At 50.0% G+C, this 70,063-nt stretch overlaps 2 protein-coding genes across 4 annotated transcripts; both read left to right on the top strand.

The window, feature by feature from the left end:
• Positions 1–24,939: 24,939 nt before the first annotated feature.
• CTSE (cathepsin E) lies at positions 24,940–35,056 on the top strand. 2 transcript variants are annotated; one of them, XM_026480493.4, is made up of 9 exons: positions 24,940–25,063; positions 25,704–25,860; positions 26,431–26,548; positions 27,526–27,644; positions 28,296–28,495; positions 30,652–30,774; positions 32,013–32,154; positions 32,237–32,335; positions 34,265–34,508. In XM_026480493.4, the coding sequence occupies exons 1-9, from the start codon at positions 24,996–24,998 to the stop codon at positions 34,427–34,429; spliced, it is 1,191 nt and encodes a 396-aa protein (XP_026336278.2). In that variant the 5' UTR covers positions 24,940–24,995; the 3' UTR covers positions 34,430–34,508. The 2 variants fall into 2 exon arrangements, with proteins under 2 accessions (XP_026336278.2, XP_057171247.1); XM_057315264.1 differs by lacking the exon at positions 32,013–32,154 and having other exon boundaries at positions 34,265–35,056.
• A 9,022-nt stretch (positions 35,057–44,078) lies between these two features.
• RAB7B (RAB7B, member RAS oncogene family) lies at positions 44,079–67,947 on the top strand. Of its 2 annotated transcripts, XM_026480495.4 has the most exons (6): positions 44,080–44,339; positions 51,687–51,755; positions 52,152–52,278; positions 52,929–53,144; positions 60,424–60,549; positions 65,810–67,947. In XM_026480495.4, the coding sequence occupies exons 2-6, from the start codon at positions 51,703–51,705 to the stop codon at positions 65,888–65,890; spliced, it is 603 nt and encodes a 200-aa protein (XP_026336280.1). In that variant the 5' UTR covers positions 44,080–44,339; positions 51,687–51,702; the 3' UTR covers positions 65,891–67,947. The 2 variants fall into 2 exon arrangements, with proteins under 2 accessions (XP_044233683.1, XP_026336280.1); XM_044377748.3 differs by lacking the exon at positions 65,810–67,947 and having other exon boundaries at positions 44,079–44,339; positions 60,424–61,977.
• The last annotated feature ends 2,116 nt before the right edge of the window (positions 67,948–70,063 follow it).

Genomic DNA, 70,063 nt, shown 5'->3' with positions numbered 1-70,063 from the left:
GCCAATGAGCTCTACAGGGAATCAATGTAATATTAGTTACCATTTACTGGGGACTTAATATATGCCAGGCACATTCAGTATCCTATTTAAACTTCATAAAGAGACAATGAGATAGGAACAACTGTTAGTAAAGAAATCAGCTCAGATAGAGATCAGACTTGCTCAAGGTCCTAGAACTAGTAAGTGGCAGAGTTCAGACTTGAACCCACATCTCTCTGACTTTAGATTGTGTGTTAATGCATGCTACACCTTGCTGTCTCTGTGTGGTCACTTCACTCTTAAGTTCTCCCCCTTACAAAGGGTCGAGGGATACCAAATATGACAGGATGTCCAGAGAAAAGATCACCAGAATTATGCAGATGAGGGGTACCCAGAGAGGGGCATGTGGAGGGGGTGGGAAGGGGTCAGGACCCTGGAAAGTTGGGCTGATACTGGGCAGAAGTAGCAGGTGTGAGAGCTTGCCCAGACTGGGGTGGGGGGCGTGGGAGGAGGTGCTATTCTCCACCCTGTGAAAACATGTCTCCCGCATCAAGGGATGGAGACACCAAGCCCTTCCCCTCTCCGGACACAGTCTGTCCCTGGAGTCTCAGAGTGAGAAGGAAGCTTAAAACCTATCTAGTCAACCCCTCCCACTGTGCACGTGAGAAGCTTCAGGACAAGCCACTTGCCCCGCACGAGTGTTGGAGCCGTGGAGTTTCGGCCTCCAAACCAAAGCTTTCTTTGTCTGCACTCAGCTTCCTCCCACCTCCTTCCCCCCACGAAGCAGAGCTGCACGGTTCGGCCCCTATGGCAGGTAGCACCTCTCCAGACGCGCCTTGGGAGCTGGCTTGTCGGATACCCAAACGCAGAGATCGTTGTTCAGGTTGGGACAAGGGAACATATGGCATCACTAGGGCCACCTGATACCCACTGATGATAAGTAGCATCTAGGAGGGGACCCACCAAGAATCACAGCCTCTTGGGCCACTAAGGCCAAACAGAATTGTGTCAGGCACCTTCACGGTCCACTTCCCCTCTGCCTTTCTTTCTGTCCCCTTTCTGAGTAAGATAGCTGACCTCACCAAGTTTCTCTTTGACAAGCTCCTGCCCACCTTCCGAGTGAGGGGTAGGGAAGGGACTTGGAAACCAGATCTTCCCTGTGCCCATGGCATCAACACCCAAGATGAGGAACCAAGTCATAGGACTTGACGTGCGGGGGAACGGCGGGGGCAGGGGGGGTAAGAAGTCACACGTAAGCCTGGAGCAGCCAGAGGGGATCCTGCGGCGGCAGCGGGGGCTGGCTGGCTGGGATAGGGCACACTTGTTTATCACGAGGAGGACACACAGCATGAGGGTGTCCCTCCAGGGTTAGGAAGGCAAGGACATACCTGGGAAGGCAGAGGAGGGTCAGTGGGAGTGAGGAGAAAGAGCATGAAGGATGGTCATGAAAGAGCCTTAAGGGCCAGTGACTTGGGTCTCAGGGCACTTCCTAACTGTGTGATCTTAGGACAGTCACTTAACCTCTCTGAGCCTCACTTTCTTCACCTGTGAAATGGACACAGTAAGAATACCTCCTTCACAGGGTTGAGAGCTAAGTGGTCAGACTATGGTGGAACAGTAAATACTAGCCGCTTGGCCTCAGGCTGGCTTTCAGTGGGTCTCACCGGAGCAGAGCAGCGGGGTGGGGTCATCCAGGAAGGCATCGCTGTCAGCTCGGGAGTCCTGGAACCTCCAGTTGGTCCGGTTCATTTTGCCAGGGAGTCCTCGCAGACTCTTCCTATGCCAGGTCCTGCGGGTCGCAGGACAGGTGCCCTCCTCTAGCTGGAAACAGAGTCTCTCAGAGGCGCTTAGCAGCAGCTAGCAGACACGGAACCCCAGGGAACTGGCCCCTCTCTTCTCCACCCTTCTCAGTCCTCCACGGGAGCCTGCGGGGTGGGGCGGGTGTTAGCCTCTCACCACTGGAGGGGAGGGCCTCAAAAAGCATTGCGGGAGCATTTCACGTGGCCTGGGGTGGACGCCCCAGCCCCTCTCCATCACGTCACCCTCTGATCTACTAGGATGTGAATTTACCTCTATCGTTGATTTGTGTTTGGACGACTGTCCGTCTCTCATCACGAGAACACAAGCTCTGCAAGAACAGACACTTACTGTTTTCATCACCCCTCCATCCCCGGGGCCTCGCCCTGTGCCTGCGCACCCAACAGCTTCCATATGTAGCTGCTGAACGAACACACGACAGCCAAAGACTGCTTTCCAGCACCCCGGCCAGGGTCACGCAGCCTCTGTCAATCGGGGTCGTGACGAGCCCACCACAGGCTTTCAAATCCCTTCGTTGATGGCAGATCTTTATCCTTTGAAAAGGAAGTTGATTTGAAACAGCCCAAAGTCCCTCTGAACCAACCAAACCGTGTGATGAAGTGGCGATGGAGTGTGACAAAGAACGTGATAAGGCGGGTGATGCCGAGTTTGGAAATAGGGGAGCTGTGCCTACCACACACTGAGGGCGGTGTCCTGGAGGCACCTGCTGGAGGACGTCCTTCCTGGGCGTGGCGGGGGGGAGTCAGGGAGATGCAGCCCACCAGGCGCCAACACAGGCACTAACCCCCGTTCAGGGTGTGAGACAAGGATAGAGGTATGTTTAAGACCAAGTAAAAGAGAATCTGTCCCCTTCTGTCCTCCCACCCACCACCACATCCCCCCAAAAAGATCTGCAGAAGCAGATAGGAAATCCCCTAATGAGGCAACAGTTGGAACCAAGAGCCCAGGTGACGTGGATGAGTCACTCAGCCTGCCTGGACTCAGTTTTCCTATCTGTGAAATGGGGCAAGGGTGACAAGAATAAGGCACCACTACAAAAATAGCTAGTTCTTGTCTCAAATGCATGTCCTTGCCCCCTTCTAGTGTCCCCCCCTCACGTGGCTCCTTGCACCTTGTACCTTCCTTCTAATAGCCTTACTAGTCAAGGACTACTAAGGACTCTTCTTTGGAGAATAGCCTTTCTAAGTGTTAGGAATTGTTTTATTTTTAATTTTGGAGGGAGGAGGGAACATCATAATCTTTTTAGTTTGGAGGTTCTAAAAGTCTTTTGTCTATTTATTTATTTATTGGTTAAAAGGTTTTGTTTTTTTAAGGGCGCCTGGGTGGCTCAGTTGTTAAGCATCTGCCTTCGGCTCAGGGCGTGATCCCGGGGTCCTGGGATCGAGCCCCACATCAGGCTCATACACTGGGAGCCTGCTTCTTCGTCTCCCACTCCCCCTGCTTGTGTTCCCTCTCTTGCTGGCTGTCTCTCTCTCTCTGTCAAATAAATAAAATAAAATCTTAAAAAAAAAAGGTTTTGTTTTTTTAGGGAGCAGTCATATCATTCAGAATTTAAAAGGTGCAAAAGGATAGCCTGAAAAGCTGCTTTCCCATCCTTCACCCCAGTTAGCTTGTTCCCGTCCCCGGAGGCAACCAGCGTTTCCAGTCTAGAATACACCTTGTGTATACATAAGCAAACACATAGACACACAGACGTACAGACACGCACGTGCAAAATAGTTTTTTCCCTCCAGGTGATAGCATCCTGTATACATTGTTCTGCCTCATGCTGTTTCACTTAATATATCTTGGAGTTAACTTATTATCAACACATACAGAACTTTCTCTTTCTTTCAGCTGCTGAGTGTTCTGTTCCATGGATGCCCACCATTTATTTAACTGGTCTCCTAGTAGTAGACATCCAGATAATTTCCAATTTTTGCTCCTCAAACGACGGCACAGTTATCAAACATGCTCAAACATCATTTTGCACACATATAAATATATGTGTAGAGTGAGGGGACGGCTATTAAAGTAGATTTGCAATCTAAATTTTAAGGAGTCAGTGTTACTTTTAAAAAATCCAAAATGTAGTGTTTCCCAATTGATTACCCATATTATTAACCGGATCTCACTCTACATGACCTGTGGCTGTCCCCCCAAATCAAAATGCTCCTCCAAGAACAGAGATCTGGGCCCCCTGAGAGTATTCAACAGAACCGCCAGCACCTCTCGAGGAATGTCCCCCGAAGAATCCAAACGCCGTCAGCATCTGTAACATCACCAGAATAAGTGGGGCATTCCCCGGGCTACTGCCATGGTGGCGGGTACTCCTCAATGTCACTGCTATTTCCAAGTACTTTGAACAAGATTTACTGAGTCATAAGGATAGTTTGCTTAAAACCCAGGCTATAAGGATGAAAGAAGATGGCCTTGCCATCAAGAAACCAATGGTATGAAGCGGCAGGCTGTTCTCAAAGTGTGGTCCGGGGAAAACCTGGGGGTTCCAGAGATCTTTTCAGAGGGTTGGTGAGGTCAAAGCTATATCCAGTACTAAGATGCTAGTTGCCTTTTTCACTCTCAATCTTTCTCAAGTGTACAGAGTACTTTGTACTCAAGTGGACTTTGGAGATTTTCAAAGGCTACGTGCCGTGTGACAGGGCAACAGACTGAATGCAGAGACAGATCTGAGAATTAGGCCCCATTTCTCAAGCCAGATAGTAATAATGAGGTTGGCAAAACACGTAAATCAATGCCTCTCTTCTCACTACATTTTTCATGTTTTGGAAAATATGGTTATTTTTCATAAAACTATGTTATTTATGTTAGTACAAAATGCTTTTAGTATTATTTTTTAATTAAATACTTAAAAATGTTCTTGGATTTCATCTCTAAAATGGTAAATATAAGCAGATATAACCCGCATAAACAATAGGTCTTTGAATTCCTTGACAATGTTTAAGAATGTAAAGGGACCCTGAGACCAAAAAGTTGGAGAACTTCTGGTCTGGGGGCTCACAGGGTTTCTTCACCAGAGAGTGGGAGAGGGGCATTTCTGCAAGGGGTGAAGCCACAAGCCGCAGGAGAAACAGACATGGCTGTTCTCCAACGGCAGTGTATGTCAAGGACACAATCTCCTGAAAGAGAAAACTCTCCAGGGCCTCCTGGCTGGCAATGCGACAGTTGTGTAGATGGCTCTGCCAGAGGGGGTAGAGCCCAGGTGTGGGGGAAACAGGGCTCTGAAGTCAGGGAAGCCTGGAGAGGAAGAGGAAGCACATGCAGGCTAAGCGGCTGACTGCCTCCCACTGAAATTCCCAGGGTCACCTGCCCTGCCCCGAACCCCTCGTCGCTGGCTGCTGGTGCCTGAAATTCCAAGGCAGTGTTTCATTCCCGTAGTCAATAGGCAAATTCACTCCAAAACAACACCAAGTGTCATTCGAGATGACACAAAAATGTAAATAACTTTATGGTTATTTAGATGGATTAGAGGTTGCACTTTTATTAATAAAACAATGGCAGAAGTGGGGTGGTTGAGTGCGAGGGCATGGGCATGGAGTAATATAGGAGACCAAAAAATATTACATAAATAAACCATAAGAGCCACGCCTGGACTCAGGATGGCCAGGGGCCACCAACAGAAGGACTTGATCAAGCTAATTCCGGGAGAAGTTAAGGAGGAATTGGACATAGCCCTGGCTCAGAGTGCGATCCCAGCTCCCCCTCCCACCCCAGGGAAGATAGCCGGTGACTCCAACAGCTGTAACAGGTGTGGGGTCAGTGTTAACATGAGGTACAAACAAATGGCTCTTGGATCAGAGAGGCAGGACAGGTCATTTCCAGCTTGGGTGAAAAGGCAAGGCTGGCGTGGGGCCGGGGGAGGCGGCATTCGTGCTGGTGCTGGACAATGGGAAGATAACTGGGCAGTGCTGGGACCAGGACATGCCAGGGTGCGAGAAGCAAAGTCGGGCCGCTGGAACGCGCCGTCACATTTCCCTCAGTGAATATCTGAAATAATTGAAAAGAGAAAGTGCGCTGGACACCCGAGGATGAAGGGAAGCTGTCGCCTAGGATAGAGGAAGGAAGGAGGGACAGAACGTGGGAGGACGGGGTGCAGGAAAGACCATTCACAATCTAGACTTCAGGAGCCCTGCGCCGACGGAGATCACGTCTGACTTGATTTACCACCCGGAGATGAGACCAGCGCCTGGAACGGAGCAGGCCACAGGAAGTGCTTGATGAAGGGACGCAAGGTTGGACACACTCCTTCCCCCCAGGCTGGCCACAGATGTGCTGCTGTCATCAAACGGGGTCAGCAGAGCCGACAGGGGCTGGAGAGGAGGAAGATATTTAAGCAAGCTTCCTCCTGCCTTCCTCTGAAGTAAATATTCTCACCATTTCTGGGACCTTAACTGTTTTTTTCTGGTTGTTTTTGCAAAATTTCATTTCTCAGAATAGAAACCCTGTGTGCTCTTGAGGTCTGTGACAAGGCCATTTATTGGTTGGAGGGTGCTTTAAAGACCATCTTTAGGCTTTCAGTTTGCACCGTGGCTTCTTCGCAAGCCTCAAACAATTGCCTTAACATTCACTTCCTAAGAAAATCAGAATGTCAGCCTCTTGGCTGATATTACCTACTCTCATTTGTAGCTGGGGTGACTAAGGATTCCTAGGGAGTGGTGAGGAAATTGCCCAAGGTCACAGCAAACAGCGTGACTGGCATCCAAACACAGGTCTCACTGTCTCGTAGCCTCTCCTGCAGGTTGTTTGTATGCATGTGGGAGCGTTATATTACCTGGAATGGCCACATAAAAGTGAAGGGCAGTTGTTCAGGTTGTGTATTGCTCAAGGGCATGGCATCTAAGAGAACTATCTGCATCATAAACATCATTATTATTTTGAATTTTTTTCACATTTTTATTTAACTGCTGATTCCAAAGATAGGTGGTTTATTTTTTTTTCTAATTTATGTATACTTGCGAGAGAGAGCACAGGGGAAGAGGCAGAGGGAGAGGGAGAATTTCAACCAGACTCTGCACAGAGCACAGAGCCCAATGCAGCAATCCATCTCACGACCCTGAGATCACGACCTGAGCGGAAATGAAGAATCCACCGCTCAACTGACTGCACCACCCAGGAACCCCAAGTGGTTTATATTCTTATTAATTTTCTGGCAGATAACTACAACAACAAAGTCTTATCTAACCAAATCCATTTATTATAAGTTTCTGACACACGGAAATAAAAAGACCTTTTCTAACAGTGTTGACATTTACTTGCTTCACAAGGTGAAGCAGAACAGGCTGACGAGGACCTCTCTGATTTAAGGCATCGACACTGATTTAAGGCTTCCCAACGAGGAGCTGCTTTTCCAATGGCTCTTCTGATTTTTATCTAAATTTTTTTTAAAATCCTGTATTAGTTTTGGTGCATCGGGTAAATTTGAAATCTTATTAAAATTCGTGCGGCTGTCTGAATGGTAGCTCGGAGTTCCGAATGATAATCTATCAGATTTCCATTATGCCATAACTCACATTTATAGCAATTAATGCTCATTTACCATTATGTCTCCATAAAATAATTATTCTAATTATGATTTTAATATTTCATTGTTTACATTAGTATCTTGATTTTTAATATTAATTATTGTATATTGGAGGTGTCTATATAATGGACTGCTAATTAAAGCCCAGCTATTTTTTATGGGTTGTTAAAGGAAATTTCTTCAAGATAAAAATTAACTGTAGTTAGGAGCATCTGGGTGGCACAGCGGTTGGGCGTCTGCCTTCGGCTCAGGGCATGATCCGGTGTTACGGGATCGAGCCCCACATCAGGCTCCTCCGATATGAGCCTGCTTCTTCCTCTCCCACTGCCCCTGCTTGTGTTCCCTCTCTAGCTGGCTGTCTCTATCTCTGTCAAATAAATAAAATCTTAAAAAAAAAATTAACTGTAGTTAAATTTCATAGCTTGCTACATACTATTTCTTAAAGTCACAAATACCAAAATAAACTACTAGGTTCATATGCTGCTTCTCCTAAGATATTGGAGTGGAAAAAAAAAAGGTATTGAATGATAAACAGAAAATAAAAAGCTGCCTATAGAAGAAAGGAAATTACTTGAATTGTTGAATAAATATGGGGCGAAAGAGGTCAAAGGCAAAAAAAAATAACAATAAAAGAGCACCATGCCGTTGGTTACATGAATCTGTCCCAGAAATGTGAGCAGAATGTGAATTTACCTTTTAGTGCCATTGTCAACCATAACAGATGGATTGCAAGAAAAATTAGAAAAAAATGCAGAGAGCCCAAACACATGGCATGGAGTTTGAATATGAATCTAAAGAAATCGTAGCCTGTTGACATTGATAACAACTTCTCCAAAATAGAAAGTTCTAGAAAAAGGAAAGAGGAGACTCATCTAAGACCAACCACATCTTGTCAATCCTTGCACGCTGCCCTATTACCCAGTCTCCGGCCCTGAACCCAGGCTCGGAATGTGTCTGGACAAAGGCATGCAAACGGCCAGATGCAAACATCTATAAAAGAAGTTCTAGCTCAGTCATAACCGAAGCAGTTAAATTAAAACCACGTAAAATCTTTTTTTTTTTTTTAAAGAAGGAAAATGCTCAGTCCTGGCAAATGTTCTGGGGATGGGCACTCTGGCAGGAAGTCAATTGTTAGAATCTTTGTGAAGGGAAATTCACTGGAGTATATCAAAAGGCCCTCCGATGACCCTACTTCTTTGGCCCAGCAACTTCACTTAGAGGAATTTATCCCGAGGAAATAGCCAAGGATGTGGATAGTTAAAAAGAAAACCACAGACCCAAAATAGTGTCCCTGAGGCCAAGTCACCAAACCGGGACTTAAAGCCTATTCTAACTGCAGTTTCAACCTCCCCCAGAAATCTAGACTTAACTGGTCAGGACCAATCAGACAATCTGTCACATAGGCTCTCTCCATCCCCCAAAGGAAGATCAGCTAATCTACCTGTTAATACCCTTTTGTCCCCAAATGAAAGTGACCTCTCCTAAAATCATTTTTTTTCTGTTTATGACTTCCTTGTCCTGCCTTTAAAGGCCTCTCCCTTTCTGTAGCACTTTGGAGCTCACCTGTACTTGCTAGATGGGATGCTGCCCAGTTTATGAATCACTGAATGAAGCTAATTATATCTTCAAATGTACTCAGTTGAATTGGCAGGGGGAGGAAGGGGGAGAGAGCGGGAGGGAGGGGCAGAGGGAGAAGAAGAGAATCTTATGCAGACTCCACGACACTTCCCCAAGCAGGACACGATCTCACGACCCTGAGATCATGATCTGAGCCGAAATCAAGAGTTGGACGCTTAACTGACTGAGCCACCCAGGCACCGCTTGAATTTTTTTAACAGTATGCAAGCATTTGGGTGTCAGACTATGACTCGTAAGTCGTCTACAACAGCAGTGGTTGAAAAACATCTTTAATACGGAGAAGTGGTGGATTGTAGGATATCCATGAAGTGAAATAACACTTGACCATTAAAGTGATCTATGGAAACACATTTATTGATGGGGGAAGATGCTCATACCCTATCGTCAAGTCAGTAAAAGACAGATAACACAGCAGAACGTCAAATATGCTCCACTACTAGAAATACGCCAGATGCCTGTGTGTCTGTGTATGTGGGCGCTGTGTATCCTTTTCCCCCACTTGGCGATAGAGTATGGCCATCTCTCCACGTGCACATCAGGGTAAAGTAAATACCCAAATGTTAGTAAAAATTATCTTGGGGTGGTGGGATTCCTGGTGAGTTTCACATTCTTTCTTACTTCTCTGTTTTCTGATTCTTCTGCAGTGAGCATTTACCGTGTTAAAAGAGAGCGAGAAAGAGGAGAGGAGAAAAAAAGAGAGTGAGGGAGGGCAGGGTGGGGAGAGAGCTGGCCTCCCTCCTCAGGTGGAGACGAAGGGGCAGTGGTCCTCAAAGAAAGGAGGGCATAGGAATTAGGAGAGCCAGCCAGCATGAGGGGCCTGAGTCGAGAACCCTAAGAGGCCAGTTCTGATGCAACGGGAGCGTTGGAAAGGGAAGGTCGTTTTTAACAAGAGGTGTTCAGAGGCGAGTGCAATTGCCAAAAGCAGCCTGGGCATAACTGAAGCTGCCTGTGAACCCAGCGCCTGGAGGGGGAAAAAGAGTTCTCACTACGGTCAAGTTTCTCTCTACACCCCCTGGGTTTCCCCTTCTGTTTACAGAGCATCTCCCCTTCTTGCCTCTGAATGTACTTGCCGCTCTGACCTCTTTCTACTCCCTCCTGCTTCTCGTGTGGGTCAGTGAAACAGTTTCGCCGTGAACCCGGGCTGCTTGTTTTTGTTTGATTGGTTTTTTGCCACAAATCGATTTTGACCGTGATGAGCAAGGGTTGGACCATCTCCACGTTCCTGAGATCCTATTTTAAAACACATTTCGGTAAATGTCACCTTAATCTGGTGTTCCCAGCGCCTGAGCCTCGTTGGAGTCACTTTATATTTAGCTCGTTTTGAACTTCAAAGCCGCCTGCAGACCAGATGTTAAATAAATATTTGTCGTAAAGTAAGAAGGCGGCTGTGAAAGAGAGAGCAGGAAGGCATGGCTGAGGCTCGGGAAAAATCTACTGGCTGGACCAAGGACTGCCTGGTCTAGTCCCAGATCCTCCCGTCTCCCACCCTCGGTCTGACCTGCCCCTCCATCACCACCAGACACGACATGCCAGCCGGTTTTCCTTGGTCTTTCACTACGTGCCACTAGTAGGAAGGACTTGCGGGATCGCCCGGAGGGAGAAGCATCCTACCTCATCCCTCTGAAGCTTCCAGCTGCGCCCAGAGCACCATCAGCCTCAGGGAAAGCACCAACCACCACCACCCTCGCCTGCACTGTGCTCCTTCCACTCCCCCTTCTCCCTTCCCTCTCTCAGGGTACCCAGGATACCCAGGGCAGCACTGCCAAGGCTGCTCGGTCAGGATCTCAAGACTTGCTTCTAAACGGGAATGTCACTTTGCGCTGCTGAACGCACATGAGCGCACCACACTCTCTTCTGTGGTTCAGAGGATACAGGGCGCTTCCAGCAGCTTTAGGAGAGCCGGCGAGAGGCCCGAGAATGGCAAATCAGCAAAGGGCTGGCTCCTCACCGCATCCTGTTTATTCAGCATCTATGGAGTGCCTACTGTGTGCTCTCTGCCTTGGAAGGCTCTCGACCCAGTTAAAAGCACACATAAATTTCCCTCGGCAGTTTCTGAAAGTAACACACTGTTCCCTGGGATAATGACACGTCCTAATAGCCATGTTAATAGTAAGCCTTTTTGGGGTGCCTGGGTGGCTCAGTCTGCCTCCAGCTCAGGGAGTGATCCCAGGGAACTGGGACTGAGCCCAGCATCGGGCTGCCTGCTCCGCTGGGAGCCTGCTTCTTCCTCTCCCACTCCCCCTGCTTGTGTTCCCTCTCACGCTGGCTGTCTCTCTGTCAAATAAATAAATAAATAAAATATTGTTTTAAAAAATAGTAAGCCTTGTCATTTTTCTTTTGGTTTTTTTTTTTCCCAGATGTAGTCCCTGTTTCTGAAGGTTTTGATCTTTTAGGGAGATATAGATAACAAGCTTTAGCAAAGCAGAACGTCATTGTCTTTTTCTTCCCATCAAAGCTGCTGCCTGCAAGGTTAGCTTGGCCTACAGTTTCTTTTCCTACGGATTTTCACAGAAAAAGAAATTAATTTGAAAGTAACATGTATCTTGATGATCTCCATTGTTGACGTGTTGAAAGATCTTCAAAAAAGCTTGTTTTCCAGAAGTAACTTAACAGGGCTTTTGTTCATATGAAATGTTTCCCTCCTTCTATTTGCAGCTACCCAGTTTTGAGCAAGGGTCCTTGGTTAGTAGTCACGGAATGTGTTGAACGACAGGAACTTGCTGTTAATTAGCACATTCAAGAAAAAAACAGTTTTTCAAAACCCCAAATAGCCAACGCAATCTTGAGAAAGAAGAATGAAGCTGAAGGTATCACGATTCCAAGCTCCAAGATACACTACCAAGCTGTAGCAATCAAAACAGTATGGGACTGGCACAAAAGTAGACAATGGAACAGAATGCAGAGCCCAGGAATAAACCACTGTTCACATGGTCATTAATCTATGACAAAGGAGGCAAGAATATACAATGGGAAAGTCTCTTCCTCAACAGGTGATACTGGAAAAACTGGACAGCAACATGCAAAAGAATGAAACTGGACCACTTTCTTGCACCACACACAAAAATAAGCTCAAAATGGATTAAAGACCTAAATGTGAGACCTGAAACCACAAAACTCCTAGAAGAAAACATAGGCAATAATTTCTTTGACATCAGCTATAGGGACATTTTTCCAGATATGTCTCTTCGGGCAAGAAAAAAAAAAGCAAAAATAAACTATTGGGACTACACCAAAATTAAAAGCTTTTGCAAAGCAAAAACAACCTACTGAATGGGAGACGATATTTGCAAATGATATATCTGATAAGGTGGCTAACATCTAAAATATATAAAGAACTTATACAATTCAACAGCAAAAGAAAGAAAGAAAGAAAGAAAGAAAGAAAGAAAGAAAGAGAAAGAAAGAAAGAAAGAAAGAAAGAAAGAAAGAAAGAAAGAAAGAAAGAAAGAAAGAAAAGAGAAAGAAAGAATCTGATTAAAAATGGGCAGAGGACTTGAATAGACATTTTTTAAAGGAAACATGCAGGTGGCCAACAGACACGTGAAAAGATGCTTAAGATCACTCATCATCAGGGGCGCCTGGGTGGCTCAGTCATTAAGCATCTGCATTCAGCTGAGGGCGTGATCCCAGGGTCCTGGGATCGAGCCCTGCATTGGGCTCCCTGCTCCGCTGGGAGCCTGCTTCTTTCTCTCCCACTCCCTCTCCTTGTGTTCCCTCTCTCACTGGCTGTGTCTCTCTCTGTCAAATAAATAAATAAAATCTTTTTTAAAAATCACTCATCATCAGGGAAATGCAAATCAAAACCACAATGAGATACCACCTCACACTCGTCGGAATGGCTAGAATCAAAACGACAAGAAACAGCAAGTGTTGGCAAGGATGTGGCAAAAAGGGAACATCTGAGCACTGTTGGTGGGAAAGCAAACTGGGGCAGCCACTGCAGAAAACAGAATGGAGGTTTCTCAAAAAGTTAAAAGGAGAAATATCTTATGATTCGGTAATTCCACTACTGGGTTTTTGCCCAGAGAAAATGAAAACAGTATATGAAAAAGATAAATGAACCCTATGTTTAATGCAGGATTTACAGTAGCAAAGATATGGAAGCAAGCCAAGCGTGCACCACAGATGAAGGGCTAAAACAGAGGTGTGTATAAATACAGCGGAATATTACTCAGCCGTAAGAAATGAGATCTTGCCATTTGCAACAACAGGGATGAACCCAGAGGGTATAACAGTAAGAAAAATAAGTCAGAAAGAGAAAAATACCATATGATTTCACTCAGATGTGGAATTTAAAAAACAAAGCAAAGGAACAAAGAAAAAAAAGATATAAAAAAATAGATTCTTAAATACAGAGAACAAATGGGTGGTTGCCGAAGGGAAGGTGGGTGGGGGGATGGGCGAAATAGGAGAAGGGGATTATGGGGTACAAACCTGCAGTTACAAAATAAGTCACAGAGAGGAAAGTACAGCAGAGGAACTATCGTCAGTAAGATTGTAATAATGTTGTTTGCTGCCAGCCGGTGACTCTGTTTAGCATGGAGCAGTGTATAGAGCTGTTGATCACTCTGCTGTACACCTGAAACTAATATAACTGTGCGTTAATCACACTTCGGTAAAAAACATTCCATATCAGGTGGTAATATTCCTCACACGTGAGAATAAAATAAATGTATTTTCAGATAAATAAAAGCTAGCAGAGCTCATTGCCTGAAATGTAAGGGAAATGATACAAGATAGAATTCAGTAAAAACGGGCCAACCAAGAATGTTACAGAGTGTGTATATAAATAGAAACACAACTTTAAAATGATGCCAAATGCTCAATAGCACACAGACCATGATCTCGTACAATTCAATGAATGAAATTAATAACAAAGAAGAAACAGGTTTTCAAAACCTTACTAACAGTTCCGTCTGTCCCTTTTCCCCCCACCACGGCTTTGAGCCCAGAACCAAGTTCTGAAGGGATTTAGATTAAGGGTATATTCCCTGAGCCATTTCTTTAAACCTCAAGGCCTCAAAAACTGACAGCAAATTAATGTACGGCTCTACCAAGTGGGAGAGAGAAAAATCACTCTTCATCCTGAAATCCATTTAGAACTAACTACTTGCAGGACGCTTAGATTGACCCTCCAGAGACTGGTGACAAGAAACGGCAAACCATCTGGAAAATGAATCTTCATAGGCCTTGTCCTCAGCAATCAGTGCACATTGGATCAGAAGGTTCGAGCTGGGCCTGAGCTGGGGATGGGGTTGCTTCAGGGGCCTAACTGCCTACAAGAGACAGATCAGAGCTGCGGCCAGAAGAGCCCCAGCACTTTCCCTGCTCTCTACATTCAACTTCGGCAAGGGAACAGGCTGTCAGAGTCCTAAAGACAGCACTCCTCGGGGAGTCCCAGCTTTGACGGTGCTCTTCTAAAACGGCTTTTCAGGGAAGATTAATAAGCAGGCTTATGAAGAGACTTGGCATTCCTCTCCCATCCGCTAAACAGAGAATGAGGATTTCTGGTCATTAGAGCAATGATACCAGATCGAAATTTCCAAGGCATGCAGCAGTATGTACGAAACAGTTCTGGAAAACATGAACTGCATGGCAGTCGCCAAAAGCCCCCTGATCCTTGAAAATGAACTTGAGGTCTCCTGCCTGCACACATAACATGGAGTCCCTTATCTGGAATTTGGTTTCCAGTACATCAACAGAAATCTCAACATAAAGAAATAACAGTTTCTCGCAGTGTAAAAAAAAAAAAAAAAAAAAAATTTCTTAATTTAGAAAAAAATTTCTCAACTTTAGGTGTAAGCCATTAGGGATTAAGCAACAAGAGCAGCCTCATTTGGTTTCCCCAGCCAGCGGGTTTGGAATCACAAACGGTAAAGGTCCTCTTTGTTTTCAGAGATGGAAGCCATGCATCCTAGGCCACTTAATTACATTGGGGCCATGCCAGATCTAGAATGTTCCTGGGTGTTCTGAGAACCAGCCCTGGGCTTGTTCCTTGCACAATCTAGAAATCAGTGATAAAGAATAAATCATCCAGGGTCTCCCTAATGACTTCCTTCCGTGAGCAGGCATAATAGGGCCTACAAATAAGTGGGGGAACCCCTGTGGACTCTATTTCAAATATAAGCAAATGAAGCTACATGCTAGGAGTAGGGGGAAAATTTGCCTTCTGAGCTGGGCACGTCGGGTTTCGAGTCCTGACCCTGTGCTTCTTTCTAGGTGGGTGATCTTGAACAAGTTATCAGAGCTCTCTGAGCCTCAGTTTCTTTGACTGAAAAAAATATATAATGCCTACCTCGCAGTGCTGTCATGAAAATAAATCTAAAGGAGAAAACATTTGTGAAGCTGGTGCTTAATAAAAGTTAGTTCCCCTCCTACTTGCTGCCACCCGAATTCCTTTATCCTAGAACAAAGGGTATGATTATAGATTACATGGTATGAGCAACACATTTGCTAGGGTGTAATCAGTGATTTGACAAGTATAAAATACACAGGAGACCTTACTCTGGCCTATAAAAGATTCTGAGGCCTTTATATGCCCAGGGCGAAGGGCATCTCTAGTCTGATCAGAGAGCTGAGAAAGAGAGAAGTGGTAGGACAAAAGTCAGGGCAATAGAGACCAGACATGTCCAAGGGAAATGTAACACAAGTCACACATGAATTCAAAATGCTGTGGTAGCCACGTTTTAAAAAGCAAAAAGAAACAGAGGACATTAATCTTAATAATATATTTTATTTAACCCAATATATCCAAAAAAATTACTGTTTCAACCTGTACTGATATAAAAATTATTGGGATATTTTTGTTCCATTTTCCTATCGAGTCCTCGAGATCAGTACGCACTTCACGCCTGCAACATATCTCAACTCGAACTAGCCACATTCCAGGTATTCACTGTATTGGAGCCGGCAGGTGTAGACAAATCCCCAGGTGCCAACCGCTGTGCTGGGTTTCAGAGGACCAAACTGTCTACACTAGGGCATGGCTGCTGCCTTCAAGGTGCTCACTGTCTGGTTTGGGATCTAGGACACAGATCTGTCCATACGTCTGTCCCAACAATACACATTTGCCTATGGGTTCCCAGCCTGCTCCTCATAAAGCACGAAGCCCGCAGCTCAACCGTTTTCCTATAAGCCTTTAGACGACCCCACCCCCAAGGACAGAATACCTCTCCATTATCCGCATACACCGCTGTTAGCTTACGCATCCGAGGAGGGGATTGAGGGTGTATTACAGCACCCTAGGGAGCAGCGTAAGGAAAGGGGGGAACCTCGCTCTAATCCCTTTAAGCTGCAGAATGTCCACTCTACAACGGGTGTACCCGGATTCCAGACTAGTAGGAAAGAAACTGAAAGCGAACTCTGAGCGCTCCATGGAACCACTTACCTGACTCCGGGAAGCCCAGCATCAGCAGCCACAGGATCCCTCCATCTTGAAGAGGCAGCTGCTCTCACTGTGGCTGCTCTCCGCCCTACCCCGTCCTCTCTCCCCTGCCCCTCCCTTGAGAGCCTCTTCATTTCCTCCACTGCCTGGCTGGGCTCAGAGGGAGACTCACACCCCCGAAATCAGAAGCCAGGGGCTGATGCAGCTTGCAGAGCAATCTTCGTGCTGTGCAGGTGTGGGCCTGAGCAAAACCACAAACTGAGATTTGCTTTAGATTCCCTAGCATTTTTTTTTTTTTTGGAAACACTTTCTCCCTTTCCGCTTCTCCACCCCTGCCCACACCCTGAGGTCCTTCTTTATTCCTACTGAGACCAGGCGTCTGGCTGGCTCAGTCTGAAGACCATGGCACCCCTGATCTCAGGGTTGTGAGTTTGAGCCCCACATTGGGTGTAGAGATTACTAAAAATAAATAAACTTCGGGGCGCCAGGGTGGCTCAGTCGTTGGGCGTCTGCCTTCAGCCCAGGGCGTGATCCCGGAGTTCTGGGATTGAGCCCCACATAGGGCTCCCTGCACCGCTGGGAGGCTGCTTCTTTCTCTCCCACTCCCCCTGCTTGTGTTCCCTCTCTCACTGGCTGTCTCTCTCACTTTGTCAAATAAATAAATAAAAATCTTCAATAAATAAATAAATAAACTTAAAAAAAAAAACCCTACCATTCCTCCTGAGAAACTAATTCATACTAAGGAGTTAGTGACTCCATGAGCCTTCTTTCCGGGTTATTTGCATTTTTAAAAGCCCAAATAAATAGCTAAGATTTATGGAGAGCTTGCCAGGTGCTAGGCACTAGGCTGAGAGGCCTCGCTCTAGGGGGAAGTGGACAATGGTGGAATTCCGAGCAGGGCGACACCAGATGGAACAGAGGTATCCTTTAAAAGCATACTCTGCGGGCAACTCCTCTGGAACCTTACCTATGGGAACGGTCACTGGAGGATTAAAATGCCTGTGCTATTTTCTTCTTTAACTTTTAGATTTTAGAGCCATCTTCGTTATTATGGATTGGGAGATAGAAGGATTAAGTTGGCTTGTTTTCCTTCAGTCGCCTATTTAAAAAATATTTGACTGCCTATTTGGAGCCAGCCACTGCTAGGTGCTGGGGATACAGCACTGACCCAACTACCAGAGCTCTGCTCTCAGGGAGCTCACAACATAGTGGGGACACAGGTGAGAAACACAACCTGCAAAGTGGGCAAGGGAGCGTGATGGAGAAAAACAGAGTCGGGTGGTGGCTTTTCCAATCTAGGGGGCTGCGGGGTCTCTGGGAGCAGGTAATGTGGTTTCCTGCATCCCCACCAGGCTCCTTCCCAGCTTCTTCGGCTCATTCTCCCCCCTCACCCATCCGCAGGCTTCTGAGCACAGTCCCGGGGCGTCTCCTCCTCTCCGTCCCAGCACTCTCCCTGGGTGTCCTCAGCCCGTTTCATGGCTTTAAACACTTTCTATATGCCAGTGTCTCCCAAATTTGTATCTTCAGCCTCAACAAGGCTTATGAGAGCACAAGATCCACACACTCAAGCGTCAGCCTGATATCACCCCTGGGAGTGTCTACCACCATCTCAACAGAATGTGTCCAAAACAGACCTTGATTCTCCACCCCCATCAACCTGTGTCTGCTCCCCCGATCCTGTACTCAGTAAAGAACACCACTATCCCTCCCACCAAGAGCTCCTACCCACAGTTTAGGAGTCATTAACTTTTTTTTTTTTCATTTAAAATGTTTTTGAATAAGTAATTGTGGTAGGCAGAATAGTGGCCGCAAAGAGGTCCACATTCTAATCCCTGGAATCTGTGACTATGGGGATTACATGGCTAACCTGGATGAAATCAAGGACCTCGAGATGGGGAGATTGTTCTAGATTACCTGGGGGTGACGGGGCTGACTCAAATCACACGAGTGCTTAAAAGATAACTTCCCTGCACTATGGAAGAGTGGCCAGAGGCATACAATCTTGCTGGCTTTGAAGACGGAGGAAGAGGCCACAACCGAAGGAATACAGGCAGCCTCTAGAAGCTGGAAAAGGCAAGGAAACGGATTTTCCTCTAGAGCCTCCAGAGAGGAGGGCAGCCCTGCTGAAACCTTTATTTTAACACAGTGAGACCCAGGTCAATCCTCTCACCTACAGAGCTAAAAGAGAATAAGTGTGTACTGTTAAACCACTGCGTTCATGGTAATTTTCTATAGCAGCAATAGAAAACTAATAAAGGAATATAGTCACCGGAAAACTAAAGAAGTAATAGAGTCAATGACTCGAAATTCAAAAAGTACAAGAGGGTATGCAACAAGCCTCCTCCCCCTGCCCCACCCACCCAGTTCCCTGCCCAGAAAGTGAAGTGCTACCAGGTTCTTGGTACATCCTACCAGAGATATTTTAGGCATATGGAAGCAAATGGGACTATACACCCTCTCCCCCTTTTGTTGTATAGTAATGGTAGCATACTGCACATGCTGTTACACGCTTTTTAACCCAACTATATATACTCGAGATCCTTCTTTGGAGCTTTTTCGTTATTTTGTGATGGTTCCACAGCGTTCCATCATATAGCTATACCATAATCATTTAGCTAGTCTTCCTGACCCCCTACGTCCAAGCTTTCCCATCGCAAACATTTGATGAATAAATAACCTGGATTCAACAGCTGTTCGCACATGTCTAAGTGTGTGTATGTCTGTGGGACCAATTCCAGGAGTCATTCTTGATCCCTCCTTTCCTTCGTCCCCATCCAATTCAGCCTCAGGGCCTGTGGGTTCTATCTCCGGAACAAATCTAAGCTCACTACGCTTTCCCAGTGTTCCATCCCCACTCCAATCCAATCCACTGTCACCTCCTGCCACCACCCCCCCATCGAACGCATGGGAGAGTTTGGTGTGGAAGGCCCTCCCTTTCCTGTCCTTGTTTCCCACCCTTTGGGCAGGAGACCTCTCTTGGAGCCTTGGATTTCTTGTCTCTGAAAAAAGTTCCGTGAGACTCAGTGTCCCGATATTTTATGTGAGTAAATGAGGGGTGTTTGCCAAGACTTTGAAAACGGGGCTCCGTTTGGAGACTCTCCCATCAGAGAAGTTTGTTAAACCAGAAAGGAAGATCAGACAGGTATCCTGGTGTCCTGGAATAGACCTAATTTTAGCTGCATCTTTAGTATGTGTTTTCCCTCTCGTGGGTTTCCAAGGCATTTCATGGCCTAGGAACGAGACAAGAGTTTTTAGAAACGGAGACAAACAACACTTTACAAAGATCCCGAGATTAAAGTTCTGCCTTTTTTCCTATTCAGCCACGGTCTAAATCCTACCCCGAGGACACTCGCAGAAGTTCCAGGATGGAACTGGCAGGAAAAGATTCAAGAGCACGGTCGGCTGAGTCCCCTGGCACTAGAAGTTTGCAAACGAAAACCCAGAGATAATGAAGGAAAGGCTCGGATTTCTGTCACGATTGCCTAAGTATAATCTATCTTCCCCTTCTAATAAAATTTTAACCGGGTATTTATCGTGCACTCACTGTGCCTCATCCATTTTCACAGATGCTTTTATTAATCTTCCTAACAAACTTGTACAGATAAAAAAAACTAAGGGTCAGAGAGCATTTTCACTTCCTAGAGTCTATTTTTTATTTTTTCATTTCCCAGCCTTTAAATGGTCGAGCCCCTGATCATACAGGAAGAACTAAGGACAGGCAGAAGTCTTGATCGCTTTCCTGAACCGTTGAAAGATACAAAAGGGTGGTCTCCGCAATGTATTTCGGCGAGTTAAAACGTACGGTAACGTTATTGTCTAGACTACAGACGGCAGTGGGAGTTGTAAAAGATCACAGACTCATAGATTCTTTGGGTTTAAGCCCAGTTCCGTCTTCACCAGCTATGTGACCTTGGACAAATTCCTTTACCTCTTTGGGACTATTTACCTCTTGGGGTTGTTGGGAGAATTTCGTGAATAAGGATATTTAAAGCGCTTGGAACGGCGGATGCCATAGAACGAGCACTAGTCCATGTCCGGCACCCGCCCTGGTCCATGTGGTGTAGCCAGGGCCCCAGTATTAAGTGCTTACTGGGTGTCAAGCATTGGGCTGAGTGGCACCTAGAAAGCCCTCACTCCTGAGGATGGGCTCATGGAATCCTCACATCATCCTGCAAGGAAATCCTTTTTCTTTTCTACAGCAGAGCAATCTGATGATTCCCAACAACGCCAACAGCACACTTCCCCCTCAGTGGCAGGACTGGACACCAAATCCTGCTCTGTCTGCTTTCAAAGCCTGGGCTCAGGAACCACCAGAGAAACGGAGCTGTCGGCGTGCAGTCCTGCTCTCTGGCTAGCCCGAGGCATGAGCTGTTCCCCTGCTCACAGGTACCGGGACAGGTGCACAAGCGCACTCGGGCGGCATCCAAGTGAGAAACCGCCCCAGTGCTTGTGTCCTCTGCCAGGTGCACTGCCATCATCTCTGGTCTGAAAGGCATTTTTCCCAGAATATGGTGGACAGTGGTTTTGGAAATGACTCACGCTAACTGAATTCTGGACATGGCAAGATGCTGGAGACGTCGGAGCCTTCTTTTTTCCAGTTGCATGAAAACAAGAGGCTTTGCCAAACCAAAGCAGATCAAGCCACTGGGAAAAGCAAGCCTTGGTGTCAGGAGCTCTCTTTCAGCAACAAGCAAAAAATCACCTTAAATTTTAGTTTTCAGAGTCAACGTCTGGGTCAGAGGTAACTTGCAGAGAGGGGCGGGGGGGGGGGATTTTTGCACCTGTCAACAGTATAGCAATGATCTTTGCTGAGAGGCTCCTTGAAGGCAACATAGGAAATATTTGCAAAAAAGAAGCAATGATCAGATTCCTCATCACACAGCTCCTCACCACCACCCGTCACCCTGCACACACCCTTCTCTCTTCTTACAATTAAAAAGCCTCAAATTTTCCATCACACAGAAAATTATTTTCTCTCCTCCTTTTCCCCTCTCCTTCCTCCCATCCTCTTCTCTTGGTCTTTCTCTTCCAGGAAGAAATTCTCAAACATCAGACCCTTGAGATCACCCAGTACAGATCATCAACTTTAAAGTCAGGCAAAACCCGGTTTGAATGCCGATTACAGCGCCTCATGCAAGTTGCTTAAACTCTCCGTGCCTCACTTATCTCATCTGTAAAATGCGCTTTAAAATAATACCTACCGGATATGATTGGCATAAAGGTAGAATGAGCTAATGCTCCCAAGGTCCTTAGCTCAGAGCCTGGCACATAGTCTATGCCCTCAAAATGTTCGTTGTTGTTACCCAACCCACCCTCCTCGTGGTAGAGACAAGGAAACTAGATTCAGAGAAAAGTGATTTATCCCAGGTCATATGGCCAGGTAGTAGAAGAGCCACGACTAGCCCCAGGCATCCCAGCCCAGCCTCTTTCTACTGTACCACGCAAAGCAGCGTTGACTTTCCTTCATTCTTCAGCTTCGAGCAGAAACGAGGTTGGGACATTTTCCGGTCAGTCACGTTCATGCTGAGCTGGCAATGTCGCCAGAGGCAGGGCCCAGAGCATCCCGGATTGCTGGCTGCCCCGCCACCAAGAGCCAGCTGAGTGCGACAGAGAAGCAGCTGCTTGTGTCTTACACGGACACACTCCGTCTCTAGAGCCCTGATAAAGCTGATTTCCACAGAGCACTGAGAAACCGTCCTCTTATTATTAATTTATCTTCTCAAGCTGAAGCTCCAAAAACAAGAAGTTGATTGGACGGTGTCACAACAAGAGCTTTCAAATGTTCTGGAAACAGACAAAAAGTCTGCATCTGACCAGCCTCCAATCCACCTCCCTGAGGATCTCTTTCTTTCCAAGGATGCTCTCTCAGTGCTGAAGGACAGGATCATGGCCCATACCATGGCCTGTTTTTGCCCACATGGTACCATTGCACCCCAAATGCTCTTCCCACCCTTTTCTTAAAGGACACACACATACATACACCAACAGGCACATACCCAAGGGCTTTTTTTTTTTTTTTAAAGTAGGCTCCACGCCCAGCATGGAGCCCAATGCAGGGCTTGAACTCATCTGCTCGATCAAGACCTGAGCTGAGATCAAGAGTCAGACACTTAACCAACTGAGTCACTCAGGTGCCCCCAAGGGCTTTTGTTCCCAAACCGTCCACAGCAATATCTGGTTCCAGCATGGGAGGATCCACTAATCTGCAACCAGGGGAGGGGAGCTTCCTGTTGTTTCCAGAGAGAACAGAACCCATTCGTTCTGACAAACGTCTCCCTATTCCTGCCTCTAGCCTGCATCAAACTTTCCAAAACCCAGCCAGACCCTGCGGCTCCACCCAGGCCATCCAGGATGTCCCCGATCCGGTCAAGGGCCAGGTGACCCACAGCTGCACAGACCAACCAGCCCATTTTCCAGTCTGAGCCAGGCAAACCTGCCACTCACGATAAAGAGGGGCCAGGGGGATGTGGGGACTGGCCTGGAAGACAGGCAAGGAGGGAGGGGATCCAGCTAGGTTCGTTTCAACAGTTCAGTAATAATTATGTCATTCTGTGGCAGAAAGTTCTCTGGACTGGGAGTGAGGAGGCTGGGGTCCTAACCCTAGCTCTGCCACTAAAGGAACCACATGCTCCTGGGGCTGTCACTCTGCCTCTCTGTGCCTCAGTGTCCCCATCTGCTGTGTAAGCGGGCTTGCCCTAATGGCAAGAAGAAGTCTCCCAGTGCAACGTTTTTATAGTGAAGATCTTCAGTCGGATGACACATTACGGGTTTTCAAGTACTTCCACATACCGTATTTTGTGTTTTTAATCCTCCTTGAAACTCAACAATGGATGTAGCGTATTTGGCAGATAACAAGTCTAAGGGACCCAGTAGCCGGGCAATTATGGGCCAACCATGACAGAGCAAAATCCCAAACGAATTATCTCAACGTCTGACTTCCTCTGGCTCATGTTGCCCTCCTGGGGTAGACATCCGTCCCCAGTGAAAGGTCAGAGAGAACTGTCAAGCAGGTAAATGTGAAAGAAGATTTGTGCCCTTGGGGTCAGGGCTTCCAGGGTCCAGGCTGTGCCCTAAGTCCCTTTGATGTCCTTTTAAACATTTTTGGAGCCCAAGGCAGCCCTCCACTTAGCTCCAAACTCCAAGTTTGTCTCCAGCTTGGGCTTCTAAGGTGGAAAACAGAGCCCCTGGCAGCAGTTAAGACACTGCCAAGATGGCTGACGAGTCAGAGCAAAGCTGACCCGAACCCTGGTACTCTGCCTTCACTCCAGAGCCTCGACTGCCCCAAGGTTCAGAGTGTCCCATAAACCTGGACCGTGTCATGGCCAGGGGAAGGTGCTCCTCACCACCACCCTCCATCCTCACTCATGGCAATAAAGCCTGCCCTCTGTTGAGGAAGTGGGATGGCCATAGAGATGGGTTCATAGCAATGGCGAATCATGCTGGGAACTAAGCACTGAGCTCCAGTGCCCCCTACTCCACGGACAAGACTGAGGCTCCTGCTGTCTGTGGACACTGTTAGGCACTGAGTTGTGTCCCCCCAAATTCTTATGTTGAGGTCTTAACCTTAGAATGTGACTGTATGTAGAGATTGGGCCTCTAAAGAGGTAACTATGTTAAAATGGGGTCTTTACTGGGGGCCTCAATCCAATATGACTTTTAAGGAGAGGAGATCAAGACACAGACACACACAGAGGGAAGAGGGAAGGTAGCCATCTCTACACGTCAAGGAAAGAGGCCTCAGGAAAAACCAACCCTGTCCGTACCTTCATCTTGGACTTCTAGCCTCCAGAACCCCGAGAAAATACATTTCTGTTAAGCCCCCCAATCTGCGGTGGGTCGTTACGGCAGCCCTAGTGAACTAACCCAGGAACCTTTTCCAGAATCACGAGGACCTGCCCCCCTTCCCCACCCCGCCATGTGCAAGGCTTCCCGCATCCCCCCTGCGCAGGGCTGCCTCTGTATTCTCCAAACCTCCTTCCACTCCTCAGCCCTGATTCATCAAGTCCTTGGGAGGCAAAAAACTAGCTCCACAAGCCTGATCTCCCATTTCAGGGCCTTTGAGGAGCACTAGTCTCTGCCTCAAAGTGGACGGAGGGAGGGTCAACTGCCCTCGAGGCTCCTGAGGGAATGAGGAGAGAAGAGGAAACACAGAGAAAACAGCCTGATCAGTATTTTGAGTTAGAATCCTGCCCCACAGGTGACGACTGGCCTTCCACGCCCTGGGAGTCCTCAGCCAGACCACCCATGTAACACGTGCTTGGAGGGGTCCCAGTGTCCAGGGGCACAGTGGTCTCTCAAGCAATGATTACAGGGTTTCTAGGGGTCAGGGGAGAACACCAAAAATTCTGGGAGAAGTTGAACCTGCACCACTGTCTTGCACAGACCCCCAAGTCCCACCCCAGATCCAGGAAGCCCCCACCCCTGCCCCTGCAGGGGGGAAACCGGGGCTGAGGGGAGGAAGGGAAACGCCTTGTCATACACGCTGTGTTTGTTCTGGGCCTGGCTACTGACGCAAGAGGCCTTATCTTTGGGTCCTCAGACTGGGCTGGGCAGGGCAGATCTGAGAGTTAGGGAGAGTTGCCTCCACTGGCCTGTGGGAGAGAAGAAAGGAGAGGGAAGGTAGAGAAAGCAAGGAAGAAGCTGCTGGTTAGGCCCACTATGAAAACACTCATTCTTCTACTGCTGGTGCTCCTGGACTTGGGGCTGGCTCAACAACGGCTCCACAGGTGAGACCAAGCCCCCCGCTCTATGTCCAGCAAGGGCAGCGGCCTGCCCTCAAGCATAGGGCGGCCCTGGGAGAAGAAAGCTGATGGGGAAATGAAGAGGAGAAGACACTGAGGGCTGGGGAAAGCGGCCATCTTGTGTTGGCCTTGACCCCCAGCCCATGACATGCCATCCCTCTGCCCCCACCTGCCCAAGTCCCAGGGCCTGCCTAAGTCCCAGGGAGTGTCTCACATTAGTCAACCTGCAGCTGTGGTTGGGAGCTCAAAGGACCGAGTACTTGCCCAAGGGACTGACCATGGCTGCCCGCAAGAGTCTTTCTAACCCTTTAAATCAGCCCCTTATGAGGTTCGTGCACAACTGCAGACCATTTTCCTGCAAGACCTCAAAGAGCTCATCTCTGAGAGGGAGGCCGATTCAAGTCTAAGGTTCTAAGACTCTTCAGGAGCAGAGGCAAGACTGACGGGCGGTGGGCAGAGAGGGCACTAATTCTGGCCAAACTCTGGCAAGTTCTGGCAACGCTGCTGCCTTGCAGATCTTCTCCTGTGTGCTTTCCCAGTTTACCTCTGGGGAAATGGGGCGGGGCGAGGGATGGGTCTGAGAGAGGGGAGCTGCATCCCGACTCACATGGGGCTTTGTCGTCAGGGTGCCCCTCAGGAGGCATCAGTCCCTCCGGAAGAAGCTGCGGGCACGGGGCCAGCTCTCTGAGTTCTGGAAATCCCAGAATTTGGATATGATCCAGTTCACCGAGTCCTGCACGATGAACCAGGATGCCAACGAGCCCCTCATCAACTACTTGGATGTGAGGCATTCGGGGCAGGGGCTGGGGAAGGGGGAGAGGGGAGGATGGCTTGGCCTCTGGGCGTGGCCAAGTGTCAGGTCAGCAACACTGAAGGCCAATGTGGATTTCTCCTCTAGGATAACCCATAGGGACTGATCCCTTGGGCTCCTGTGGATCTGAATGAGCAAGCCCCAATGTGCCCAAATGTGTGGAGCTCTCTGCAAAAGAAAAGGCATCACAAACAAAAGGGCCCTGCTATGTGTCCTTGGACAAATGATTTAACCGTCACCAGCTTCCCTTCCCTGATTGTAAAACAAAAGCATTACTGCCTCCCCTGCCTTGCTCACAAAGCAATTAAGAGGAATCCTGCAAATGAGAGCTAAGGAAGTAGTAGGGGGTGGGAGACTTGATTTCCCCCCTTGTAGCCCTTTGTCTGCTCTTTCTACCCTCTGTTGCCGCTCCCCAGGCTCTGTAAGCTCCAGTCTGTGTTAGCCCAGGCTCTGGTCCAGAGAGCTCTCCCGAGGCCCCCTGGTGAGCCCCTTCCCCTTTCCCACCACCTACACTCTGCTCCCGTCGCTCTCTCCCCTATAGATGGAATACTTCGGCACCATCTCCATTGGCTCTCCACCTCAGAACTTCACCGTCATCTTCGACACTGGCTCCTCCAACCTCTGGGTCCCCTCCGTGTACTGCACCAGCGCAGCCTGCAGTAAGTAGGGCCAGGATCCCCAGCAGGGAATGGCAGCTGGGGCCTGGCGCTCTGAGGGAGGGGGGCTTGATTTCCAGAAACTGGCCATGCGTGCCACAGCAGCTTCCCCTCTCCACCTCGGAGTCTGCCCTGGGACTGCCTATGGCAGAAACAGGGCTGGGCCAGGGAGAGAGCTAAAATCGGACTGCCATCCAAGCTAGCAACTTTCATACTGACCAGAATTAATAGGAGAAAACTCAGCCACTGAAAATACAAACTCAATACGAATCTTTGAGTACACAATGACTCACTCCCTTTGGAACACCCAAAAGAATGTGGGGGGCAAGTTCCATTCAGATGGCTGTTTCTGGGCCGGTAGGTGGGTTGGGTTCTAGTGCTGACTATTCGCCTGCTTCAAGAGGGCTTGGTGGCCTATCCCAGGATATCAGAGGTGGGGCTGGTGGGGCACTACCCAGGGCTGGGTCCGTTTGGCCAGAGGTAACTCGGGCGTCTTTCTTAGCGTTGGAAAGGGAAGGGCTAAAGAAAGATGTCTTAGTCCATGCTGGATAAGTTCTAGAGACACAGTGTCTCAGAAAACTCCTAGATTGGTGTCTGCAGATTAGGCAAGGAATTGGGAGTCGTTGCCTGGAATGGCATTTGTTTATCCCTGGGTTTCTTCTGAATGCCAGGCTCTGACCCACACGAGTTGGCAGAGACTTTTGCTGGCGCCTAGTACATGACGCTTATCTTGGTGTGCCTCATGACGTCACTGTGGGTGGCCATGTTTGCCCAGGGACGACTAGTTGGTCCCCAAGTAGACCACCATGTGGCTAGAGAAGAAGTACTAACTCACTAAGGAGGGCCATGGCCAACCTTTTAGAGGCCCCCACTCAATCTTGGGAGTTGAGGGAAGAGATCCTGCATCTGTGGGGTAGGAGGGCAGGAACGAAGGCGGCAGGATGATGGCCCAGGCAACCACAGCATCCTTGCTTTTCCAGAGACACACGCTAGGTTCTACCCTTCCCAGTCCAACACATACAGTGCGCTGGGGAGTCATTTCTCCATTCAGTATGGGACTGGGAGCTTGTCTGGAATCATCGGAGCTGACCAAGTCGATGTGAGTACAATTCTTTCATCTCTTCTCTTTTGGCCAGAAACTTGGGATACAGAAGATTTTTCAGAGCCTTTAGGGGAAACCTTTCAAATCAGCCTCAGGAAGAGGTGGAAACAAGGAGCTGGCTTCCAGGGAAAGGGGGAAGCCTCACCAGGCAGGAGTAGCACTCCCTGCTTGAGACAGTGGCAATGGGCCAGTCTGCTCAGGGTGCTGAGTTCTGGAGTGACAGCACGGCGGAATTCCACAGAGAAACAGTGCACAGGGCAGAAAGCCTGGTGGCAGCCTTTTAAGAATCAGTAAAGGCAAAAAAAAAAAAAGAATGAGCCAAAGATGCTTTCAGTGCAATAAGGCAAGAAAAAAGAAACTAAGGGCATTAAGATTGTGAAGGAAGAAGCTATATTGTCATTATTCACATGTGACAAGATTCTATATGTAAAAAGTCCAAAACCATCTACAGACCAATTTTTTTTTTTAAAGCTTACATAAAAAAAGAAAATTAAGGGTGTGGGCACGTGGGGAAATCACTGTGCTCATTTAATCAAGGAAAGTTGGGTGGGGGAGGAATTCGCTTCAGACCAGAGGGAGAATCCGGGAATCTGAGACTCTGTGCCAAAGATCTCCCATGCGGCTTTCTTTCGCGTTTTCTCCCTTCAGGTGGAAGGACTGGTTGTGGTCGGCCAGCAATTTGGAGAGAGCGTCACGGAGCCTGGCCAGACCTTTGTGAACGCAGAGTTTGATGGAATTCTGGGCCTGGGATACCCCTCGTTGGCTGTGGGTGGGGTGACCCCAGTGTTCGACAACATGATGGCACAGAACCTGGTGGATATACCCATGTTTTCTGTGTACATGAGCAGGTAGGCCTGGCAAGCCCACCAAGGTGAAGGTCAATTCCAACCACAGGGAGATAACATGGTGCTGCTGGAGGAGCACTGGGCTTAGCAGTCAAACACCTGGGGTGGATCTCTTGCTTAACCTATTACCAGCTGTGTGACCTTGGGCTTACCCTCTCTGGATATTGAGGAAAGGGGGCTTGCCTCCCTTTGTAAACTGTCCCGCCTTGAACCAATAGGAGGAATCTCCGGGATTGGGTACTCACTTATACAGTGAATAAATATTTATCATCTCTTATTATGTGCCGACCTCCGTGCCAGGCGCGGGGAGCAGTGAGACAAGGAGGACGGTCCCTGCCCTCAGGAAGCTTGATTCCCGTGGGAGGAGGCAGGAAAAAATTTGAAAGGAAGCTGACAATAAATAATGGAAAGTTTAGGGCATAATAAGATGCAGTATTTACGTAAAATAGAATATTACTCAGCCTGAAAAAAGGAAGGAAATTCTAACACACGCTACAAGCGAATGAGCCTGGAAGACCTTATTAAGTGAAACGAGCCAGTCACAAAAGGACAAATGCTGCATGATTTCCCTTACAGGAAGATGCCCGGAGTAGTCGGATTCCCCGGGACAGAAAGTAGAATGATGGTTGCCAGGTGTGGGGGGAGGGGAATAGGAAGTGATTGTTGAATGAGTACAGAGTTTTGGTTTCACAGGTGAAAAGGTTCTGGAGACTGGCTCCATCACAGTATGAATCGCCTTAACACTACTAGAACCATACATTTAAAAATGGTTAATTGATGCAATCTTTTTAAAGATTTTATTTATTATTTGACAGAGAGAGAGATAGCCAGTGAGACAAGGAACACAAGCAGGGAGAGTGGGAGAGGAAGAAGCAGGCTCCCAGCAGAGGAGCCTGACATGGGGCTCGATCCCAGAACGTCGGGATCACGCCCTGAGCTGAAGGCAGATGCCCAGCCACCCAGGTGCTCCTAATTGATGCAATTTTTTAAAAAGTGCCTGTTGTAGTTGGAAAAGGTCATGAGGCTCACCTGCCTCTGGCCACTCTCGCCTGGAATCCTGGAAGGGTCATCTCACCTTCATCCCTGCATAGAAAGGAGATTTCTGACCTTCCTGACTCCTCTCCAGTGTGATCTGGCCTCAGCTTACCCTGTTTTCACGTAAGCCATTTTTCCCCGTTCTCCACTTCCACGTGGAGCGTCTTGAGTTTCCTTTATTAAACTGCAGTTGGGACCAGCCCAGGCAGAACCATGAGCAAGAGGGCAGGTGGCCCAGACCCTCTGCTGCCCCCCTGCGCCCAACCAGCCCGGAAAGACACAGGGGAGGACGGGAAAGAGCAAAGACTTTGCCGTCTGGCCGACGTGGACTGAAGCCCCAAGTCTCAGTTTCCTCAAATGGGCACAAGGTTGATGTACGAAATAAATAGGATTAAGCAGGTGAAATTCTTCACTCGGGAGCCCTCCACAAAGGCCATCAACAAACAGTTATTCTTCCCCCCACCTCCCTAAAACCACTTTCCCAAGATGCCCACAATACCCGGTTCCTTTCCCCTTTACCACTGTGCCTCACAGAACCCTGAGTTTTGTAGTTTTCTGATCCTTTTCCTCCTAAAAATGCATGTTTCATGTCCTATTTCCCCAGAATCCTGTCGGGTGCCTGAACATACTCTGAAAAATCAACACCAATGAAAATTAATAAATTTTCAAGCTCTACTAAGTCATGCTGCATTCCCATTAGCTTCCTTACTTTAACACGATGGAGTGAATTGTATGGAAACTCCAGGCACCATCAAAACAATAGTGGGAAAGATATTTGGGGGGAAAGCCTTTTTGGGGGGGTATGAAGTCACATGGTGTGTGCACACCCGATGGTCCTAGCCTTGGTTCTACATGACCAGAGCAGTTGCCCCCATCAACCTCCTCCCTAGCCTTTTTATCCAAGAAGCAAGAAGACATTGAGAAATCACCAAGCAAAGCTATTTCTGTACTTCTATCCTTTTGCCCAAAAAGGCCCAGATAACTAACCTGCAGTTGTCGGGAGCCCTGGTCTCAAAGCCCAGGCTGATATTTCTGCCTATCTGCATACTTGGTGTAGGTGACCAGCTTGTTTCTAGAGTAACCCAGTGGCCCTTCCCGGACAATCTGCCTTTCTTTCCATGTAGTGACCCAGAAGGTGGTGCAGGAAGCGAACTGATTTTTGGAGGCTATGACCACTCCCATTTCTCCGGGAATCTGCACTGGGTCCCTGTCACCAAGCAAGGCTACTGGCAGATTGCCCTGGATGCGTGAGTATTCTCCACAAAGTAGTTATGCTACGAGGCAAGAACGCAAGACGGGCACAAGGCAAATTGGGTTCGTTGAATTGACCTGAATCAATGTGCTGGTCCCTGGGAGAGGAGCCCAGGGGCTGCCGTGCAAGGCTGGAAGTGTGGAGGTGCTGAGCAAAGGTGCAGGAAGGGGCCACGGTTGCCAGGGCAACAGGCACGAGGTACCAAGTCTCAGCTTCCCTCCCGGTACACGTGCTGTGCCCTCAAGTCAACAGACAATAAATACAAACCCTCCGCCAATGACTTGGGGCTCGTTTCACTTTAATACACACATAGGGCCAGGGGTCAGTGACATGGGGGTACAGGAGTGGACTGGACTCAGATTTCGCCTCCAGAAGCATGTCCAGAAGATCACACACACACACACACCCCCCACTATCATTGTAAGGTGGAGGGTGGTCAGTGCTCCACAAGATGTGCCACCAAAGTGGCCTGGCAGACAGGGCAGGACAGCTTCTATCTGAAGAACTCCTCAAGCAAGGGTTTCATGAAGGAGGTGACATGGGCTGGGTCCTGACATGCATACATGCAGACATACGTGTGTGTGTGTGCGCACGCGCGCATGCGTGTGTGTCTGGGCATGGAGCAATCAGGGACGTGGGACCAGATGCCCGTCACATACCGAGCACTGTGTCAGATAATGCAGGAATTTAAAGAAATGCAATTCACGTTTCAGTTCCGCCAAGAATAAGCTTCTGCAAGGTGAGGGCACGTGCTAGCCACGAGGGATGTAACAGCGAAAAGCCTCAGTGCTCACTGTCTACTGAGGGTTTTTCAAGCCGGAGGGACTTACCCATTTATGGGTCATGATCTCATTTTAGGGGGTCATGACGTACATTTTTAATGAAATGGAATAAAATAGAAAACATCAGGGTGCACTTCACATACTAAGGTTGAGCCCTGTTTCATGAAATTTTTATTACATCCGTGCATGCGTGCATGCGTGTGTGTGTGTGTGTGTGTGTGTGTGTATTGGGTCCAAAAGTAATGTATTTCCTGCTATGGATCTCAGTCGCAGAAAAATTGAGAAATACCCATGTGTGAGACAGTCAAACTTGGAAATCATTACTGTATGTTTGAGAGCCCAGCAGAGGGTGAGAGCAGCTGGGGAGCCCAGGAAACTTCAGGGCTGAGGGGAAGGGGGACAGATGGGGCGGGGGCAAGGGGTTGGCTGATGACATTTCCTTTGTCCTCAGGATCCAGGTGGGAGGCGCGGTGATGTTCTGCTCTGAGGGCTGCCAGGCCATTGTGGACACGGGGACTTCCCTCATCACGGGCCCCTCAGACAAAGTCAAGCAGCTGCAGAAGGCCATTGGGGCAGAAGCCATGGATGGAGAAGTCAGTGCCTGCTGGGGTTGGGAGGAGGTGGGAACAAGGGAGCGGGGAGGCCTCTCAATGGGTTCTCTGTGTTGTGTTTTAGTATGGGGTGGAGTGTGCCAACCTCAATGTCATGCCAGATGTCACCTTCACCATCAATGGCATCTCCTACACCCTCCAACCCACTGCCTATACCCTGCTGGTAAGAACTGCTTCCTTGTTCTGCACGTCACAGGGCCTTCCCCACGAGCCCACCACTTCCTCTTTCCGTCGCCTGCACTCAGGCTGCGTTGGCCCCGAGCCCCCCTCCCATTTCTCCTGCACTGAAGTGGCATTCCTTCTAGAAAGGATGACGCTGTCTGTGGTGGGAAGACCACCGGCCTGGTTCTCTTTCAATTCCTGTCCTGCCATGAAGCAGCAGCAAACCTTGGACAAGCCACTTAGTGACGTTTTCTGACATTGTCGGCTAGGACTTTTCAACTGACAAAGTTTAATCCCTCAAAGACCCACTAAGATTGGATATTATTGTCCCATTCTGTGGGTGAGGGTGTTGAGACTCTGAAAGTTAAGAGGCTCAAGGTATGAGCTACTGGGGGAGGAGGTGCGGAATGAGGTTGTATCTTCTCATGTTCAGATTAGCATTCTTCTCAAGAAAGTGTCTTTTATTGCCATAGATTCCTAAGCTGTAGGGTGAGGTAGAAAGGGAATTCCTGGGGGAAATCTTTGATCGCTTCACACCACAGTTGGCCCAGATTTTCAATATCACATGCAGTTCTTTGGTGACATTCAACACACTGACTTGACTGGAGAGTCACCCACAGCAATTGTGTCAGAATGGAGGTGCTAAGGCGTAGAGGACTTTAGGGACTTACCTACCCCCCACACCTTGACCTCCATTAACCCCCGCCCCAAGCTGCCAAGCATAAACAGACAATGCGAGGGAAAACAAATGTCCTTTTGAAGTTTTTATTTAAATTCCAGTTAGTGAACATACAGTGCAATATTAGTTTCAGGCATACAATATAGTGACTCCACACCTCCATACAACACCCGGTGCTCATCCCAAGGGCCCTCCTTCACCCCCTTCACCTACTTCACCCGTTCCCCCACCCACCTCCCCTCTGGGAACCATCAGTTTGTTCTCTGTAGTTAAGAGTCTGCCTCTCTCTCTCTCTTTTCCCCTTTGCTCATTTGTTTTCTTTCTTAAGTTCCACATATGAATGAGATCATATGGTATTTGTTTTTCTCTGACTGACTTATTTCTCTTAGCATTATACTCTCTAGCTCCATCCACAGCATTGCAAATGGCAAGACTTCATTCTTTTACAACTGAGTACTATTCATATATTTATATGTATATATCCCACATTTTCTTTATCCATTCATCAGTCAAAGGACACTTGGGCTGCTTCCATAATTTGGCTATCAGCTATTGTGGATAATGCTGCTATAAACATCTGGTGCATGTATCCCTTTGAATTAGTAATTTTGTATTCTTTGAATACATACTTAGTAGTGCAATTGCATAAAAATCCTAGAAGAGAGCACAGACAGTAACCTCTTTAACACTGGCCTAGCGACTTCTTTCTAGATATGTCTCTTGAGGCAAAGGAAACAAAAGTAAAAATAAACTATTGGGACAACATCAAAATAAAAAGCTTCTGCACGGTGAAGGAAAAAATCAACAAAACTAAAAGGCAGTCTATAGAATGGGAGAAAATATTTGCAAATGGCATATCCAATAAAGGGTTAGTATCCAAAATATATAAAGAACTTACCAAACTCAACACCCAAAAAACAAACAATCCAATTAAAAATGGGCAGAAGGCACAAACAGACATTTTTCCAAAGAAGACATCACTTTTTCCAATTGTTAAATGGGAGGCAGGGGGCATGTATGACAGGTGAACAATTCTCAGAATTGTAGAACTTCGAAGCCCAGGTCCACATATGCAAAACCGCGCAAACACAAGTGGAGGTGTGTGAAGTGGGAGGAAGAACCAACCAGCCAACGTTGTGACTGTCCAAGGCCATTCGGTAGAGTCACCACCACTACCACACAGTACAGCCTCCGGGCAGCACTACTTCCCTTTCTCCCTCTACGTCGCTTACACCTTCTTTCCCACCCCAGGACTTTGTGGATGGAATGGAGTTCTGCAGCAGTGGCTTTCAAGGTCTTGACATCCAGCCTCCCGCTGGGCCCCTCTGGATCCTGGGCGATGTCTTCATTAGGCGGTTCTACTCAGTGTTTGATCGTGGGAATAACCGTGTTGGGCTGGCCCCGGCAGTCCCGTAAGTCGCGGCCTTGTGCCTGTGCCGGCCTGCCTGCCTGCTGCCCCATGGAAAGACAGCCATGCCTATTAGATTGGGGCATTCTTCACAGCGGTCAAAAAGTCATTTTGGGGAGTATACAGTTGTTCTAGCCTGCAACTTGAACTAGGTCCAAATAGAGCACGAGAACACACACACTCTGACACACTTCACACACACCTCACACACCTCGCACACACCCGTATACACATCACCTCCACTGCGATCATGATGCAAGAATTAAGTTGTACACCCATACTTTTTATTGCTTGTTGCTAACATTTTCTTTTGGAAATCTCCTGACATGTACACAAGCAGATGATAGAGCAAGAAATCCCCGTGCACACCCCCTCACCTTTCATAACTCACCCACACGTGGCCAGGCCTATTTTATCTGCACCCAGCACCTCTCCTCTCTCCAGCCCACCTGCCTGCATTATCCAGAAGCAAATTCTTAGCATCACATCATAAATCATCACAGCCAAGATTTATCCATAAATCCTTGTAATTTTCTTAAATAGGCAATCAGCGTTCAAATGTTCCCTATTTTCTGGGAAATGTTGGGTCATTTTTACTGGTGACTTGTGCGTATCAGGATGCAAATAAAGTTCAAATCTGAACTGTCTCTATGTCTCCTTCCATGTGCAGAGTTGACCGCATTCTGAATTCTGTGGGTTGAAATCCAGAGGGTGTCATGCAATGTGGTTCTGAGTCCATCTTTCCGACAAAAGGCAGTTGGCTCTAGAGCCTGGTTTTGTGGCAAGAATATTTCATCCACAGTGCTGGGTACATCCATAGTAGCCCATCGGGGGCAGGTAATGCCTGGAGCCTCTTCATTCACAAGGTTAGGATGGACGAGTGGGTTCGGGAGCTGTCAGGCATCCATCCATCCATCCATCCAAGACCAGTTTCCTTCAGCATTTTACCCAAAGGTTTCATAACCACTAAAAATTTTTCTAATTGTCTAATTCTAGTTTTTAGAGAATTTTTAGAGAGTTTTTCTAATTCTATTTTTTCCTTCTGTGTTAGCCAGAGTTCTATTAAAAACAAACAAACAAGTTCATCAACTATTTGCTTACCATTAGGTAGAGCTCATGCAGGAAAGGTAAGCTTACTTGGCTTTTTCCCTTTCTTCAACAGCTTTCAGAAAAATGAAAGTGTTTCAACTTATTGCAGTTTTTTTCAATATTCAAATCACCCCACGTTCAGCCAGCAGGTGCCCATTCAAGTTAGTTTCTGTGAACTTTTGACTTGGCCTCAACATGAAAAGATGTTCCAGGCCCATTCCCAAGGAGTCCTGTCTCCTGGTTGTGTGCTCATAAGTTTGTTATAAATAAACGTATTACAGAATGTGCGAGGAGAGGATATGGGGGGTGAGGGGCTCTGAACCCACCCTTGTCTCCTATGGGGCTCCAGGGCCCAACCTATGGGAGCTGACATGCTCAATCGGGTCTGAGTTGCTGACCCAGGCTGGTGGGATCTACTGCCACCAGAAACAAAAGGTCTTTCTTTCCTTCCTTTTGTTCTTGCTTTTTGCAAAATGCAAGCATCTTCAGGGTTTTACTTATTATAAAATATGTTAAAATCCTTCCTGATCCTTACCCTCGAAGATAAGCATTATTATTAACTTAAAGTTGTTTTATGCAGATTTTTCCTTTGTATATACAAAGATAGCCAGAGGTAAGGAATTTTTTTTTCCTATAAAAAAAAGGAATCATAGGGGCGCCTGGCTGGCTCAGTTGGTGGGGCATCTGCCTTCGGCTCAGGTCGTGATCCCATGGTCCTGGAATCGAGTCCCACATCAGGCTTCCTGCTCTGCGGGGAGCCTGCTTCTCCCTCTGCTTCTGCCCCTCCCCCTGCTTGTGCTCTTGCTTGCTCTCTCTCTCTCAAATGAATAAATTTAAAAATCTCTAAAAAAAAAAAAAAGGAGTCATACTACACATACTCGTCTCTAAACCGCTCATGTAACAGATTCCACATCAGCACGGTCAGCTCGTTTCTGTAACATCAGCATGGGGTCCATTTATTGATCAAATCCTCTCTTAATGAAGCTTAGATTCATTTGGGTTTAATTCAACCCAATCCCATAAATATTTATTTTGTGCCAGGCGCTGAGTCACTCTAAGACCCTCAAGATCAGTAGGACAGATCCCAGCTGTCACACTGGCATAGAGGTCATGGAAAACACACCAAGCTGACAGTCAGATGACCTGGATTTGCACTTGTGCCCTGTCCCAATCAATTTGGTGACCTTGGCTGGTTACTTCGTGTCTCCGAGATGCCCACCTCACAGAGCGATGGGTTTACATGGATGGAAGCACTTAGCTCATAATGTTAGCTCCCCTCCCCCTCTAAGTATGAGGTCAAGGCAGATCCTCGGTTCACAGATACACACACGCTTTTCTGGTTTTGTTCTTTCTTTCTTTTCTTTTTTCTTTTTTTTACTAAATTATTACTTCCAGAGTTAATTCAGAACAGCCTGATCCAAATAAACTATCAAAGCAATATAACAGAGCAGTTAACATCACAGGCTCTGGACTCACACAGGCCTGGACTTGACTCTTGACACCCGTTGTGGGAACTCTGCACCTCAGTTTCTTCATCTGTAAAATGGACACGATAACAGTAACTATCTCATGGATTTATTGTGAGGATCCAATACCTACATGGCATGTGCATAAACACTCATCACACAGGGACCAGACCCCCACTCCGCATGGGCAAATCTCACACCGGGCATAGGGGCCTAGAGTAAAAAGGCTCTATGACTTCTCTAAAACAAAGCAGCCAAGAGCCATGTGGGAACCGATAGCATCCCTGCAGGCTTTCTCCTTAAAGGTGCTCTCTGCACAGTGGGCTACCCTGGTGGATTGCATGTGCAGCCAGGTCCCTGTGGGTCCAGGAGCCTGAGTGCTGGAGGCCTGGGGCATGAAGGTGATGCTTCATCTGTGCCGGCAGGAAGTGAGAGCAGGCCGGAGGCTTCCCAGAGCCAGTTCTGCTCTGAGCACGCTGCTCTCTCGAGGCAGAAGTGATGCTTTCAGTCCATGTGGACCAAACCCTGCTGGCTCTGCACCTTCTTAGCCCTATTAGCTGCTCTGGGTTTTCCAAAACTGACCTTTGCTCTTTGTGACCTTCACATCAGTGGTATTACCCCAGAAACTCGGGTCCTTGTCCCCTGTGCCATGTCTGATCCTAGGTCATAAACCTCCCGGCAATTGGACAAGAGCTTTGGCCACGCTTTGCTGAACCCTGGGAATTTGTTAAAGGTTGTGTATTCAATTCCCTGGGGCTGCCATGAGCAAGTACCCCACACGGGGTGGCTTAAAGCTACAGAAATGGATTGTCTCACAGTTCTGGAAGCTAGAACTCCAAGATCGAGGTATCAACAAGGTCATTACCTCTCTGAAACCCGAGGGGGAGAAACTTCCTTGTTCTCCCTGGCTTCGGGTGATGGCTGGCAGTCCTTCGCGTTCCTTGTCTTAGAGCAGCGACACCTCAGTCTCTGCCTGTCGTCCCCTGTGCGTCTGTCTCCGTGCCTCTTCTCTTCTGACCTGAGTTGTATTGGATAAGGGCCTCCCTACTCCAGTATGAGCTCATCTCACCTTAACAAATTACATCTTCCAAGACCCTCTTTCCAAATAAGGTCATTCTGAGGGACTGGGGGTTAGGACTTCCGCATACATTTGGGGGAAACACAATTCAACCTGTAACAGAGATGTCACTAACTGCTCTTATACTTGATTTTCAGCTTAGTAAAGTCCTTTCGGGAGATTTTGGTATTTTGTCTTTCTTTCCTTTCTTCTCTTTATTTTCCCCTCACCAAAAAAAAAAAAAAAAAAAAAAAAATCTGTAAATTAGACAGAGCAGGTTTTATTACCCTGTTTTCTAAATGAGGATATTGGAGTGATGAAACGTGAAATGATTTGTCAAAAGTAGTAGTCAAAGTGGAATCCACGTCTCCTGGCCCCTCATCCCTGTTCCTAATTTTTTTAAAAAAGATTTTATTTATTTATTTGCCAGAAAGAGAGAGCACGCACAAATAGGGGAGCGGCAGGCAGAGGGAGAAGCAGGCTCCCCGTGGAGCAAGGACCCCGATGCAGAACTCGATCCCAGGACTCTGGAATCATGACCTGAGCCGAAGGCAGATGCTTCACCCAGGCGTCCCCCCTTCTTCTAATTTATACTCCTTCCCCCAAGCCCAGGTATCTGTCAGTTCAGCATGTCGCCAGGGCAAGGATGGCAGGTAGATTTTGGTCAGTCCCCCCAATCACATTTACCTTTTAAAATAAAAATGGATTTGTTGCTGACAAGTCAACGGTTGCTGATCTCAAGAGGCTCCAGACAGCTTCCTCCTGTCCGCTCCTCTCTGGAAGTGAGACCCTGCTGAGAGGACTCCTGGGAACCTGCTGTGTCTGGGCTGGGCATCGCCCCCTTTGAGGAGTGGTCCCTCTCCTGCTCCACAGGAGCCTGGCGGGCTGGCAGTGCCATCATCAGCACCGACATTACAGGGAAGCACACAGGCCTCAGTCACACCCACCAAACTCTCTCTCTGTCCCTGGGAATCTGAATGTTGAGTGGGCCCCACAGGGAGGACGGGTGCTGGGGCCTGGCAGGCGCACAGAGAGAGCGCTTCCGAGTCCCCCGAGCCAGACGGCCCGCTACCCTGCTCTGTCCTTCCCAAGGTCGGGCGTCCCTCTTCCTGCTGCTTCTGTTGTTCTCAGCGGCAGCTCTGGCACGGGCATCCCGCCGTAGAGGGCGACCAGACCACTGTCCCGCCGCGAGGGTCCGAGAGCTCGGGACTGTGAAGCCTGAGCCCTCCTCCAAGCCAAGCGGGAGCACGCGAACCAGCCACCTTGGCTGGGGAGCCCGTCCAGGAGAACTTGGGCCTGAGGACGGCAAGGGGAGAGCAGACAGGTGCGAGCTCACCGCCAGACCACAAACCTGGGGTGCGTGAGAGACACGCGAGGCCAGGCGTCAGGGCCGGAAGGCGCTTCTGTTCCCCGGCTCCAACGGCTGCCTCTTGCTTTCTCAACACTCGCCAGGTTGTGACGTGACACCAACTTCTGGGACAGAGACACCCCCAAATCGCAGTGTCTTGACGCAAGAAAAGTCTCTTTCTCCCACGAACCGTCCAGGTAAAGAGTCACACAACTCAGGAACGGGGATCCCTTCCGTCTCGTGGTTCCCACAGGCCCTAGGACCTCAGAGTCACTCTTCGCGTGCCACGGACGGGGCGAGTGGCCGATCCCACCGGGCGTCTCCACGCACCAGATCTGAAGAGGCGCAGGTCCCCGCGGGGCGTTCCCTCGACGGCTATCAGCTGAGCGCCGTGAGGGCGGGAACTCTGTCCGGCTCCCCGTTCTCCCCGCTGGCTCGGCGGGATCGGCTGCGGGGCGCACAAGCCGCGCAGCGCGGCCGGAGGCGTGAGGGCGTTTCCCGGGCGCCAGTCGCCTCTGCCGCCACACGCCTGCGCCGGGATCTTTCTCTTTCTCCTGCTTCCTAAATGTGGGCGGGTTTCCAGCTCCTCCTCAGCCCTCCCGTCTCTCCTCCCTCTCTCCCCTGCACCCAGGAGGTGAGGCGCCTCCGCGTGGCTCTGGCCTATGGAGACCACCCCCTTGCCGACCTTTCCAAGCAGTCGGTCTGCAAACCTCCGACCTTTCCAGGGCACTCTTCGGCCCTCCTTTCCCTCGGTGCGACCGGAGCTCTACTCTGTGACGCCTTCGCGCACGCGGCACGTTTACGGAGCCCGAGGCTGCTCCAAGTTCCCTGACAGGGAATTTTTTTTTTTTTTAATTCTGGAGTCAGAAGCTTATATTTAACATTTTGCTGGGAAGTTCAATGCGAAGGAAGCAAGAGTGGGAAAAGGGAAGTGAGGAAGAGAGAGAAGGGAAATAAATATAAGAAGGTGACTTTCCAATCCGACTGCACACTTGCAGCGCGCACAGCTGCGGCTCGGTTCCCCAGGACATCGCCAGCAAGGCCGTGTGGACGGGGCGCAGCTGAGAAGAGTCCCGTGACAGGTGGTGGGGTGGCAGGTGAGTGTGAACTCTCCATGGGTTTCTGCTTCCTCCTGTCGGCGCGGGTCAGAGTCTCGCCCGCGGGCATGTGTCCCTGCACTTCCATCGTGTATTCCTGGCCTCTCCCGGAGGCTGCTGGGGGCCAGGGCCTCTGCCAATCTACCTGCCCGGACGCGCCCGGTGTCTGCTTCTCCTGCGTTGGCGCCCTGCTGACAGGTTCCTTGACCCGTGGGGGGAGCGCTGGTGGGTTTGAGACCACGGAAACGGCAGGAGCCATCACCAGAACTGCTCTGGCTGGAAGTGAGATGAGGGGCTGGGGCTGGGTAGGGTGACGCGGGGTCAGGGCCAAGCACTGAACATGCGCCGGGCACTGTGTTGTGGTCTGGGGACAAAAGCATGAACAAGATCAGGGACAGTTCTCCCCGGGAGACCGTCACCAGTGCCGGGGAGATGTCCTGCTGGCCCTCCACCTCAGTTTAGACAAAACAGAAGCTCCCATATCCGCTTCCAATCTCACCGTTTCCCCTCTCAGCTAAGGTGTCAGCGTCGTCCGTTACACAGGCTCAGAGAGCAGAGCCCAAGCCCATCTGCCCCGCACTCCCTCCTACTCCCCCAGCACATCTTCAGTTGTAATGAAGATTTACTGAGATCTTAGGATGCCTGGGGGGCTCAGTCAGTTAAGTGTCTGACTCTGAATTTCAGCGCAGGTCATGATCTCAGGGTGGTGGGATCGAGCCCCACATGAGGCTCCGTGCTGGATGTGGAAGGTGCTTGGGATTCTCTCTCTTCCTCTCCCTCTGTCCCTCCCCCACTCATGTGCGCGTGCTCTCTCTCTCTCAAAAAAAATACATATATTAAAAAAAAAAGATTTACTGAGAGCTAACTGCCGGGAGTGAGCAAAGGAAGGGTGTCTTGCTGCCCACTGGACACACAGCGCCCAGCTCAGTGCATGGAGCACAGGAGGGCCTCGTAACAGCTGCTGAATGACCCAACAGTCAGGCATCGGATCTTCACAACTGCCATGCTGGTTCTGTCAGAAACCTGCCCCTCTGACTTGTTTCCTTGCCCCCATGTCCCCGGTCATTACCTTTCACCAGGTGTATTTCCAGATCATCCTGATGCTCTGATTCTGGTCTTGCCTCCTTCCAGACGCATTTCCAAAACCCAGCTGGACTCGCACCTTCCCCATGCTCCCAACTTCCCAGTGGTCCCACAGCACATGATTGGAATCCAAGCTGACATGAAGGCTCTCTAGGGCCGTGCCTCAGTTTGACCTCCTGTCCTCCTCTCACAACTATTCCACTCCGGATCAAACCAAACCATCCCCATTTTCTCACTCACATGCTTTTGCTCCAGGGAATCCTTCCATCCTGTTCACCAGAGGCACACGTTCCCCCAAATCATCCCTTTTACAACAATTGTTCAAACTCTGGTGAAGAGAGGTCAGACATGGTGCCAGGAAAAAACAGATTGAAATTGCTGTCCTGCGGTGGTCAGCCCTGACTTGGAGCCTCTTTTGTGCACTCTCTCTCCTGCCAAGCAGACAGTCTGCATCTCCTTCCCTCCATCCACAGATCGCTTCTTATGTTGAACTTGACTCCCTCCTTGGCTTATCACAATCTGCACGTGTTCATATCCTGTCCATCCTTCGAGCTCCAATTCAGATCCTTCTTTCCACAAAGCCTTTTCCTCCTCCAAACCCTCTAAATCCCCACAACCCTGTAGCTTCATTTCTTATATCATTATTTGTACCGTGTCTTATTTGCACTAATTAAATGCAAGTATTTATCTTGTGTCCCTCAGATGACTGGATGAACACATGCAAGAGGGAAAGAAGGAAGTTCAATGAAGTCAGGGTCAGGGCCGCCCCTGCAGGGGAGAGGCTGGTCCCCATTTACCACCAGGGCATGTGTCAGAGGAAGAGAAGGGAAGTTGCTGACCCTCGATCCATGTGGACGGAAGAAGTAGGAACTAAAGCCTGAGGGTGGCTTTCAAAGGTGTTAAGGACAGTTCTGCAAACATCCCCAGAAAGTCTAAGTTTCAGTCCTGTGTTCAGAGACTGTAAGGACTAGGCGAGGATAGTTCACTTCCCCTCCCCAAAAGCACCCACAGTGGCAGACCCTGTGGCTGGAGACTTTTACATATTCTCTGCAAGAGGCTCACATATGCCTCCACGGTCTACAGGGGTTCATCCTCATTCTCTCTCTCTCTCTCACACACACACATTCATTGAAAACCTGGTCTCAGGAATCCTACTCCAAAAATCAATATGGCACTGCATGTTAACTAATTAAAATTTAAATTAAAAAAAAGAAAAGAAAAAATAAATAAAACCTGGTCTCAGAAAAGTAGAAGAATATAGGGCGGGGAGGGGCGGGTGGATTCTAAAGAGCGACCATTTAAGAACAAAGGAGATATCATAAAGCAGTGGTTACCCTGGGGGTGGAGGGATGTACCCTTTCCCAAGCAAACAGAATATTATGGATAAACGTGCTCTGGGATTTTTCCAGCTTGATGCCTCCTGCCCAACAACACACTTCGGTAGGTCAGCGCGCCCTCCCTCCAGGCACGTGCTAACTGGAACAAGGACATGAGCGTCAGCTGGAGCTTTTGTCCCACTGAAAACTCCTTACCCAGGCCTGTCCCTGGCACTGTGTGTGGCCGGGTGTGGGGTTCGAGGTTACTGTGTTCCTTTGGGGAACACAGAGTCCAGCTGACCAGCCAGACATAGACAGTAGCAATGAGGCGGGGCCAGAGGCTCAAAGGACACCAGGAAGAATGAGCTGAGTGAGGATATGGAGCAAGGGGACGGCCCCCCAGGGAGGAAACAGCCCATCTTGGAAGGAATGTGTGGGGGGAAGGAAGGAGGGCTGCATCGAATGTGTTACAAGCCTTAAGGAGAGCCCTGGGGAGCCGGGAACCCAATTAATTCGGGCTTGTCTAGACCCACCTTATTCCCCTTTTATCTGCCAACCATCGTTACTCGGGGCATGGTTCCAGCAGCTCAAAGGAATACCAAACTTAGCCACATGCTCGCAGTACCGAAAGTTGCGGAGTCTCTTTAAGTACTCCACGTGGAGCCACACGTCTCCATCCGAGAGCCCAGGGAGATGCCAGGACTTGCTTCCCTGTCCCAAGACGGGTGTGCGTGTGTGCGTCTGTGTGTGCGTGCGTGTGCGTGTGTGCATGCGTGCGGTGGCAAGGTGATATGAGGTGGTGGGCGTACAGTGCTAGGGTGAGAACAAGGCGTAAGGACCGGAATGTCTTCCTGCCAGGCTGGGGATGGGACCGACTCTACCGCACATGTGACTCTAATACTTCCACAAACAAAAGGTCCCCTTCCCTGGGGGTCTTCCAGCAGCTCCTGCAGAAGTTCCTAAACCAGCCAGGGGTTTTGCCTGGTGCCCACAAACCTGCCTGGTGCCCACAAACCTGCGTGTTGCCCTGCAGGCTCTGACCCACACACCCCCACCCTCGAACCTTCTATGCCTTGTCCCCACCCCTGGGGCCAGCATCCCGGTAAACGCAATTCTCACGGAGTCCACCCCATCAAGGGAGCTCTGAAGCCGAGCTTCCCATTCCACCCCACCCCCTCCACCCACACAGCTGAGCTCACCCGGCTTGGCCTCTTTTGCAACTTTCCCAAGTCTGTGCATAAGAGGGAGAGGAGAAAAACAGAAGCAAGTCGCTTGGCCTCAACAAGCTGCTCTGATCCAGAGCTTTTTTCCTCTGAACCGGCTGAGACCTTTGCTCTAAGAGGAGACTCCCAGACTCAGAGAGAACGCCGCCTGCCCTCGGAGTCCGGATGCTAAGCAGACGCAGCTCTAAGTGCCCTGGAAGTTTCTTCGGTTCTTCTGTCTGTCCCAGCAACCCCCAGAGGTACTGGGGTTTTGGGGTGGGGTGGGAGGGAGTAGAGGCAAGGCATGCAAAGATGAGGCTCAGAATCTGGCAGCTGCAGGGCTTAGATCCAACCCAAAGACCCTCCACGCCAGAGAAACGTCTAGGGCATGGCAGCGAGCCAGGCAGAAAGGACTTCCCCGCCCAGCCCTGGGAGCTGGGGCCCGGCTCGGGGCTCTGCACGGGCCATCGGTCTCAGCCGGAGGACACAGCTGCTGGCTCAGCAGAGGAGAGCCAGCTAACGCCCTGGGTAGCCTTGCCACATCGACAGGGCATCTTCTTGGGTGGAATCTGCTGGCCGAAGTGTCTCATGGGGGAAGGAGGAACTCCTAGAGTAGGAAACCGTCCTTCTTATTCTAAATCATAAATATGTCTCCGGGCACGGCTCTGCAAAGCTAAGCAAGCAATGAACGGACTTGGACAGATATGGGTTCTAGTCTCAACTTGCCACTAACTAGTTGTTCTTGACTCAGGAACCCACTGGACTATGCTGGTTGGTAAACTGCCATGTGCCCTATAATGGCTAGGCATTATGCATTAATAAAAATAATTTCTTGGAGCTTGTCGGTCGATGCCCCATCACACAAGTCCCATAGAGGTAGTAGCTTGTCTGTAGCCTCAGATCTACATAGTGCTGTTGCATAGTAAGTACACGGTACGTGGGCTGGATGGATGGACAGATGGACAGATGGATGGGTGGATGGATGGATGGATGGATGGATGGATGGATGGCTAGATGGAGATGAATGACTATTTATTGAAGATTATTATTCCCAGCATGGGTCAGGCTCTATGGGGGGATAGAGAAGTGGGAGGCAGTGTCCTCTCCTCGGGGCACTGACAGTCTACTTAGGGAGACAGGACTAATACTTCCAAAGAACTTAAAGAACAAGAGCAGGCGCTGAGCCTTCTGAAACCAGGGCTGAAGGTACACTTCCTGGAGGGAGCAGGTCTAGACCTGCTGGGATTTAGGAGGGTAAGGCAGAGTCATGAGCCTTCCCTCAAGGCAATAAAGCTGTTCACTCCATACACAGCGTCTTTTCAGAGACAAACTTTATTCCCATGATTGTAAATCCCATTTTTTTTAGCGCGGATGTATTTATCATTTTCCCAGATGTGGGGAGCAGGGAGGGGAGGCACTGAAAGTGGGGTAAGGTAGTAGGAGCAAGGTGGGGAGACTGCCTGCTTCAGAATTCCCATCTGCCCCTGCTCATTGTTCTCCTAGTCAGCAGAAATGACACCCCACCCAACACCAGCGAGGCAGGAGATGGTACCTGGGTCCTGGTTGGGGCCAGTGGGGTAGGGAGAGAAGGGAAGTAGAAAGGTGAGAACAGAACAGAACCAAGAGTTCTTGTAAGACTGACCCCGAGCCCTAGGGCTGTCATGGGGGTTGGGCACCAACCCAGTCTTTCTTGCTCCCCAGGGACTAAGCTACACCATAGCTTTGGCGAGTGGGCGAGGCCAGGGCTGCAGGCCTAGAAGGACTGCTGGACAAGAAGGGGAGAAGAGTTAGTCACGTGCAATGGAGAGTGAGCCACCTGCGCATTCTTCTCTGGGTGGACCGGAGCTGGCTGAAGGCAGGGCCCTGCCTTCCAAGCCCGCTTTTCCCTGTTACTTAACAGTGGAAGGCAATGACTCAGCCTGGCCTCTAGGAGGATGCCCAGGTTTGGAGCATTCAAGGCAGCTGAGTGAGTGGGAGGAGGCTCGAAAGGACAGCTATTGCCAAAGTCCGGCCAAGGCCAGAGCCCAGAGGACATGGGAAGGGACTTCAGCCACTGTCTGAAGTCTGCACATAGCTCCTTGGTGAGCCCAGCCAGTGTCTTCCACCAAGCCGCCTTCCCTCGCCAGTGACACAGTCCTGGTCACCCTCTTCTTGCTGCTAGTTATCCTTGGTGCAAGGAGCAAGCTGTTTAAATAGCAAGCTCAGCAAATTCTGCCCCTCTGAGAGTGGGGTTGGGGATCAGCAGTGGCAGAATACTTTCAGGGCACATCCAGGGGAAGGGGACTAGGGTGGTGGGGGGGAGGGGAAGGGGAGCTCAGAGTCAAGCCCAAGGTGAGTCACGAGGGTCTGAAGAAGAAAAGACTCAAGAAAAACTCAAGGAGAAGCCTGGAAACCTCAGAAGGCCAGGCATGTGACAGAGGGATTGGGCGTGTTTCACGTGGCCCCAGAAGAACTCCACGGCTAATGGAGGGAAGGAGCTCTCTGGGGGCAGGTCTAGCTCCGTCTTCCCATGATGTGGTCGAGATGGCTCAAGCACTGGGTGGGGGATTGGACTAATCATCTCTGAGGTCCCTCCTACAGTGTGCTGGAGCAGCCTCCCCGCTGCTGGCGAAAGTACCTACACCACAGAAAGTGGCAGGTGCTGCAGATGAGGTCTCTGCCGCCCCACCCCATCCCATGCAATTATTTTTCTGGGTCTTCCTCAGTTGGGGGAGCCTGTGGTGCTCTAAGAAATGATGCACGCCACCCTCCAGAACAAGCCACAGCCATGGGCCGTGTCGGTTTTACCCACGAGGGGACAGACTCACCAAGGTCAAGCAATTCACCCAAGGTCACGAACGTAGGGAGGCCGAATGAGAACTCTGACTCCAAAACTCATGATCAATCCCTGCTATGGGGTGACCTCCCTCTCCTGCCCCTGACACAAAAGTGATTTGTCTTGTCAGGAAGTCACACTCTGATGACTTTGGGCTGCCATTCACCCATGTGCTCTTTTTAAAGAAATTTTAAGGTTTTATATTTGATATTGTTTAATTACAAGAACAACTGAGCCTGGTGTTACAAATTTTTTAAAAAGACGTATATAAAATAAAACAATAGCTCCTAGCTTCTCATCTACCTTTCCCCAGCTCCTATTAACCTTTCAGTGTCTGTATCCCCACAGCTTCCTGTGTGTACAGGACAGCACAGATAGAATACTAAATATATGGTCAACACATGTGAGGTTGCACATAGCTCCTTGGTGAGCCCAGCCAGTGTCTTCTGCCAAACTGCCTTCCCTCGCCAGTGACACAGTCCTGGTCACCCTCTTCTTGCTGCTAGTTATCCTGGGTGCAAGGAGCAAACTTGAGATCGTACCATACAGAATGTTCAGGGATGTTCTTTTTTACTTAATTGTTATCATATTTTTCTACTTCATTCCTTCACTCTTTTTAAAACCGCCTAGTATTCCAAAGTCTGAATGGGTCATAATTTATGTAGAGAATCTCTGATCGATGGACACTGGGTCACAACAATGTTCCCCAGAAACCATCTTTGTACAAAGATATGTTTGAGTAGAGGTGCGTTTCTGCAGGTTAGATCAGTAATATTAGAATCTGGGGTATTACATTTTGATATTGTCAAATTTCCCTCCAAAAAAGGCCATGCTATTCATAGTCTATCAGCAATATACAATAGCGCTTTCCCTATACATTTGCCGACACTAAATGTTACCATCAGTCTTCTTTAATTTTTGCTACTCTCTGGCAGGTAAAAAAAAATGGTATTTTTATATTCTGTATGTCTCTAAAAATTAGTAAGGTTGAGTATCCTTTCAAAGCTTGCTGCTTATCATTCGTAAGACTTCTGTTGGTTACTTGTTCATACTCCTTGCCCACTTTCACGTTGTATATGATCTTTGATTATCGGGAGGGTGCTTCCCAGGTAGAGGATATTGGTCCTCTGTTATACACACGCACTGTCTACGTCCCCTGCCCTCACCCCCAAGTTCCCCTTCATAAGCACACCAGCTCCGCTGCCCCACATCAAACCCACACCAGCAGCCTTGAGCCTCTGACTGAGGCACCAAGTGGCAGGTGTGTGATCCTTGCTCTAGTCTTATGGAAGACAGTAGAACAGGGGCAACTGGGTGGCTCAGCTGGTTAAGTGTCATGATCCTGGAGTCCTGGGATCAAGTCCCGCATCAGGGTCCCTACTCAGCAGGAGTCTGTTTCTCCCTTTCCCTCTGCTGCTCTCTCTCTCTCAAATAAATAAATAAAATCTCCTTTTTTTGTGCTAATAATAGTCATAAAAGAGCTAACATTTCTTGAAGCTTTCATTTGGGCCAGTAAATGTATTAAAATAATGTAGTATGTGTATTATAATAAGGTATTCACTCACTTAACCTCACAATGAGATGCATGTTTGCATTTGCATATTCGCAAATCCCTGGACACAGCGCCAGGCGAGCAGCTTGTCGTGTGAGCGCAGACGAGACCAGCGTGGAGGCAGGGCCCTATCACAGCGTGTGAACACACCGCCCTCCCAGTGAGCACGCCAAGTCTCAACCCCAGTGGTCCATCCTCACCCAACTTCTTGTACCGCAGACCTGTTCCCTGCGCTCCCGTTTCTACCTCTTGTCACTTTGGCTGCTCTTCTCTCCCTCTCCTCCAACTCTGCTGGGGTTTGGATGGGGCACACCACACCTGAGCCCAGTGCCCCGGATCCTCTGCGCACGGATTCTCTGGGTTCAAACTCAGGAGGTCAGGAGGCAGCCGGGCAGAGGAGCCTTGTCTGGCCTTCCATTCAAACCCTCGCTCATCCACGTACTACCCGGTGGGCCTTGGATGACTGACGAGTAACTTGGCTTCTCTGAGTCTCAGGTCCTCATGTCCTGGGACCATGGAGAGGATTCCCTGGGCTCTCAGAGAACGCAGAGCAGCCCCTACAGGTTCTCTGCCGCTGCCAGTTCCTTTCCCACTTGGCCCTGCCTCCCTGGGGTTCTGACTCCCCTTCTAAGGCACCGTATTAGCTTTTGAAGCTAAGTTAGCATGCTGTACCAAAGCCTTTAGGAAAGAGCTCGCCATGGCTCTCACTCCCCTTCTGGGGTCGTAACTGATACTTGGAGACTTGCTGCCTTTCAGAGGCTTCTGAGCCATTTCTCCCCTGGGTGGTGTCCCCGTGGGTAGTGACACCCATCACAAAATGCTAGCCCTGACTAATGCCTGGAATTATCTTCCTCTGCCTGTCTGGAGCATAGGGAATGTCTGCTGAATGAATGAATGAATGAATGGACAGAATCCTTCATCTGAACCCCACGACCCACCTTAAAACTTACTGCTTCTTCCTGCTTTCCTACCTCCATACCCTTCACCTCACCCTTCCCTGAAGCAAACCATCCGCCTTCTCCATTCACCTGTTCCCAGAGTTTTGATTACTTCATCCCCTCTCTCTGAACTATCACCCCCTAGCCACAAGTCTTGTTTCTTCAGGGCCCAGTTGGATTGCCGGCTTCTCTCCCCACCCGCAAATTCCCACCGCACTTTCTGTGTGCTTCTGTTCGATGCTTTATACCTTCTCTCTGGTGTAATCACTCAGCCCTGTGCTTTCTCCCATGATGACTCCCTAGTGGCAGTTCCTATTTGTTCCATCTTTGTGCTCCTCCCTGTGTCTAGTGCAAGGCTTTGCAATGCAGTTGACGTGTAGGTCTTTTTGGAATGACTGTCATGGATCACCAACACCTGTTGCCCGCCATGCCAACCCAGCCATCCTAGGCTATATGGCAGAGGGTCCAGTGACACCAATTCTGGCTCTTGGGACAAGCAGCTCTGAGCAGAGCCTCAAATCACCCTTGGGCCATGTCATGGCTCATGGAGGGGCCCTAAGAGCCCTCTGCCTCTGGGGGCTTTTGTTTTAGCTTTGCACTAACTAGGCACCCCCAGCCAAGGCTCTCGGGGCCGGTGAGTTACAGATGCAGTAGATAAAGCATGTTTCAACCAGAAGGGGCTTTGAGTCTTTGGGCCCCAACTTGTTCATTCTCTAGTTGGAGAGCCAAGACTCAGAAAGGGGAAGTAACTGGCCCAATACCCCACAGTGACAAAGTGAGGGAACGAGAACCAAGGGCTCAGGACATTCAATGTAGAGCTTTTTCCAAGTCCCAGGGGAAACTCAAGCTGGCTTTTTTGACACCTCAGCCAGGCAGAATCGGATCAAGGTTTGCTCAGTATGCCTACCGAGTACATCCAAGGGTAGGAGACTCAGGAGTCGGGAATTGTGTATACATAAGTGTGCGTGTAAACATAGAACCCAAAGACCCAGTTAAGCAAAACCCTGTGACAGTTTTGCATTAGCTTGTTAAAAATACAATAATAATCAATATGTGCGTGTCTATAGAAAATGCACCCACATACATATGTGTACTTCTCTTATAAGAACAAGACCTGTTTGCCATGTTCATTATAAAAAAATGAAACATACTAAAAAGCACAGAGAATGCATGTTAAATTGTGCAATTTCCTACCACCCAGAATTAACCACTTAAATTTGTTGTATATTTCTTTCTAGACCTTTTTCTATGCAAGTAGGAGCTCATGTTCTATTCGGGGCGGCGTATATACAGTTTAGTGTCTTCTGTCTTTCATTTAGACCCTATGAGGGGTGCCTAGTGGCTCAGTTGGTTGGGTGTCTGTCTGCCTTCAGTTCAGGTCATGATCTCGGGGTCCTGGGATTGAGCCCCGTGTCGGGCTCCCTGCTCAGCAGAAAGTCTGCCTCTCCCTCTTCCTCTGCCCCTCCCCCTGCTCATTCTCTCTGTCTCTCTCTCTCTTTCTCAAAATAAATAAAATCTTTTTGAAAATCTTTAGACCCTATGGCATAAGCATTTTCCCACATTAGTATAATATTCTCAAAAACTCCATATTAATAGTTCATTTTGTGCCATGATTTATTTACCCACTTCCTTGTTGTCGGATGTTTATAAATAATTCTGTGAAGAACACTCTTGAACAAGAATCTTTGCCCGCATTTCAGATTATTTCCTTAGGACAAATTCCTAGAAATGGAGGGCAGGACCATTTTTAAGGCTGTCAATACTGGCTGCCAAGTAGCTTTCCAGAAACATGTACCCATTATACCCCCACCAGCTGCATTGGAGAAGAGCCTTTTGATTCTGTGATTGCAGCAACACCTCGGGCTGGGGGAGGGGCACTCTCCCATCCAAAGCCTCTCAGGCAGTCCTGACAATGGACCCCTTGTCCTGCCTCCATCTCCTCTTCCCACACTGCCCTCCATCTCTGGCTCTAGGCTTGACTGTCCTCGAGGCCTCTGTTCAACCCCGTCCGGTCTTCTTGGCGCTCCAGGCTGCCTCCAAGAGCAGGGTTTGTAAAGCTGAAGGGTGAGCGATGTGCCTGTCCTGCGGGGCCATCACACTTCCAGCCTTGTGGAGGCCCCAAGAGGAAGTGGGGGGGGGTAAGGGTTGCTGATGATCCATCTCTTTTGGAGAACAACCCCACCTGGGTCTGGGCCCAGAACAATGATCTGCACATCAAGGCAGGGAAAGCAGAGGCCAGCCTCAGCGACAATGGCCACAGGGGACTCTGACCAGCATGCAGCTGACCTCTGTTTCCCTACAGGCTCTGAAGGCCCTCCATGAATCCCCGGAAGAAGGTGGACCTGAAGCTCATCATCATCGGAGCCCTGGGGTAAGCCAGGATCAGCTCAGGGTGTGGGGGTTGGGAAGCAGCCCCGACCCAAGGACAGTGAGACCTCCTGAATATTTCCTACCTACCATGGGTCTCTCTCGGATTCAGAGTGGCACCAGGGAGGACATCCCACCCCCAGCAAGAGAGCTCAGATGAGCAAAAGAGCCTGGGAGTCGGGCTGCCTGGTTTCTTGTTTATTTGGGTGGGTCCCAGCTTCTAGAGTCCATTCCCTAATCCCTTGCTGCTCACTGTGGTCCTTGGACTGCAAGTGTTAGAAATTCAGAAGCTTGGAGAGATGGCAGCAAGAGGGGCATGGCAAGATCTGAGAATAGTGTGTGTGGGTGTGTGTGGGTGTGTGTGTTTATTGTTCACATGTGTCTGGGGGTTTGTTCTCAGTGTAGGAAAGACTTCCCTCCTCCACCAATATGTGCACAAGACGTTTTACGAGGACTACCAGACCACACTGGGGGCCAGCATCCTCTCCAAGATTATCATCCTGGACGACACAACTTTGAAACTACAGGTGAGCAGCTCTGCCTTTCCCTCTTCAGCATGCATGCCCGAAAATCATCCCACATTCCCTAGCTAGCCACTCACACAGCAATGTGCACCAGGAGCTACAATGGTCTAGAGTAGAGATCAGCAAACTTCAACTCATGGGTCGAATGTGGTCCACCACCCATTTTTGTAAATAAAGTTTTATTGGAACACAGCCATGTCCACTGTTTACTTAAAGTCTATGAATGCTTTTGCACTACAACAGCAGAATTGAGTAGATGCAACCCACAGTATGGTCTGTAAAGACTAAAATATTTACTACGTGGCCCTTTAAGAAAAAAAAATTGCTGATCCCTGATCTGGGGGGTCGGGGGAAAGGACAAATCCAGGAGTTGGGAGGCCCCACTCCTAGTCTCAGGTTCACTGGAAATCTTGGTAAGTGGCCTTGAGCAAGTCACTCTCAAAGTCCAAATCTATCAGATGAGAATAACTATGCCTTTCTTGATGACCCAGGGGGACAATGAGAGCTCAGATGATAGTGCCAAGATGCTGGAGGGTACATGGGTGGCAGGGTTAAGATGCTCAGGAAAGGAAACTTTGACATCACGTGGCCCAGCTGGGCCTACCTCCAGGCCCTCATCACAGCCTGATGGGGCGGCTGCTCTTCCCCTCCAGATCTGGGACACGGGCGGACAGGAGCGTTTTCGCTCCATGGTGTCCACATTCTACAAAGGCTCTGATGGCTGCATCCTGGCTTTTGATGTCACTGACCTGGAGTCCTTTGAAGCGTTGGATACCTGGCGGGGTGATGTTCTGGCCAAAACGATTCCAATGGAGCCATCCTACCCCATGGTGGTGCTGGGCAACAAGATCGATCTCGCAGACCGGCAGGTACCGTCCATACTTTCATTCGGTCTCCAAACATTGTGTGAGCACCTACTACGTGCCAGGCCCTGGGGTGGGTCCCACACATACAGAGTAGAACCGGGCCCAATCTCTATCTCAAGAATCTCGCAGTCTAGTAGTGGATACAGACACTCTAAAACGTGATTATGATAAATGCAATGACAGAGATATACCTTGATTATTTGGGGACCACAGTGAAAGGGCATCTACTCAAGCCCAGAATATAGAAAGGGCTTCCTAGGAGAGATGGGTTCCAGGCTGAAGAAACAACATGAGCAAAGGCAAGAAATAGCGTGATGTGAGCTGAGAAGTGAAAGCAATTTTGTCTAGAGACACAGAATGGAAGAATTAAGGCATCAGAGGAAAGCAGGTGGAATTTGAATTAACTTGTAGAACAGTATTTCTACCCAGCGTCATGCAGGGATGGCAGTTATAAATTCTTAACTCTATAAATTTTCTGGGAAACTACTAATATATATTTTTATCAACATGAGCGTTTTTCGGATTATCTGGCTAACCACATGCAGCTGGCTGCTTCCCAGCTGCTGTGACCCCACTTGGGTAGGTGTTTACTGCCATAGTGGAATTGATTAGTGCTCTCTCCATATTGCGCACTAATGAGAAAACAATAGAGGTAGACTTAATTTGTAAAAGATGACCTTGTGCCAGATGAAGCTTCAATGACACCAGAAAGAGTCATTTGAACAAGGTTGTCTTAGTGTTTCACATAGAGAAAAGAAATGAGGAACTGAGCCATCATGTTTGAGCTATGTTTTCACAATGGTTCAAATAGAAAAAAGGATAGAACTGAGGCATCATTTGGAATGATGGATGGATGGATGGATGGATGGATGGATGGATGGTGCTTCCAGAGAAGCTACCACCATCATCAAGAAGAGCCTCCTGTTCAGAAAGAGATGAGTTTAGATGTGCTGAGTTTAAGGCACTTGTAGAAGAACTAATTGGAGACAACAGTGGACTGTAGAATATGCTAGAATAAAACTTCAAAGGAGATGTCTCTGCTGGAAATAGAAATCTAGGCATCATCAATTCTATGGTCACTTCAGGTTGCAAATTTAGTGTCCATTCTCTAATTGCAAATATCCAGTCTCAGGTAATAATCAAAGTCCTAAGTTCATTGAAAAGCAAGGTGTCTCCCTTTCTTTTTTCCACTTGGGGCAGTTATAGAGGAGAACACTGTGGTCTAGACAGGGGAATGGTCCTTTGCATCTCATTGCCAACTTTATGTGTCCACGCTTCCCTCCCCTTCTCTGGATAATTCTGGTTTCGGACCCTGTCAGAAATAAAGCAAGGGGGAGAAGAAGTCAGGATAGCAGCAAAAGCTTTGTTTGATGGGTACTGTCACAAGACAGTTTGTACTCTCTGGTCCCAGCAGGTGCTTCAAGTTGTCTCTTCCATGGGTTACCTTTGAGTCCTTAAGAAGCCTCCACTGGAAGCATTTACTGTCCCTCCCATGACAAGAGTCCTGCATTTTCCTCCTCTCTCTCCTCCTCTCCTGATTTTTCATCCTCCACCCAACTGGGGGCACCATGTCCTGCAGGCAGTCCTCCTGATGGGATTTACAATAGCTCCAGGCTGGCTAGCTCTCCTTGGACCCCACATCTCCTCCACAAGCCTCGCCCTTGGATTCTGGCTCCCTTGTAGGGCAAAGGTGACTCGTTCTCACAGCAGTCTGTTCTCTGCCCTGTTGCCTTTGTCTTAGACCCCTCAGGGGCTTGTCAGGCACCTGTCCACTGTATCCACCAAACTCCGGGGGTCATATGTGAAGCTTTTCAAGTGTCCTCCTTGAAGCCTTCTTTTGGCTAGAAGTGAGGATTGACCTATTCTCCCTCTTGCAGGAAGGGAGGGGAAGGCATATACCCACAACACAACTATTTCCAAAGAAATCCTCTCTAATTCTTTCAATCCTTTTATATCCGTGCTGTGGGTTTTACAGTCATCTAACAATTTCTTGGTCATGAACCTTTGGAAATGGGCAATGTCCTGGGGCATTCTGTCTCCCAACCCACTTTATATCTGACATCCGTTAAATTGTAGCGCCTCTGCCGAAACTTCCATTTTAACATCCTGCTCCGTGAGTCTGTAGGTCATCGGGTCCAAGCCTGAGAGCTGGATTTTTTCTCAGTGAGATCAGAGGCACCAGCTTCTATGGAGCAGGAGGAGGAAGGGAACCAAGTAGAAGTCTCAGGAATCATGGTGAAGCTTTGCCAGTTACTCTGGAGAGAAGTCAAGGACAAAGATAAGAACTGGTGGGTGACACTAGGGTCCCAGCTAAAGAAGGAGACCAGGAGTTAGAGTTGGCGTCTGGGTTGGGTTTTTCTCCAGTAGCCGCATATGGGTTGAGAGCCAAGAATGAGGGACCTGGGACTAAGGTGTTTCCAGACAAGAGTAGCTGAAGAGTAGGGATATGGAGGCACAGACAAGCCACCACAGAAAGAAGAGAGCCAAGGGGAGGTTTGAAGGAACAGGCAGCTGCAGCTTCCAAGGTGGAAGGGCAGGGCCGAAGGAATGAGGGCGGAAGGAGGTCGAAGGGAAAGAGACCGTGTCACAGAATGGGAGGCCAGATTCAACGGCTTGATGGAGATCCAGAGTCAAGCCCTGGGAAGAAGAGGATGAAGAGGAGAGAAGACACATTCTGTTGGAGGGGCAGGAACTGTGAGGCTTCCCTGAGGGGTGGGGGCCACAGGGTGAGGAGGGGAACAAGCAGGATGGAAAGAACAGGTGATGGCTCCGAGGGGTGGAGGGGTGTCCATCCAAGCCTCAGGGGAGGGGTTTTGCTCTGCAGAGAGAGGAAGAATAGAGACTTGAAAGGAACAGTGAGGCCCGGACAAGCCCATCCCCGTGTCTGGAGTCTGTGGTGAGCAGCATATGGAGACAGCCCCCACTGGTGAGGGCGACAGGGGGAACAGAGACTCCAGGAAAAGCCAGGGCTCAGCCAAGCCGGGGAAGTGAGAGAGGCCCCTGGAGGAGGGAGGGCGAGCGTAGTTTGTCTTTCCACAGGCAAGCCCCAGGAAGGGGACTGGGGGGGAGGTAGCACAGGCGTCAGCAGAGGTGGGGAAGAGCTCAGCAATAATGAAATGAGGGCAGGGAAGTGGAGAGGAGGAACCGTGAGTGAGGGGAGGGGAGGCTGGGAAGCCACTGCCCTCCAGTGTCCCTTGTTTTGGTCCCAGCTTAGCGGAGGGTTTGGGGAACAGAGAAGGCCAGCTGAGAGATGTGCTCTGGGCTCTCACTTGCACAGGGGTGAGTGGATAAGAGCCGAGCGCCACCTGAAAGAGCACCTTCTCTGGGCTCAAACCCACGACTGCTGTGTGCCCCTGGCCAGCTCCAGCTTCCTCATCGGCGACATGGAGCCCAGACACAGACTTCATGAGCTGGCCAGGGGCCTGAAGGAAATGGCGCCCTAAAGCACATGGCGAGCTTAATACACCGAAGCAGTTGTTAGCCTCCCTCTTATGTCCTCCAAGGGATGGGCTGAGAAAACACGCGAGTTTTCCCCACTTAATAAAAAAGAAATAAATGTTTAAAACTATATCACTAGATTTAGAATGAGGAAAAAGTTCTGGAGGTGGGTGGGGTGATACCCATCCATCCATACCCAACAACGGAAATGTGCTTAAAGCCACAGAACCGTGGGCTTAAATATAGTTAAAATGGTAAAGCGTATGTTTATGTGTATGTTGTATTATGTCGCCACAATAAAATACATATACATGTATTATATATACATATCTTTATCACCAGAATGATTTTAAAGAAATTGCTGACTTTTTAAAAAATCCCTATTCCTTCCATAGAAGGTCATAGTAGAAAAATATAAGTTTGATAGAAAGAACAGCTCTGCTAGCACCCATCCTATGAGGAATTTATTCATTAGAATGTGAATTTTTTGCTCTCTGCTCAGGTAGGCAATTTCTGACTCATCACCGATTCTTAACATGGGAATTATATTTTCCAAAAATATCTTCTGTTACTTTTGGTAGTGGTTTAAGATGTATCTGACACACTAATGTTAACGTTAATACAACTGATAATTTAAAATGCATATGAGATGGAAAGACATCATGCATAAAATTATGCAAACCGAGCTAGGTTTGTCAAACATTTGGCCTCTGATGAACAAGCAAAATTGTAACAGAAAAACAATGTTCATAGCGTATATTGTCAGCCAAAAACAAAACTAACCGAGGTAACGCTTTCAAAATTTCGGATTTCCCAAGTCCCCAAGTACCACACCTTGAATTTATTTCCACAGTCAGAGCCTAAAGTATAAAGAACTGTTATTTTATAAATAAAGAAAAGACAAGATAATTTAAACAATCTTGAAACCGTAACAAGAACTGGAAGCGAATAGTGGAAGGCCCAGTCTGGGCAGCTTTCTTCCCAGGCTGGCTTGCAGAGCTTGAGTGGGGGAGGAGAAGGGGCAAACAAAAAGAAGGTTAATTTTTTTTTGAGATTTTTTTTTTTTTTTTGAGAAAGAGAGAGAGCACGAGTGAGTGAGAGACAGAGGGAGAAGCGGACTCGCCGCTGAGCAGGGAGTCCGACGTGGGGCTCGATCCCACGACCCTGGGATCGTGTCCTGAGCCGAAGGCAGGCGCTTAACCAACTGAGCTACCCAGGCCCCCCAAGAAGGTTAATTTACAACATCATCTCAACTGACCTTTTGGAGTGGGTATTTAACCATTCCATATAAACCCAACAGAGAGATCAGGGCCAAGTGAGATAAAACACCTGTCCCAACTGGGCACCAGACAGGCCCGGTCAGTGGGCTAGTGGGAGAGAAGGGAACCGAGCTGAGCGGGTTGCTGCTGCAGCCTTGTCATCCCAGCCCTGTTGCTGGGTCCCATGGGCACGAATCAGGGCTTCTGTGTCTCACGCCACAAAATATAACAGATCTCCCTACATCCTGGAGAGGCAGAGGCCTTGACTTCTTTTCCCTTGACTTCAGTTTTTACTGCCTCTCCTGGACATCAGTGATGTGCCCAGTCAAATGCTCATCACCTGGTGGAGGCAGGGGGTTGGGCGGGGGGGGGGGGGGGTGTAGAAAAAAGAAAGGCAGGAAGGCACTGTAAGAAGTGTAACTCCCACACTTACACTGGAGGACTGTAAAAGGCAGGAAGCCATTTGCATTTCTAAGGTGCCATCTAGGTACAATGTGTGAGTTCCTAATGCTTATTTACTTGTGCTTCCTGGTGAGGACAGTACGAATCACCAGCCACCCTTGACCCTTCCCCCAAAGAGTTCAGAATGTTCCTGAACTGTGAGCCTTCTTGGTTGCTCACCAGGCCTTAGGCATCAGTGCTCCATGGAAGGAAGCTGTCCTGGCCAATTCTGGGGCCCTCCCCATAAAGGCAGGAGAGTCTTGGAGATCAGAGGCCAAGACCAAGGCCTAGGGTTTACCCCCAGGACCTGGGCATGGGGTGTGGAGGTGTCAGCTAGCCCCCCAAAGGACAGGCTGCTTAGCTGACTCCAGGCTGCACCCTCCAGTCTCAGGTGGCAAGCCTCCCAATGCCGGAACAATGCTGGTGTCAGCAGAAGCACTGGGGGAGATAGCTGTGAGCCCCTGGTGCTGCCACCATGCCTGAGACCAGGGAAGCAAGGACCAAAGAAACAGGGGACAGGGATGCTTCCTTTAATCCCAATGAGATAGTCAATCCTAGAACCTGCAGGAGTGAGGGAGACAGTCTCTGATTTCCCCCTGGCTGCGCTATCTTCTGGGAGAGAGGCAGAATGTCCTTTCCCCATTTTAAATAAAATGAAATCATGGTTATAAAGTACCAAGCACAGCCAATGTTCGAGATATGGCCATTTCCTCCTCCCAGAAATAATTAATAAGGCATTCAACTGAATGGCTCCAGTTGTCTTTGGAAGTAACTAACAGGACTGCCAGGCGCTTTCCAAACCCACACCCTCAAACTCTGATCGGCCGTTTGCAGTCGGGTGGGGATGTGCTCATTCCACCTGTCCTGAGTGGCCCATGGTGCCAGGTCAAGAGCTGAAAGGACCCTGAGCCTGAGCTCAAGGAGCCAACCGTCTAGTGGGGGGGAACAGAAGCAGCACAGTCCTCACGCGGTGCCCTGCAAAGGGCAGCCCCGATGCCCCTGGAACACTGAGCTGGGCTGCGTTCCTGCTCTGCCTTCTCAGCTGTGTGATCTGAGGCAAGTTGCTAAACCCCTCTGAGCCTCAGTGTTCTTAACTATAAAGTGGAGCTAATAACACCCATCTCACAGGGTCACTGCAAGGATTAAATGAATGAATATGATAAGATATCTAACACAGTATCCAGCCCATAGAAGCGGCTTATTGACTGTTGCTAGGACTCTGTGCTGGGGAAGAAGGTTAGCAAGGACCTGAGTCTCTGCTCAGCAACAGAGCTCCTGGGCACAGGCCCTAGTCAGCCAGCTCAGGGGACAGAAGTCCTCCACCCCGGCTAGTGTCTGTCGCGTTCATCTCCTTTGGAAGGGACAGAAGGAGCCAATGGCAGGAAGAAGCACCTAAGAAGGCAGCATAGTACAATGGGCTCTAATTCTCTTCCAAGCCTGTATTCAAATCCCGCTCACCCCCACACACGCTGAGCATAGCCCTCAGTTTCCCCATCTGGAAAATGGAGCTAACAATAACAACCTCATAGCTTTTTGTTAAGAAAGAATCCATGTGGGGTGCCTGGGTGGCTCAGTCATTAAGCTTCTGCCTTCGGCTCAGGGAGTGATCCCGGTGTTCTGGGATGGAGCCCCACATCAGGCTCCTACACTGGGAGCCTATTTCTTCCTCTCCCACTCCCCCTGCTTGTGTTCCCTCTCTTGCTGGCTGTCTCTCTTCCTGTCAAATAAATAAATAAAATCTTTAAAAAAAAATAAGAAAGAAAGAAAGAATGCATGTAGGGGCACCTAAGAAAGAATACATGTAGGGGCGCCTGGGTGGCTCAGTTAGTTAAGCGTCTGCCTTCAGCTCAGGTCATGATCCCTGAGATCGAGCCTCACATCAGGCTCCCTGCTCACTGAGGAGCCTGCTTCTCCTTCTCCCTCTGCAGCTCCCCTGCTTGTGCTCTCTCTATCTCTGTCACATAAATAAATAAAATCTTTATAAAAAAAAAAGAATGCATGTAAAGTTTTGGAAACATGGAAGATTCTTGATAAATGGGAGTGGTGGCGGGGATGGTGGGAATGTGATGGTGTGCAATATGATGATGGTGGGGATGGTGGCGGTGATGATACAGGGACAGTGATCATGTCTTCCCCTCCTTCAGGTGCCCCAGGAGGTAGCCCAAGGCTGGTGTAAAGAGAAGGATATTCCCTACTTTGAAGTCAGTGCCAAGAATGACATCAATGTGGTACAAGCCTTCGAGATGCTGGCCAGTCGGGCTCTGTCCAGGGTGAGTGGCTTTGGTGGCAGCACCTCCAGGGCTGCCCCATGGATGGGAAACTCAGGAGCTTCCAGAGAACACACTGGGCACTGGTAGGGCTGTGGGTAGGACAGGATTGCTCATTGTCTTAATGAGTTCTGGAATGGGCTCAGCAGTGCTCTGATTCTGAGCCCCAGAATGCCAGAAGTATAAAGCTACCTTAGAGTGTAGAGTTGGTGGCCCCTCAGTCTGGATTTTCTAAAACGTAGGGTTCTGCACCTCACCCCTGGACAATCTAACGTAGTGAGGGTTTGAGACGTGATGACCTAGTTCAGTCCTGGCTGCTGGGAGAGAAGACCCACAGTGCCGGACCTCTGTCCAGGTGGAAGTACAGGCCTGCTGGAGTTGCTGACATCCTCCCATCAAACAGCAGGATAGCTGTGGACCCCTGTGTTGAGTGTGTCATCTGTGTGGGGCCGTGTGCAAGGCTCGGGGCCCCTTGTTCTCTGGAGGCAGTCTGACAGGCCCACATGGGGTCACAGAACAGGTGTATGCCGGGGAAGGATTTGGCGGGGCGCCCCAGAGGAGGGGCATGCAGCCCAACAGTGGGGGAGGGAAGGGGGAGGGACGGGAAGATCAGGAAAGGCTGCCTGGAGGCAGTAGCAGGGTTTTCATGCCCTTCCGATATGGAGTCTGGAGACTTAGAAGAGGGTTCATGAGTGATCCGCACAGGGAAGGGATTGGCTTGTCTCATCGTTCTGCCACATTTAATCAGGGTGAGCTTCTCAGAAGCAGGGAGAAACTCATGGCAGCAATGATTTTGAACTGAGGAAAGGAGCATGAGAGGTTGGGGGTTTCCCCTCTGTGGAGGTGCCTGCCGTCGTTGGGGGTGACCGGCTGCCTGGGCCCGTGCTGCCAGCCGCTCTGGAGAGGAGGCTCGGGGCCCTGCCTGTGGGCGCCCACCAGGGAGAGAGGCAGCAACTACATCCACACAGCCGGCCGCCCGGGGAGGAGCCCCCAGCGTGCCATCCAGACGTCCCAGAGCCTTCGGCTCAGGGTCCTCCCCCACAGGCTATTTTCCTGCTTCCGTCCCAGCCCCCAGCCCTCACCGGCTCGGGTTAAAGGGAAGCTGGGGGTGGGTGCCCATCTCTAGCACATGACCCAGAGTTGTGGTTGTATGACACAGTCTGCAACGTGGCTCTCAGACCACAGATGTGCCTGCTCATGCATTGCCCTGGAAAGCGGAGGAATGTTGTTTGACCTTGTATGGTGATCTGTGATAGATGATCTCCACAAACACAGAGCACTGGTAGCCAAATGCTGAGTCACAGGGAAGCGCCATCAGCCCACAGCCCGTGTCTGTGTGCGGCCAGCATCTGCCCTTTCTGAAGAAGGAGTGTCCTTTATTCTTAAAGTTACATCTTTCTTGCTGTGTCAACTTGAAGCTTTTCTACTGGTGCTGTTGTTGTTGTTTTAATATCCTACTTGGCAGAAGAATGGCTTAGCAAGCCCACATCAGTCCCTAATGTCAATGGCGGAAATTTACCGATGAGAAGTCTGGAAGTCACAAGTATGGTGTCCACAGTCAGGCTGACCTACATTCGAATCCTGCCCTGGGGCTTTCAAGGGGACCCCTGGGCAAGACATGTGACTCCTCTGAGCCTCGGTTTCCTCATCTGTAAAATGGAAATAATGCAATCCCAGAAACGTTTACTGAGTTCTCAGGCTAGGGCTGGAGCTACGGACCTCAGCGGCTCTAAGGTCGGGTAGAGGAGTAAGACATTCACAAACAGGCTGTCAGAGAGGAACGTGCCCCAGAGAGAGCAAGGTCAAGGCACAGAGATGACTCAGTGGCGGCTGGCGGCGGGAGTGGTGAGAATGCTACCCAGAGAAGCGGCATGTGACTTGGGTATTGAAAGACAATACGCAGTTTGCAGGTGGACACAGGAGGGGGGAGGGCGGGGGCAGCAGAAGGACAGAGAGAAGGGCATACCCAATCTGCTGGGCTCACGTGAGGAACCCACTGTGGGTCCGTGAGTAGACGGAAACATGGCATGAAGGGAAGTGGGGTGTGGGTGGGGCGAGCGAGGAAGCCCACAAGGTCAACAGCACAGGTCATGAAGGCCTGGAGAGCCCCAGCGGGGACTCGGACTTCGGGCTGCAGGTGCATGCTGTCGAGACCTCGCCACTGGCCCCGAGGCACATGGGGGCTCACCCGGCACCTTGAAACCCCACCGGGCATGTCCTTTACTCAGGAACTTGAAGGAGAAATATTTCCACGTTAAAACAAAACAAACATAATTACTAGAGCATAAAATGTAAAATTCACGCAGATGTTAAAGCGAACCTGGAGGTTGCCCATCTCTAGTTTAAGGTCAAACAAGTTTTGAAAGACATTTTCTGCAAAGGCCTTTCCCCTCCTTCCCAGGGAGGTCGTGGAGGGTTTGGGAGGGAGGTGTGAGAGCTGGGCACGGGAGGGACCCCCCCGGGCTCGGGCTCCGAAGCCCGGTACATCCGACGTTAAGTCCTGGCCTTACCTCACACTGTGCGTCCTAAAGCGAGTCACGCAGCCTCCCTCAGCCACCATTCCCTCTCTTTAAAGTTCAAATAATAGTATCTTCCTATTGGGGTTGTTGCAAGGGCCAAATAAAGCAATTCCTTGTACAGAGAAGGCATTAAGCAAGCGGTAGCTGCTTTAAGGCGGGAGCTGTGGGGATGGGTTTGTGGCATGGGAGTTTCCTGCTTCGTGGAGGAGGGGCCCCAGGGCTGGAGGAGAAGGTAGCGGGAGTACAGGCATGGCCGAATGTGGATGGCCGGACCGGGTGGTCCAACAGACTTTGGAGGGAGCGCCTCAGCGGTTGATGACGGCCGAAGGTAGGAGAGGAGGAACCAGGGGCTATTTAGGTTGATGACCAGGTGCCCAGCTTGGCGAACGGAGGCGGGATTGAATGGAATGCTAGGGACCAGGCTAGAGAAGAGAGGGGAGGGCAGGAGCATCACAAGAGGAGGGGTCATGCGGTCCACTGGGGCACAGGACACTCACGGTCCCTCGAAACTTTGAGTTCTGCGGTGAACTCTGATTGGAAAGAGTGATTTGTGAGGTCAGCACCAGAACAGGTACTCAGCTACCATTTTGAAAGGAAAGATGGTAGGCAGTTACTTCACTATGCCAATCCGGCCACTTTCGAGGATGAGGGTACGTAGTTATTCCAAAACATGAGTAAGGATGCCCTCATGGTCCAAGAAGGGATGCCATCCGCTTCAGGGGATCCGGGAGGTTGGGATTCTGCTCTTCCCAAGTTGGCACTCCATCCCTGCTGGGACCGGTCAGGCCTGGCCCCCGTGGCGTGCCCTGCAGCTTGGGGCAGTTCCTTTGAAGCTAACTAGAGAAAGACACAGCGCCACGTCCAGGAGGGAAGCAGGCTGGCTGGCTAGCAGGTAAGCGTGGTGAAATGATAGGACCTTTTTGAGGATCTAAAGGCAGGGCCAGAGAGGTGACGGGGCTCGAGGGGACAGATGGCCACAGTCAGTCACATCCCTTAGGCGCATCAGGTGCGTGAGGGTACTACCGTGTGACTTTACAGCTAGGTGCACGCATTGCCGAGAGGACCGAAATGCTGTCACAGACGGGAAGCGCTCCAGTGGCACGGACCCATGGCCTCAGGCTTTGCCAGTGTAATGAACGAGGAAGTTTCTCACACCTTCCAGAGGCAGCGTTCCATTTGAATCTAGAATAAAATGCAAAGGAGCTCAGAGAGCCCCGCCGCTCCTCGGGGCATTCCCAGTCTCCTTCCCCAGAGGCTGGCTGTGTGATCAATGGCACAGGCTTCTGGTCATGAGGGGCTCTGGGGTCCCAGCGGGGTCTCGGGTGGATGTGAGGGTGGGGCACACTTGAGGATGATGAACCAACAGGCCCTGCCTCCTGGGTCCAAAGAGCCGATTAGGAAAGTTCTGGATCCCAGTCACGGTCTCTGGCTTTCATGATGAGGGAAGGACCCGGAAAATACCAAACAACAAGAGAATCCTTCCAAATCCTTCCTCTCGGGGAAGCTGGATCACTCGGTGTAAAGGGGGGCTTAGCCGGGGACGCTCTGCTCCTCCTCGGCCCTAGCTGGGAGGTTCGGAACTGGCAGGATTGTAACTACGTTCGCTCCGCAGCGTGAGAGGGCCCACGCCCTACAGAAGGGGCCAGCAGGGGCACTGGACGCGCCCGGGGCTGCAGAGGCTGGGGCCCGCTCGCCAGGCCGGTACAGTGCGGGCGATGAGGAGCCACTTGGCCCCATCGTCTCTTCTCAGACACCTCGGCTGGGACTCTGCTCTCTCAGGGTGAGAGCTTGGGAAGCCCTGGGGTGCCCTGGGTCAAGTGCGTAAGCAGTGGGCTAGGATCCTCCCCAGCAGTGAGGGAGATCAATCTGGGGTGTGGGCATCTACAGAGAGATGGACGCTTTGCAGAGCATACGCTGCCCCTCACCCCCCAGCACTAATCCTTCCTGTTAAAATTATTATTATTATTATATAAATTCTAAAAACTCTAAATAATCTGTCTAGGGATATTCGAGGCCCATCACCCAGGCTAAGGCCACTTGAGACTCTACAGGGAAGGGTTGAGAAACAAGGGCTCCAAGAAACAAATTATTTGGAAAAGGGCTGGATCCCAGCCCAGCACCACAAGCGCGGCACATCAGGCTAAATGCCCACTCAGCCTGGGGGTGGCAGTGAGTCATGGGGCATCAGGGGACCGCCTTCTGTGTCTCAGGAGCCACCATCATCAGGGCACATCAGGGGAGCCCTGACACCACCCCCTGGGACCCAGGGCCATGGCACTAAGGGCTGTGACATTCACCAGTGGTGATGGGTGCTGCTCGGGTCCACACCAAGGCACCGGGAGGCATTCACACACAGAGCGAGGGCATACCCACCGGCTCTGGGAGGTGGACATGGTGAGAGCAGGTGGGGATAGGTCTCCAGCAGAAAGAAGGAGTGGGTTGTCGTCATCTCTGCTTGAGGTCAAATGTCACCCCAGTCGATCCCTCTGGAGAATGGAGAGTTTGGGGACCTCGCTGGAGGTCCGGAGACTCGTGCCATCCACCTGCTCTGGGCTCCTGGGAAGAAGCTGGAGGGGGAGGTGAGGAAAGAAGAGGGTGGGGAAGACCAGTGGCACCCCCCCCCCTGGGGGCCTCAGCTTCCTAACAACGCAATAGGGAGGGAACAAAAAGCCCAACCGCCCATAGCCAGTAAGAGAAGAAGACCTCTCAGGACGTGAGCTCTGGCTTCTCTTTTCCTTCCCCAGTATCGAAGCGTCTTAGAGAATTACCTCACAGACTCCATCAAGCTCTCACCAGAAGACCAGCCCAGGAGTAGGTGCTGCTGATCTCCCAGACTCCCACTCTGGTGCTCCGACAAAGCCTGCCTGGGGCCTGGGCATCCCGGCCCCCACCAGCGCCCCCACCTGCCCAAGCTCAGCCCAAGCAGCCTAGGCTCTGCGGCCAGAGCCCTCCACCCCCTCGCCTCTGTGCTGGGTCCAGATCAGAGTACAGCCCCTGCCTCGGGCTGAGTGTAGGGAGGACCCGGCTGGGCCCTCAGGGGCCCCGATGGAACCCAGAACGTCACAGCCAAATCTTGGCCCTGGAGGAGTCACAGGTCCCTCACTGGCTCCAGCCTACCTGCTACCCACCCTCCCCGAACACAGCCCTGCTCCAGAACGCACATCTCTGCGGATGGACAGGCCACTGTCTCTCCTCTTCTTCTCTCCTGTGAACTGGCCTTCCTCGCCCAAGCCACCACACAGCCCCAAAGCCCCAGCACAGCTTTGGAACAGGGCACAGCTCAGGCTGCCTTGGTCACCAGGGCCAGAAGGTGAGGGCCTGGACCTCACATGAGGGCCTGCTTCAACCTGTGGCGGCCACTGTTCAGGCCTGGAACATTGCTCTGTCCCCTCCAGGGTAGGGGACTGAGAGACCAGGAAAGGCACCAAGGACTGGCTCATTCTTCTCTGCTGGCTGCTCAGAGACTCCTATAAATCTCTCTGAGCCTCGGCTTGCTCGTCTGCCAAATGGGGGTATGTGCCCTGCCCACCGCAGAGAATATGATTTTGAGGACCAGAAGCTCCGCTTCAATCTCAGTTGCTCTTGTTGACATGCATTTATTTATTCCTTCAACGAGTATTGTTGAGAATCTACTATGTACAACGCACGGAGGTCCAGTGACAAATGAAACCAGCAAAGACTCTGCTCTCCAGGACCCCATATTCTGATAAGGGAGAGAAGCCCTAGGCACAGAATTGAAACAGACATTCTCAAATAGTAGATAAGTGCTCGAACAAAGCAAACAAGGAAATGGGATAGAAAGAGACAGGAGCTGAGGTTGGTGCTGTTTCAGACAAAATGGTCCAAGAGGGCTTCCCCGAGTAGGTGTCATTTGGCCCAAGAACTAGAGAAGAATAGGTGACTGCCACTAGAGATCTAGACAAAGATCATTCCAGGGAGAGGAGGCAGCAAGAGCCAAGGCCCTTAGGGGAGGACAAGCTTGCTGTGTTCCAGGAACAGTGAAAGGACATTCATTTACCTGAAGACTCCAAGCTGCTGTCCCAGAGACAAGTGAAGGCGACCCCACCCCGCGAGCTGCTCCTTGAGCCTCTGCTGATTGGCCACCAGAGGGCAGCAGTGCCCCTTCCCCTGTAGGCTGGATGGCCAGCGGCCGAGGCATGACACTTGAAGGGGGGTGCTTTTCTCTCTCCGTGCTGATCCTCAAAGCTGGTCCTCAGGCTGTGGGCATGTTTAACCCTGTGAGATCTGCGGGGCAGGAGAATCCCAATTTCTTACACCTAGCAAGAAATGGTCAAAAACTGAAACATGAATAATTCAGGCAAGAAATCCACATCAGTGAGGGGTCTGGAAAACTCATGGACTCCATGTCCCTGCAGACTCTTCTGGCAACAGACAGCATAGACAGGGCCCGGCCTCAAGGGGGTGGACCAGATGACCTTTCAGAGGCTCCCAGGCCCTATCAATGCCCACCATGCAAGTCTCCTGTCTCCACAGAAGTGTCCTGCCCTGAGCTCCGAGCAGAGCTGGGATGTTAACCTAGGACTTCTGATGTCATCTGACTCTGAAGATACTCCCGGAGGTAGGGAATCCTGGGGGGGAGGGGCCAGAGGAGAGTTTGGGGAGCCTCGTCTCCCCAGCCAGCTGTGGAGTAAGGACTGGCTCGTCCTGGGCAGCGGCAAGTGTCCGGGAGCAAGCCACTGTCTCTATGTCCTTCATGGGAGTGGCATTCTGCATGTCACACAGGCTCTCCTGGGAGTCCGCCGGACTGTGGGTCGGACATACGGTGTTCAGGTCATGCATACAGCAGCTCATGCACTGCAATGGACACACGAACTGTTTCTAAATGAGTGCCACAAATAATAAACGTGTCCTTCTTTATTGTTCTCCTTTTTGGTGTTTTGTTATTAAGCGTAGAAAACAAACAGGGGCGCCTGGGTGGGTCACTCGGTTAAGGGTCTGCCTTCCGCTCGGGTCATGATCCCAGGGTCCTGGGATCGAGTCCAGCTTCGGGCTCCCTGCTCAGTGGGAAGCCTGCTTCTCCCTCTCCCCCGCCTGCCGCTCCCCCTGCTTGTGCTCTCACTCTCTGTCAAATAAATAAATAAAATCTTTTAAAAAATAATTTTAATAATAAAAACAAACATGTTTCCATAATTCAAAATTCAAAAGATACTAAAGAGAAGACAACAAAAAGTTAGGACTGGCTTACATAACTGGCGGGGCCCAGTGTGAAATGAAAATGCCCCGCCCCTTGTTCAAAAATGATTAAGAGTTTCAAGATGGTGACAGTGGATCTTTAAACCAAGCACCCAGCCCTTGGAGAACAGGTTACACATACCCAGAGCTGTCCCTGAGGAAGCGGCTCTGTTTTCAGTGCCTTTCAGAATGATAGAGCCCCTGACCAGGCCCACCTGGGCCGCAGACACACTGCCACTTGAAGATGAGGGTTCCATCTTTGCCAGAGCCACGTGGAGAATCGACCCCAGGCTAACGTGGGCATTTTGACTTTTCTCCAGAGTCAGGAGCAGGACAGAACTTTCCATGTGGGAGGGCAGAGCACCCCCACTGCTGAGTCTGAGACTGGCCCTTGGTAACCCAGTAGGGGTGGGTGCCGCAGAGGGAGGCAACATGTGGGGGCTGCGACTCTGGGCTAAGTGACACCACCGGAGCTCAGAGCGGGGCATGGGCAGCACCTCCTGGGGCCCCTTCACCACCATCCCTTCAGACACCAGGACCCCAATTAATAAGACGGCTCCAACCCAGGCCACCCCTGTCCCACCACAGCCCTGCCCCAAGGGGCAGCTCCAGGCTGCAAATGAATAAGAGAGAGGATCCCAGCCAGAGTTCGGTGGCACACACGGCTGGGGCTTGGGAAAAAAACAAAACCAAATCTTATCACCAAATAAACCTGGGCTGGGCCTGGCTGGGTGCCACACTGCCCCAGGGGATTTGGTGGAATTTCTGCCGTTTGCTCCCACTCAGCAGAGGCCCCCTCACTGCCCTGCTCCCAGCCGCAGGCGGCTCCGCAGAGTGCGGTGTGTGGCCGGCACCCACCAGGCAGCCTTGCTCCCAGGCACACACAGGCCGGTGGCGTGTCGGCGGGGACACCCAAAACTCCTAGCTGCGTGTGGCTGGCCCCGCTGTGACAATGGGCTGAGGACACGAGGACCTGCCTGCTGCGTGCCCACCTGGAGGCTCCCCCTAGGATGTGTGCTGCTGGGGGGAATGTGGGGGTGGGGGGGGATGTGTGCCTGTGGATCTGCACGGTGTGTGTGTGTGCGTGTGTGTGTGTGTGTGTGTGTGTGTGTGGTGTGTGCATGGAGCAGTATGTGTGTGTGTGTGTGTGTGTTCATGGAACAGTGTGTATATGGGGAGGGCGGGGAGCGGAGTAGGGACTTAGAGGGCCAGACAGTGGGTTTCCCTTGTTGAAGTACAGAAAATAATCTAAACAAGCTCATAAGATTGGATGAAAGCAGTAAAACAGGTGGAGGAGGAGGGAGGAGGGGTGGCACAGGAGCTGTGGAGAGCCTTCCTTGTGTCAGTGAGGCCCCAGGACAGCCCAAGGTGGAGGGGTTAGCCTCAGGCCCAGAAGAGATGGCTGAGGTTGCCCCCGCCCTCTCCCCCCTCCCCTCTGCTCCACCTGGTCCAGGCAGCTGGCGTGTCCTGCCTAGACCGCTCTGTGCCCTCCCCACGGGGCTCCTGCCAGCCCTCTTGCTCCTTTCCCAGCCACTCCACATACAGCCCTCCCCGTGGGGTCCGCGCAGACAGAATCCCTCTGTGGTCCCCCTGCTGCCTGCTCGGGCCTTAGCCCTGGCCACCGCCTCCCTCAGCCCCACACGCAACAACTCCTCTCGGTTCCCCAAAGATGCCTGTCTCCTGCGCTAGTCCCCCCTTAGCTGCTAGTTGTCAGCTAACATATCGCTACTGCTAGTCGGCCTTCTCGGAAACCTGGGGCCTTCCATCAGCCCCCACGAACCCCTGTTCTCCGTGCCAGAGCCCCA

This window comes from Ursus arctos, unplaced genomic scaffold (genome assembly GCF_023065955.2).
Source record: "Ursus arctos isolate Adak ecotype North America unplaced genomic scaffold, UrsArc2.0 scaffold_2, whole genome shotgun sequence".
In the NCBI taxonomy this organism is placed as follows: Eukaryota; Metazoa; Chordata; class Mammalia; order Carnivora; family Ursidae; genus Ursus; species Ursus arctos.
This window is presented reverse-complemented; position numbering and strand designations above follow the sequence as displayed.

Bases quoted from the DNA above. Each gene is read 5' to 3' on its own strand.
- CTSE (XM_026480493.4), top strand. From the start codon at position 24,996: ATGAAAACACTCATTCTTCTACTGCTGGTGCTCCTGGACTTGGGGCTG. The intron at 26,549-27,525 runs GTAAGTAGGGCC...TTGCTTTTCCAG, and splicing joins CTGCACCAGCGCAGCCTGCA to AGACACACGCTAGGTTCTAC. The intron at 28,496-30,651 runs GTAGGCCTGGCA...CTTTCCATGTAG, and splicing joins TTTTCTGTGTACATGAGCAG to TGACCCAGAAGGTGGTGCAG.
- RAB7B (XM_044377748.3), top strand. From the start codon at position 51,703: ATGAATCCCCGGAAGAAGGTGGACCTGAAGCTCATCATCATCGGAGCC. The intron at 51,756-52,151 runs GTAAGCCAGGAT...GTTTGTTCTCAG, and splicing joins ATCATCATCGGAGCCCTGGG to TGTAGGAAAGACTTCCCTCC. The intron at 53,145-60,423 runs GTACCGTCCATA...CCCCTCCTTCAG, and splicing joins TCGATCTCGCAGACCGGCAG to GTGCCCCAGGAGGTAGCCCA.